Below are 72,089 nucleotides of genomic sequence, written 5' to 3' on the forward strand. Positions count from 1 at the left end.
TGCAGCTATAATAACAATACTTCTTTTTATGTTATAAATTTATGAAGTATGGCTTTTAGTTACATAAATTGATTGCATAGCAATTAGATGAACTGACACTAATACACCGCCATGTCTTCCCGACTGTCGGGGCAATCATTTCAATCTATGTGGCTTTAGAAGAATATTAAAGCACATTTAAAAAAATTAAAAAAATCTGAATTTTTTACCACTTTTTTAAAACATGTTTCTCTAGGTATTCTAATTTTTTTGGATCGATTCGATAATCCAATAAAAAATTATCATAAAAAAGAATAAGCTAAACATACCCGGGTAGGTGGTTATAGAAATGAAGGTTAAAAGAATCTCTTAGAAGCTCCGATCGGGCTGAATGCAAGAAACGTCGCGGCTGCGCGATAAATGTTGCATGCATGTGTACTACATTTTATGAACCTCCCTCGCTTTCTTTCGGATTGCAATGAGTCCAGACACAGTTAGAAATGCGTTTAACATATTTTCTTTTATTTCTCACATTTATTTTCATAAGCACATTCTCTTGTACATACACACCCTCCCCTCTCCCCTTGGTATTTGTCAAAGTGGTTTTTTCTCTTTGAAAAACCAAAAAAACACGCACACATGGTGATCCCGCTTGAAAGTGCGAAACGGCAAAGAAAAAAAACATACGCAAACCCAAGGTTATTAGACTCTATACAGGTTATGACAAAAGCCTGTTTTGGCCGATTTCTAATAAAAAAATGAATGAAAAAATTTTGACAGACAAATTGGAATGGTTTGTTTACAATTGGACTGGTTTGTTTACAATTCGACTGATTGCAACTGGATTGCAATCGTGCAATAGTACGATGTTTTAGGTTGAATTGTTCAATTATTGTAAATCTAATTTTAATTATGTACTTTCTACTGGACTTATGTAGAAAGTGGAGAAGGGATTCCGCTATGAATATTCGTGTGTTATCGTATTAAGACCCAACATGTACGAGTTGAAAAATCGTTACGTCGGAAAACGATCTCAGGACATTAACTTAAGTTTGCTGCAAAATCATGTGTGTATAAGCAATAAGGGAGAGCCGATAAAGAAGCGGATGAAGTAGCCAGATAGTGAGCATATGCTGGACGGAAAATGTATGCAGCGGCTGGACATAAAAAAAATCATATCGAACGACACGTTTCTAACCGTAGATTAACATCAAACCAGTCTCTAACAGCACGTGGTAATTTGATTCATGTTTTAGTGAAATGAAAAAGAAATAATTTTATTTTTTAATTTCTCGTAGAATTTCATCACACGAGATTCTTTCCGTCCAAGAACAGTCCTGTGATCTAGTGATGGGCGTTTCGGAGCGCACCAACGGCTCCGGACTAACGGGTCCGGAGCCAGCTACGCTCCGACGGCTCCGTAGCCGGCTCCGCTCCAAGGGCTCCGCAACCGGTTCCGGACTAACAGCTCTGCACTCACGGCTCCATTCCAACAACTGCGGAGCCGGCTGCGAGTCCACTGTTCCAGAGCCGTCGACGAATCAACGGCTCCGAACTAACGGTTCAATAGAGACAGCATTGCATGCTAGCCTAATCAAAAAACGAATATATCTTCTCGTGGAAGCTAACACACGATGTGATTGCAGTATTGACATTTATGACGTCATAATATTTTTCATGTTTGATAGAGGCAGATAAACCCTATCCACATTATTTCACTTTTCATACAAATTATATGATAAAGAGAAGGAGAAAGAGATGAATATGAGGGTCACCGAGAAGAGCACTTGTGAAGGAAGAGTAGTGGCTGAGCCGGGGAGTAAATGTTGAACGGTCCTGTTGTAACAATTATAATTAGGAAATAAACTATAAGTATATTTGTGCTTATGCATAGTTGTTATTTAAGTTATTGTCCGCGGTTCCATGTCGGTTCGTTGCAGTCGTCATGTTCGAGACGATCGTCTATGCTGCCACTGTTGCCGTTCCAGTTCAAAGAAAACAAATATTCATTCCGTTTTGGCTGCAGCCTTATTCCTGTGGGGGACGATAATGCATGTCACCTTGGGTGTAGCTTAAGCAGTGTTTTAGTAAGGACATACCACACAAGCTTCTACCTTATCATCATCTCAGCACCGCAATTTCGAAGGAGGGATACGCATCATCACCGCTGCCGCAAGTTCGTCTGCGCCGTCGCGGTCCTAGTTCGGGTCAAGTGCAATAGCGGAACGAAAGTGATGCCGGTAGCATTTTTTGCACCACATCATCACTGGTTCCCTGACCAACATCGTCAAAAGGGTGTCATCACATCGATACTCTTTCACTGAATTGTTCCGTGTCCGTTCCAATCCGAATAAAGGACGAGCTGTTATGCGCGAAGCGACATGGGATCTGGCCACTTCTCATACGAGGGGCAGCATCTGGGACAGCACAATAACCCAGTTTGGACACTGTTGCTGCTGGACGGCATGAACTCTCGTCCACTGAAGCTAGGACAGCAATACCAAACCTGTAGAACAATTGAAACTGATGAAACAATCCGACGATATTCAGGGCATGTAAGCAAAATTGACTTAGCATTAACCAATCCAACATAGAAGTCATATTCTATAAATGATATAACTAGTTAGCATGAAGAATAATTGTAGCAGTAATTTCGTCTTCTGTAAACTTATTTATGTTGCTCGTGCCAAGCAACAGCTGGTCGGCATCTATTTTGACAGAAAAGTTGTAAACAAGGTATCCATAATGGTGACCCTCTCAAACGCTCTGTCGTAACCTGTATAGAGTCTAATAACCTTGTTCTTCCCAAGCGAAATTTTTCGGGGATAATGAACACAAACTCATGCCATCTCTTTCTATTCATCAGCCCTACTCTCTCACACGCATCGATGAACTTTTACACATCTCTTTGTTCATTGTACTATATTTGAAGGGTTTAAAAGTGATAGATAACAATTCATGTTCATGAACTAGTTATGGTCAAATGTTAATGGTGTAATGTTAGTACCATGGTCGACCTGAGTTCAATTCCATTTTTATTGTTTTTTTTTATGATTTAAAGTTTTATTTAATTTTTAAAACATCCAGCTCCAATAACTTCAAACTCATTTACTCATTGCTAGAAATGCGTGTTTAATAGTTAATCTGTTATTTTTATTGTTTTATTTATTTCTTTTAATTCTTTTAGTATCAGTACCCCTTCATACAAACAAACCAGTAAATAGCACGATAATGAATAATAATATGGTGGCGCAACTGGCAAAGTGATTCGAAGTAGAACTAGCGATGTGGTTGGTAGCATCAAGGATGAAGCATGATCATGAGTGGAGGGAGTGAATCCGAATGTTCATTTCTATTTTTAGCTCTTTTTTGCATGGGTTCATCTTTCACGTGTGTTCACTATCCCCGAAAATGATCTGTATTTCGTTGGTCTTTTCGGGGATAATTCGTTAACGAATTATCCCCGAAAAGACCAGCGAAAACCAGCGTGGTCGGGAGCTTGGGTTGTGTGTGCTTTACCGTTGCTCACTGCTTCAAGAACATTGCTGCTCACACACACGTCAGTCTGTGGCAAACAATTGGAGGGGGAGGATGTGTTGGTTTGCTCCAGAAATCGTGTGTGATTTAGCGCGTTCTTTCGATTTGTTGAATATTAACGGGGAAAGAGATGTGATCGACATAGGTTGCGAGATAAGACTAACTTAATTTTATTCTCTACAAATTCAACTGGAAGATTTCGTGGTAGTAGTGTAATGATCCTTACATAGCGTAGGTAGTATAAGTTTGTAGTGTTAGTGTTAATAGAGGAACGCGTATTAGTTTCGCAATAGACACGGGAGCGTAAAGGTGTGTACGGAACCTTACAAAGGTTAAAAACTTTCGGCACTTTACAGTGCGTTGCAGTAATACGCAAGGTTGCCACAGTACTCCCCTCCTAGACAAGTTAACGGTAACGAGAAGGGGTTATAACTTGTCGACCCGAGCGCGTGACTTTAGCCGAAGGAGTAATAGTAGGAGTTGTGGCAGCGTGTTTCGTAATAATTGGCGTTTGCTGTTCTTCCAGCGCGTAAGCGGGTTTAAGACGATCTATCGAAACGTTAGTTGTGCGCCCACGGATGTTCAGTTTAAAAAACTTGTCGGTTCGGTTCATCACCTCGAACGGTCCTTCGTACGGAAGTGATAACGATGGTCGAATTGAATCGTTACGCACAAATACGTTCCTGCACGTTTGCAGGTCTTGATGCATGAATACACTTCGATTTCCGTGTCGCGCGGTTTCCTGGGGGCGAAGATCACGCATAGCCCTTCGTAGTTTTGTGACAAATTCAGCTTCATTCGTGCTTTGCGATACGTCAACAAAAAACTCCGATGGAATTCGGAGGGTCGTTCCGTATACCAACTCAGCAGGTGAAGCTTTAATGTCCTCCTTGTACACTGTCCGCAAACCGAGCAATATGATCGGTAAATGCTCGCTCCAGTGGTCGGCATCGTGACAGAGGATTGCTGATTTAAGTGTCCTATGCCATCGTTCGATGATACCATTCGATTGGGGATGGTACGCAGTAGTCCGGAAATGGCTGGATCCGAGCAACCGAGCTAGTTCGGAAAACAGCGATGATTCGAACTGGCGCCCTTGATCGGACGTTATGCATGCAGGAACGCCAAATCTGGATATCCACCCGGAAACAAGAGCGTCGGCGATTGTTGTCGCGGTCATGTCTGGAATGGGGAATGCTTCCGGCCACCGAGTGAATCTGTCGATGATTGTCAGGCAATAACGGTTTCCTCTACTCGGAGGAAAAGGCCCCACGATGTCTATATTGATGTGCGCAAATCGACTGTCGGGTGCGGAGTACCGAGACACAGGCGATTGCGTGTGGCGAGTGACTTTCGATCGTTGGCACTGTAGGCAGCTTCTAGCAAAAGCGATGCTTTCCTTGCGAATGTTGGGCCATACAAATCTCTCCGTCATCATTGTGGCCGTTGCACGAGTGCCAGGGTGAGAAAGATGATGTGTTGCCTGCAGCGCTGTGTTACGAAAACGTCTCGTAACGAAGGGTCGAATGCGATCGCCTGAACAATCACATAGCAGTTGTTTCTTACTGCCTGGAATCGAAAAAGACTTTAGATTCAATGACAATTTTAATTTACCTTGCTGAATGTCCTGGATTTCCTCGTCGATTTTTTGGTCATCAGCAAGGGCATCGTAATCGAGTGTAGGCACAGTTTGTATGGCAGCGATGCGGGAGAGCAAATCAGCAACGATGTTCTCCTTGCCCACTATATGCCTTATGTCCGTCGTTATCTGTCCGATGAAGTCCAATTGACGAGCTTGGCGATCGGAAGCTTTGTCGAGCTTTTGATGAAAGGCGAAGATGATCGGCTTGTGATCCGTGTAGATGTGGCAATTTCGTCCTTCTAGCATGAACTTGAAATGCCGCACAGCCAGGAAAATCGCTGTAAGCTCGCGATCATACGTGCTGTAGCGAAGCTGAGCCTTGTCGAATTTTTTCGAAAAAAATCCTAGCGGTTGTGCGTTTCCATCTACAATTTGGTGCAATACCGCGCCTGCAGCGATATCTGAAGCGTCGACCCAGAGAGATAGTTCGGCTGATTTGGCGGGGTGAGCTAGCAAAACTGCTTCGGCTAGCTGTTGCTTGCAACGGTTAAATGCGGCCATCGTCTCATCGGTCCAAGTCAGCGGCGTACGATCGTTTCGCTTATTGCCGGGAATCATCGTCAGCAGAGGAATCTGCACCTGGATCGCGTTTGGGACGAACCGCCGATAAAAATTGATCATGGCCAAGAAACTTTTCAAATCTTTAACTGTACTGGGCTGTTTGAAATTCTTGACGGCCTCAACGCGCTCCAAAAGCGGACGGATCCCCTCAGCGGAGACAGAATGTCCCAAAAAATCGAGTGTGTCACGCCCGAATTCGCATTTGGCTACATTTATTGCCAAGTTGTGTTGCTTCAGCCTCTCAAACAGCATGCGTAAATGCTCCCGATGCTCATCAGGCGAAGACGAAGCGATGAACAGATCGTCGATATACGGAAAGATGAAATCAAGTCCCCGAACGACCTCGTGAATCAGGCGTTGGAAGGTTTGAGCTGCGTTCCTTAATCCAAACGTCATAAAGGAGAACTCAAAGAGGCCAAAAGGTGTCGTGATGGCCGTTTTAGGTACGTCGTCAGGATGGATGGGAACCTGGTGAAACGCCTTCTGCAAGTCAACTTTGGAAAATATAGTTTTACCTTGCAAAATGGTCGTGAAGTCCTGAAGGTAGGGCAGAGGGTATCGATCTGGAACCGTCTGGGCGTTTAAGGCACGGTAGTCCCCGCATGGTCGCCAGGACCCATCCGCCTTTTTTACCATATGAAGAGGGCTGGCCCAGTTACTGCTTGAGGGTCGGCATATGCCGAGTTTCATCAGGTGTTCGAATTCAGTTCGAGCTGCTTCTAGTTTGTCGGGAGGCAGGCGTCTTGGTCGAGCGTATACCGGTTGTCCTGTAGTTTCGATTCGATGACAGATCGTCGATTGGCTGATCGTCCCCGGGGGTGCGAGACGGGTGATCGTCGGGAACTGAGCCAGTAAATCTGCGTATGGTGACACTGAATTAAACGTTTTAATGGAGTACTTACTGGATTTGGCAAGCGATCCGTTAGACTCGAGATGGGTGGTGTTGTCGATGAGGCGATTTCTCTTTAAATCGATTAATAAATCGAAATTTCGTAAAAAATCGGCACCAATTATTCCTGATGTGACGTCGGCGATCAGGAAACTCCACAAAAAATCTCGTCGGAGGCCAAGATTGACCTTTAGTAGAACTTCTCCATAAACTTTAATTGGTGTCCCATTTGCGGCGAACAGTTGTAGAGAGGTTGGCTTCACTTTTGCTGAATGCAATCCTCGCGGCACTACGGACACATCGGCACCCGTGTCGATTAAAAACTGCATGCAGCTGGTTGAGTCCGTAATTTTTAAGCGAAAGATTGTGACTGTGGAGGAATGTTCGCCGGGTTCCCCCATAGCATCAGCAGAGTGTCTTCATTGCTGGTTAGATGCAAATCGTGCACCGGTCGTACACGGTTTTCGACATCTCCGGGCGTCGTTGCCGAACGTGCGATGATACCAACACGGTCCGGTAGAAGGCTCCCTTAAGCTACGGTTATCGTTCCAATCGCTACGACGAGAACGGGAAAGCGATCGTCCTCGTTCATTTCTTCGGTTGGGCAAAACTCTTTCGAGCCGTTTAGATAATTCGGCGATTTCACGATGCAGTTCCTGTATAGGGTCAACAACTTCCTGTTCTCTAATGTGGGAAGGCGCCATCGCGAAATTTTGCATGTGGTCAATGGCGTCGATTTTTCGTAGTCCCATCGAATCAACGATGGCGTCGGCGATGGTCGTTTTATCCGCAGCATCTCCTCGAGAAGCGATCACCGCTACTTGAGCATGTGGCGGCAATCGAGCGGCCCACAAATCAAGCAGCACTTCCTCACTCAATGCATCGCCCGCTACTCGCTTCATCTCGTTAAATAAACGACTAGGTTTCATGTCTCCTAGCGGCATGTCCGAGAGGACACGTTGAAGACGGCGCTGCTGGCTATCGGCAAAATGCGCTATCAACTCTCTTCTGATGTATTTGTACTTATCGTATGCCGGAGTGCCATCGATGATCGAGCGTAGTTCCGTCAGCTTATTGGGTGGCACCTGAGCCATCACGATATTATATCGGCGCACATCGTATGCTGAGCTGATCCCCGATGCCGCAAACCAAAATTCCAGCGACATGAAATAGGTTTCGATGTTTGTGTCGGTCATGCTGGGCGGATTTAGTCTCGGTGCTTTTATTTCTCCTACGAGCGATTGTGCTGCATCCCTACTCGTGCCTTCGGCGGCGGCGTCGGTTTTTTTTATCTTCACTATTCATCGTTGCGCGAAAACGTAATCAACCGAATTAACACTTAATTTGCGATGCACGGTTCGATGCGGTAACGAATTAGCAAATACGGATTAAATGATGGTGGATCACGTCGGGGTCACCACTTTAGCGCGTTCTTTCGATTTGTTGAATATTAACGGGGAAAGAGATGTGATCGACATAGGTTGCGAGATAAGACTAACTTAATTTTATTCTCTACAAATTCAACTGGAAGATTTCGTGGTAGTAGTGTAATGATCCTTACATAGCGTAGGTAGTATAAGTTTGTAGTGTTAGTGTTAATAGAGGAACGCGTATTAGTTTCGCAATAGACACGGGAGCGTAAAGGTGTGTACGGAACCTTACAAAGGTTAAAAGCTTTCGGCACTTTACAGTACGTTGCAGTAATACGCAAGGTTGCCACAGTGATATTGGTTTTCTGGATTTTGTTCCATCGCTGTTTGGTTTGGTGAAATTTAAAAGGTAAGAATCATCAACCGATGTAAAAGTGTGAGAGTAAGATGATGCTGATGGTGTCTGATGCTTTTCTTTGTTTCTTTTCCTGCTTTCATCCACTGATGGCGTCGAGCATCGCCGAGGATGTGATCGAATGCGGAAAATTCTAAACGAGGAGCTTCATTCCGGAATTTGTTTGCAATAAGGTAAGTTATGATAACACACAAAACATACGAAAAAAGAGTGAGTAATCTTATTCTTAACTTTCATTTCTTGAACAGCGCTGAACTCATCCTCTAGCTTGCAACGAACGGTCAACGGATGAGGAAGGAGAGGAGGGACGGCAAAGGTACACGCACAAACGTGCACACATCAGCCTTGTCGGAGAACGAGAACACGGGAGGGGGAAGCCGGCAACGTACAGAACCTCTTCATTTACGCTCCCTCGTGCGTGCGTGCGTGCGTGCGGGTGGGGGAAGCGGGGGGGAGTGGGGTGTGTGTTTTTGTGCTTGCCTGCGTGCGTGCGTGTGTTTGTCTTTTGCGTTCGCGTTCTCCTACGGGATCACCTTGCGAAAAACACCATGGGGAGGTGGAGGCGTGTGTGTGTTTTCTCATCTTTGTCGTTTCGCGGGTCGGCCTTGTGTGCGTAATTTTTTTTTTTTGGTTTTTTCAAGAAGAAAAAAAAATTCTTCCAAAAATACCAGCGGGGGAGAGAGTGTGTGTGTATGAAAGAATGTGCTTAGAAAAAGAAAGAGAAAAATAAAAAAATGAACAACGGATTCGCAAGTGTGTTTGAACTCATTGCTATCCGTAAAAAAGCGAGGGGGGCTCGTGAAATGTAGTACACATGTATGCAACATGTATCGTGTCGCCACGACGATGTATCTCCCCGCTTGGCAAAATGTTGCGCGACATGCATGCTTGAAATCGATGCTTGTTAACATTTTATTTCAAGCATCGTGAGTGTCCCAACGTGCGCACTGAGCACACCTCCCCTCATTCTCAATGCCGCGTTTTTGGTTAATCCTCACTCTCACCCTTTCTTTCTTTCTCCTCAACGGACACACCATTCCCGCGAGCGTAGCCCGACCAAAAAATTCCAGGAAATTCCGACAGTAAGTGTGCAGTTTTTTATTCACAAAGCTATTTGAAAACATTTCAATACTTGATGGTGCGTGCTGGGCGAACAAAACGTTAGCTGCTTGCTCCACCGATGGTGCGTGCTGTTGAAAAAAAACATGCTGTTTGATGCGTTTGCCTGAGGAATGAAAGATAAATCGAGCATTAGAATGGTGAACAAAACTACTACTATTTAAAACTTACCGATCACGAAGATATTTAAAGTTAAACGGCGACTCTGTATGCCCTATCCATCTGCTTTGATCTGTTATCAGCTTTGGTAATGAAATAGCTAGGTGTGATGGAAAATAATAGAAGAATAAACAAACATTAAAAGTAATACGATTGATAGAACACAAACATCATTAGGAAGATTCTTCTTCTTATGCATGCACTTACCCATAGATCATGTAACAAAACAAACTGCATTTACGCCTGCGTTGACATCTTTCACGATTTACTTAATCACTTTTCTATTATCATTTCATAATTTTCACTGCATCTTCCGACACCGATCCTTCCAAAATGAAATTTGCATTCGTTCTGGCAATGAGTTTCGAACGATCACAACACAGCGCGAGAGTGAAGAATACAAAGTAAATGGCACTATGTACAAGTGTTGATCATATGGTCAAAATAAAGTATTATGGAATTTATTTTACTTCAAATGAATTCAATTTATTCTGATTTACATTTCAACAATTGTTATCAGCCTAGTTGTGACCGTTTAAAATTATGATGAAGTGAAAACATCATTACCAGATAAATGAAACGACAATCGACGCATTTTGACCATATCGAATTATGATCGTCTTTACACATAGTGTCATCTCTTGCGCTTCAGGGTCTCACGCTCAGAGCAAAAATTCTCCCATCTTCGCAACGGTGGGAGCGATCGGCTATGGAGGGCTGGAGGAGTGCGAGTGTGTTTCTCATGCACACAGCGAAATTTTGGTCAACACCTCGATGGTGGGAGCATTTTTCCATGGGATGGGGTAGTGGAGTGCGAGTGTGTCGCATGATTCCTTTAAAACTAAGGCCAGGGGTAGCGAGAGGCTTCAAAATGAGTTACTCTTTGCCAAGCGGGCTCGCTCAATCCGTTACCCAACCGACATTATCGCGCGACATTTTCCAATTTTGTATGAGAAAAAACGGGCTCAAAACGTTCTCAAATCGTGCTCATTAGCAGCACTAAAGAGCACGTCCCTGCAACGGTGCGACAGCGTGTATCATACATCTAGTTTCTGTATACTACATTATTGTTCAATTTCTTTCATTCTCTCCATTCTCCCTACAAAGACTCTTACTCTCATTTGTCCATTATGCACATGCTTACGCTCTTTATTGTACCTTCTTACTCGCACATACATATTTACATACTCACACAATTCACACTGCCTAAAACCGATGTGGGATACACACGTACCCGTCTTGCCTGCCTTCTCTCCTCGTTCTTCCTTTCCTCCAGCTTTGCCTTTGTCGAATGGTGTGTACGCGTCCTGCTTGCCTCCCTCTTGCTGCTCCCACGTGCTGCACTAGCGAGCTGGATGTTCGTCTCTACCTTCCTGCCGCTTCTCCCCTACCAGGCGCTAGCACGTTGGAGGATCGGATCGTTCCTGCCTTCTTTCATCTCCTGATCTGTTTTCGGCACTCCTAGGGATAGAAGGAAATATTAATTTTTTTTGCCAACAGCTGTTCAATTTAACGTCAAGCACAATACTTACCAACCAATTGAATATTGTTTCTGTCGTGGTCCGTGCTTACTTCCGTTCGTGCATGTGTTACGATTTCTTTAAAAAAAACGAAATTGATTTTATATCACAATTATCAATACAATTCAGTTTGATATAAATTGATATAACCTTTTATTAAAAACTGTACTTACCAAATAGTTTTACGTACTGGTTTCACGAGAGAAAAAAACGGACACACACCGACGCGTCCTACCGCTTGCAAACTTGATTTCCACTACCACATTTTCATGTGAACGCGAAGCAGCGCCTTCCTCGTGTGGCTATACAGGTATTCCCCGATATACGCCATACTCGATATACAGGATTTCGCTATACGCTTTTTTTCTAAATTTGACAGTTCTTTGAACAAATTGTACTTATTTTAGAAATCGAATGTCAAATGCAAAATAAATTCCCTTTTGGTTGAATATTAAAAACCATTTCAAAAGGTATAAATTTGAAAATTTCAGTATAAATTAGATCAAATAACTAATTTAGTGGCTAAAACCTACCACTTTATGCAAAATTATACGAAAATTAGCTATAATTTGACTGAAAACTTTGAAATTCGACTTTTGATAATATTCGAGATATGCTATTGCCTCCGCCCAAGCGCCACAGATTAAGCTTAAACGACTGGAAAATTGAATATCCATAGGAAAAAAATGAAAGCTTCACAGCTTCATTGGTTTGATCAATAGATGGCGTATTACAACTCATCATTATATTGCTATCCTTTTCTTGCAATGTGTTTCGACAAGTTTCATCTTATAATGACCTATATAGCCATCTAACTTTCTGAGCAAAAATCTATATGAATGGTCGTGTGGTCAGATACGTGGGTATCAACACCAATGACCATTGCTCAAATCTCACTTGCTTCAGTGCTGGTGGTTTCCGTTGGAGTTTAGTATTTAAACAATCGTATCGCCGTTCTAGTTCTAGCGATGCATAACTTCAATGCGAAACCATACAACAGTACAGAGGAAATGAGAAAGCTCTCCTCCAAGCGATGAAGCTCAACTGGTTGGGGTATCCCACCAACAGATAGCGCCACCAGCTTTTTTGCTATTTTTAGAATGCATGAGTCGTTTGCCGTCTGCTAAACGAAGTCTTTCTATATTCCGTTTAGGTAGAGAATTTGAGGCGTTTAGAAGCCGTTTAGTGGTCGTTTAGTGGATTTGTGGCACTTGGGCGGTCCGCATTGATAGCGTATATCGGGGAGTACATGTACAATGATACAAAGAGCGGGCGAGAGGAGAACGCTTGCGTGAACGATTGGTGTAGCAAGCGAAATTGGACAAGTCCCAGAAAAGCGAGACGCAAGAGTTTCTCTCTAACGATGGAAAGAGAAGAGCCATATGAAACATGAGGATGTTTGGTGTGACACAGCCAAGTTGCGAGCATAACCAGACCAACACCCAGAAGAGCGAGACAGAACGAAAAATTTTCTGAATGTTAGAATGAGAAAAATGATAGATACACATAAAAATCGCGCGATAATGCCGGTTGGGTAACCCTGAAAAGTGCTTCTATCGGATCGTCTAATCGGGCGCCATTTAATCAACCCCGGTACCAAAATCCATGCGACTTTTCGCTAACGGATTGATTAAATGGCGCCCGATTAGACGATCCGATAGAAGCACTTTTCAGGCTTAACGGATTGAGCGAGATACACCGTCGCGGCGACACGATACATGTTGCATACATGTGTATTACATTTCAAGAGCCCCCCCTCGCTTTTTTCGGATAGCAATGAGTTCAAACACACTTACGAATCAGTTGTTAAATTTTTTTTTATTTTCCACTTTCTTTTTATGCACCCGCGGGAGAGTGCGAAACGACAAAGAAAAGAAAACACACACACACCTCCTCCTCCCCATGGTGTTTTTCGCAATGTGATCCCGTAGGAGAACGCGAACGCAAAAACACACACACAAAGTCACGCACGCACGCAGGCAAGCACACAAACACACACCCCACTCCTCCCCCCCTCGTGTTTTCGCAAGGTGATTCCGTAGGAGATCGCGAAACAGCAAAAAAACACACACACAACCACGCGCGCACACATACACACACAGACACATATACCTACCCCCCCCTCCTCTCCTAGTGTTTTTCGCAAGGTGATCCCGTAGGATCTCGTTATGCGAAGCGGCAAAAACACACACAGCCACCCACGCAGGCATGCACACACATACACACACACACACACACAGACGCGCGCGCGCACGCACGCACGAACGCACGAGAGAGCGTAAATGAAGAGGTTCCATACGTTGCCGGCCTCCCCCTCCCGTGTTCTCGTTCACAGAGAAGGCTGATGTGTGCACGTTTGTGCGTGTACCTTTGCCGTCCCTCCTCTCCTTCCTCATCCGTTGACCGTTCGTTGTAAGGTGGAGGATGATTTCAGCGCTGTTCAAGAAATGAAAGTTAAGAATAAGATTACTCACTCTTTTTTCGTATGTTTTGTGTGTTATCATAACTTACCTTATTGCAAACAAATTCCGGAATGAAGCTCCTCGTTTAGAATTTTCCGCATTCGATCACATCCTCGGCGATGCTCGACGCCATCAGTGGATGAAAGCAGGAAAAGAAACAAAGAAAAGCATCAGCATCATCTTACTCTCACACTTTTACATCGGTTGATGATTCTTACCTTTACAATACCACCAAAACAAACAGCGATGGAACCAAATCCGGAACACCAAAATCACACACGATTTCTGGAGCAAACCGACACATCCTCCCCCTCCAATTGTTTGCCACAGACTGACGTGTGTGTGAGCAGCAATGTTCTTGAAGCGGTGAGCAACGGTAAAGGACACACAAGAAGAAGCGAGACGGCTATACGAGTAGTGAATTACGCCGCTGCACACACACAGCGCGCGTCATAATTTTATGCGCGAAAATCTTAAAATTTAAGTTATTCATGACAAATTGTATCGACATTTTCATACTCTGACGAACTTTTACGAAAGATATGTAAAAACTTAATTTAGTACAATTAAATTCAGTGCAATATCATTAGCAGAACATAACATTTTGATATTTGTTTGTAAATTCAGATCCTAAGAGCTTCTACTTTTTTGAACAATAAGTGTAGAAACACAAATTTTGTCTGAGTCCAGAACAGCAACAGGGAAGATGTCGTACGCTGAGTGTGGAGATGTGTGTGTATGTGGTGAACGTTGCCGCGACAAGCGTGCTGTAGGATACAACGCGTGTAGGAGGGGGTAAAATCGCTTGGCTCATTGAAAATACAGGCAAAGTTGGCGCGAAGAAAACGCAACACTGCGGATTGTATGGAAAATGTTGCGCCTTCAATCTGATTGCCATGCGATTGTCCTGGGGGAATCCGTTGGAGAAAAATCGCATGGATTTTGGCCCCGGGGTGCGGATTGTATGGAAACGTTGCGCGTTCAATCCGATTACCTTGCGATTGTTATGGGGGTCGACAGAAGAATTCACTCTCCTTGTCGGCTGTGGAGTCAGTTGAAACGAAAAATAATAAAAAAATGCCTGTGCTCAACCGTAACTATATTTTGCACCTTTTTTATTTATTTAAAAATGTTACAAAGAACAAATTCTGCTTGTTTTACTGTAATGCTTCAAAAACCATCTACGTCCGGCTCTACTCATCTCAATTCCACCTGCTTTTCTTTTTTCGCGGCATTGTATCATTTTTTGATGTATGGTTTGGATCAGAGTTTGACGACGATCCCAAGCCTGGTTGTGCTGGTTTAATAAAAACACCACCTTCTGGAACGGTATTTTCCCAGGTTCGATCGCTTGATGCTTTAAACTGTGCATTATAATGAGCGCGAAAAGTTTCTCGCATTGCCGATAAACGATCAGTAGCAGGACCCTTCGATGACCCCGGCGATGGTCCTGAAGGATCCCCGTCTTCTACAAGTACCTTTAAAGCATCTAGTGAACGACCCATTGCACCACGCTGAATTGTCCGTTGGCGGAACCCTAATCCAGCACCACCTACATTTAAATTCTTTCCTTTGTTCGCGTGTTTAAAACGGCTGTTCCGAAACCATGAACTTTGCATTGCCAGTTTCATCAAATCTTCTGGCACATCTTGGTTTGCTCCTTCAAGATTGCGTACCAGATGTCCAGAAAATTCTTTGTCCTTGTCGGTAATTAGAGTATACGCCGTACCTTTCTCACCGGCACGTCCAGTACGGCCAATACGGTGTGTGTGAGTATCGATATCACGAGCAATATCGTAATTGACTACTGTTCGAATGTGTGGAATATCTAACCCGCGAGCTGCCACATCCGTGGCTACCATGATATCGACATCTTTCCGTTTAAATCTGGTGATAACAAAATTTCGTTCTGATTGGTCCATATCTCCATGAAGTAAGACGACATCATTATCCTTCAACCGCAGATTATTTGCGGTTTCTTCTGCATCAGCTTTTTTAGTTACAAATATCAATACACTTCCCTCGGAAAGCATCTTTACCAGGTTCGTTAACAACCAGTTCCACTTGCTTTGTACAGTTGGTAAAAGAATAATACGTTGCGTTACATCAGAATTTGCTTCCCCTAAATCACCGTGAATTATACGTACGGGATCGGTTAACACATCGCGTGCAAGTTTTTCCACACGTTTTTTGAAAGTAGCACTGAATAAAAGTGTCTGCCGATCAGGTCGAATATGGTTGCAGATCGAACGAACTTGTGGCTCAAATCCCATGTTGAACATTTTGTCCGCTTCGTCCAAAACCAAGTATGTCACTCTTTGAAGATTAGTAGCTTTAATTTTTACCATATCTATCATACGACCAGGTGTAGCAACTACTATTTCCGCCCCTTGTTCGAGCGCCTTGCTTTGTTCCCATTTAGAACCCCCTCCATAACAACAACAAATGCTAATGTTATATACCTTGCCAAACTTCTTAGCTTCGTTGTAAATCTGAAGTGACAATTCTCGGGTCGGTGCTAGAATCAATCCAATAGGCCCATCACCAGGACCTAACTCACGTTGGTCCATTATGTGCACTAGCATCGGCCAAAGAAAAGCTGCAGTTTTACCACTTCCAGTTTTGGCTATACCAATTATGTCTCTTCCACTCAAAGCTGCTGGAATCGCTTGAGCCTGTATTGGTGTAGGTGTACTGAACTCTGATTTCCGAATGGATTTCATCAACGATTCATCAAATCCGAAGTGAGCAAAACTGGTGACAGGATGCGGTGGCATTGGGCCGCTTACTTTCACACAGAGTGTTTGACGCAAGTCCTGTACTTTTGCTTGGGACAAATTGACAATGTCTTCGTGAGGGATGTAGAAATTTTTTTCGAACTTCAGATAGTCGATCTCTGTATGATCAATTGATGGCAACGGGTCAATATCCCGTCGTCGTTGTAGAGGCACTGGATTGCCATCTTCGTCATAATCCATTTCTGCATCGGATCCTTCGTCTATTAGGCCAGCGTGAGGATTTTCTTGCATGTATCTGGCGATAAAATATTTGATTAAAAAGGCAATGTTACAAAACACATGATTATAATCCTTCTTAAGACGTGTTCTTACGTACCGGTAATAACTTTCTTCGTCATCTTCATCGTCAATATCTCCTCGTGTACCTTTTTTTGGTTCCAGATGAGGTTGAGGAATTTTATTTTTTTCCATTTTAACCTGCGCTTCAATACCAGCCATAAATGCATCCAAAGGATCTTCTTCATCTTCTTCATCGGATATATTTTTAGGGATTTCCTAATGATGAGTATCGGGGTAATAAAAAAATAACAAAATTCAGTTGAAATGCACAGATAGTCTCCGAGATACGCAGATTCCAAGACACGCGATTAACATATCAGATACTGAAATTAGAGCCTAAATCAAATCACTTCCGGCAAAATTACATGAAAATAGACAATTGAAGTTTGTTCTCTGTTTGTATCAATAGCATATGTCGGGTATAACCTTAACTTACGTATGGTTTCGAAGGAGGGAAGATGCGTAAACTTACGTCAGCGGCTGTTGGGCTTCCAGGAGCGGGAATATATTCTAGCTGTTGAGGGGCAGGTTCGTCGTCTTCGTCAAAATACCTGAAACAAAAAACAGGTTCATCAACATACAAATTATGCAATTCAACATGATTACTTACTCGTCTTCCGTTCTGCCCCGACGTTTAACAACTGAATATTGAGAAGCGTTGGAATGCTGATGTAAAGATTCCATCGTATGATAACCGTGCTTTGAAATTCCAGAACTATAATTGTATGGCTTAGGAACAGATGCATTAACTGGTCGCCCGCTTAACGAACTAGGGGGGGGCACCGCATTTAAAGAGAAGCTACGGCTTTGATCCTTCACATTTAGTTGCTGTTGAACTGCGTGATTGCGCCGCACTTGAAAACTAAAATTACCACGATTTGGATGCATCTTCTCGTCAACGAAAGCTATGAGTACGATGTATTAGTGAGATTGTTTGATCAACGATGTCCTTCGTATTGGCTCAAGTTTCAGATATTAGCTCAGATATTAGGAAAATCGATTACAAACTAGGTGACTATGCCTATCTATGCAAAGGTGTATAAATAAAGTGGTGGCACTTTGGTGTATGAATATGAGAAAGTGAGGTGGCGCTCTGGGACCAATAGAACGAGACAAACAAACTCTCTGTTCGATAGGTCCTCTGTCAGCTGTTCGATGTCTTATAGACCTGTCATGATGCACGGCAATACTCCTATCTTTTCATCTCGAGTTTTGCTCCTATCTCGAGCATTTTCATAGTTTAAATGATACATTCATCTGCAGGAGGAAGATTCTACAAATAATTTACAAGTTATTCACATCAATAATAACATAAAAATCATTCTAATTTAATATTGAAAAATGTAAACAAACGTCCATGCGAAAACACATTCAGTGCATACACATGCATTGTGTATATGCAATAGTTTAATACGATTCAAACATGTATATTTGATGCTATAATTGATGATGAAGCATTGCAATAATTATTGATAGCTATACTATACATTTTTTACGCAATTATAAGAAGAAAAAAAGAAAAACTTCGTTAACAAATTGGAAATGTCATGAATTGAATTCCATCTACTGTAGCTGTGAAGTGTTTGACAGCCAGGGTACTCGCAGCACAGGTGGGTATCGAACAACAGACAGAATCAAATGACATGTTCGACTCGATGTTTGTCTGGTTTGTCTGTTTGTGTCTGACAGTACACCACCATATGATTATACGGGTTTGTTCATGTCGGAAGTCGTGTTCGATTACTGCTAGAGCGCCGTCTGAAGCAAGGTGTATGTATTTAGAAGGTTGATTTTTATCGCTTTTGCTGGGCGACATTGTGGGAGACATCTGTCCAAGGTCCTTGAAAGAGAACAGGTCGAAGCGCTTAGAGTAAATTGACAGAAAGCCATGGGAAAATTTTGACAGTTAAAGTGAACATTGTTTATGTTTAGCGATGGACGTTGCTATGGAGTGAATGAGAGTTTTGTTCAGCATTTCACATTAAATTCCTGTTAGAATATTTGAAGAATTAGCATCCAATTAGAATATTACATGACTGATACAATCCAAGGATCTCATTTATCATTCGTAGCCAGGTTATAAGTAAATGACGGTATGCATATTGTACCAGTGTGTGTCGATTGGATGTTTCATTTTACTCTCAGTGTTCAATTGAAAGTAAAAAGGACTTCTTTAACCCAGTTGAACATGTTAAACATTTCGTTTTTCCAGCAGGACCGTTGCAAACGGTAGTGGTTTGTAGTCACGGAATGGCAAACAATGAAAAAGGTTATCAATGTTTCTGAATACAGAGTAGACTGCAATTACTTCTCCTTTATTGTCCAGAAGTGATTGACCGCAAGAAATTTAACCAATATAACCTTCCTAATAATAAATTCGTCCACTTTTGCGCGTTAACTATTAGCCGTTTGTTTGTAAACACTTTTTCATGAAACTGTCAAAAGCGAGCTGAAAATGGCAACCTAGCAACGGGCTTTGCATCGACCTGTTCTCCTTAATAGATCTTGCATCTGTCAATCCCTGCATACAAATTTCATTACCCTTCACCAGCCCACCCCGATGTTTATACTCAAAGTGAGAGTATATATCAGGTGGGCTTATGGTGTTCTTCCTCACCAATACATCGACACGCTTGAGGCGAAAGAACTCCACAGGAGCCAAAGCCTCTCTAAACCATACTAACAACAACAACATCGACACGCAATTAGATAGTTTGTTTCATAACAAAATCTAGTATGCCTTGAAGTTTAAACGGTATCTCGCAGAAATTGTATGTGGTTTTACTCAGGTGTAGTACGAAGAAAAAGCCAAACAACTTACGTGACGGTCAGTTCTTGGATTAAAAGGATGATCTGAAGATTACTGTATTCCACCAAATTTTGCAAAATCTGATAAATAGGAAACAATTATTAAATCCGTTCAGGCAGCAAGTTCAGGAGCAGTGTACCAACCGAACCAAATACGCTATCCATACTTAAAGTGAGTAACTTATCAGAGTGCCTGCACATATATCCATTTGTTTCATTCAACAGTCCTACAATTGTTCTCAAATATCGAGTAAAATTGTGAAAATCTAGGATTGAATTAGAAAAAAACATATAGAACAATCATCAAAGCACCCAGTTTGTTAGGGCGGTGGCAACGCTAATCGGATGCGATTTTATCGGACGAGATTTATATGGGATTTGACAGATAACGTCGGACGACGAAATCGCACGTCCGACGTTATCTGTCAAATCCCATATAAATCACGTCCGATAAAACCGCATCCGATTAGCGTTGCCACCGCCCTTATGAATCTAACCGTATTAATACACGATGCGCAATCTCAGATTGCGCATATATTCGTTTTATCAAAATATTTTCAGAAGAATTCACTCTCCTTGTCGGCTGTGGAGTCAGTTGAAACGAAAAATAATAAAAAAATGCCTGTGCTCAACCGTAACTATATTTTGCACCTTTTTTATTTATTTAAAAATGTTACAAAGAACAAATTCTGCTTGTTTTACTGTAATGCTTCAAAAACCATCTACGTCCGGCTCTACTCATCTCAATTCCACCTGCTTTTCTTTTTTCGCGGCATTGTATCATTTTTTGATGTATGGTTTGGATCAGAGTTTGACGACGATCCCAAGCCTGGTTGTGCTGGTTTAATAAAAACACCACCTTCTGGAACGGTATTTTCCCAGGTTCGATCGCTTGATGCTTTAAACTGTGCATTATAATGAGCGCGAAAAGTTTCTCGCATTGCCGATAAACGATCAGTAGCAGGACCCTTCGATGACCCCGGCGATGGTCCTGAAGGATCCCCGTCTTCTACAAGTACCTTTAAAGCATCTAGTGAACGACCCATTGCACCACGCTGAATTGTCCGTTGGCGGAACCCTAATCCAGCACCACCTACATTTAAATTCTTTCCTTTGTTCGCGTGTTTAAAACGGCTGTTCCGAAACCATGAACTTTGCATTGCCAGTTTCATCAAATCTTCTGGCACATCTTGGTTTGCTCCTTCAAGATTGCGTACCAGATGTCCAGAAAATTCTTTGTCCTTGTCGGTAATTAGAGTATACGCCGTACCTTTCTCACCGGCACGTCCAGTACGGCCAATACGGTGTGTGTGAGTATCGATATCACGAGCAATATCGTAATTGACTACTGTTCGAATGTGTGGAATATCTAACCCGCGAGCTGCCACATCCGTGGCTACCATGATATCGACATCTTTCCGTTTAAATCTGGTGATAACAAAATTTCGTTCTGATTGGTCCATATCTCCATGAAGTAAGACGACATCATTATCCTTCAACCGCAGATTATTTGCGGTTTCTTCTGCATCAGCTTTTTTAGTTACAAATATCAATACACTTCCCTCGGAAAGCATCTTTACCAGGTTCGTTAACAACCAGTTCCACTTGCTTTGTACAGTTGGTAAAAGAATAATACGTTGCGTTACATCAGAATTTGCTTCCCCTAAATCACCGTGAATTATACGTACGGGATCGGTTAACACATCGCGTGCAAGTTTTTCCACACGTTTTTTGAAAGTAGCACTGAATAAAAGTGTCTGCCGATCAGGTCGAATATGGTTGCAGATCGAACGAACTTGTGGCTCAAATCCCATGTTGAACATTTTGTCCGCTTCGTCCAAAACCAAGTATGTCACTCTTTGAAGATTAGTAGCTTTAATTTTTACCATATCTATCATACGACCAGGTGTAGCAACTACTATTTCCGCCCCTTGTTCGAGCGCCTTGCTTTGTTCCCATTTAGAACCCCCTCCATAACAACAACAAATGCTAATGTTATATACCTTGCCAAACTTCTTAGCTTCGTTGTAAATCTGAAGTGACAATTCTCGGGTCGGTGCTAGAATCAATCCAATAGGCCCATCACCAGGACCTAACTCACGTTGGTCCATTATGTGCACTAGCATCGGCCAAAGAAAAGCTGCAGTTTTACCACTTCCAGTTTTGGCTATACCAATTATGTCTCTTCCACTCAAAGCTGCTGGAATCGCTTGAGCCTGTATTGGTGTAGGTGTACTGAACTCTGATTTCCGAATGGATTTCATCAACGATTCATCAAATCCGAAGTGAGCAAAACTGGTGACAGGATGCGGTGGCATTGGGCCGCTTACTTTCACACAGAGTGTTTGACGCAAGTCCTGTACTTTTGCTTGGGACAAATTGACAATGTCTTCGTGAGGGATGTAGAAATTTTTTTCGAACTTCAGATAGTCGATCTCTGTATGATCAATTGATGGCAACGGGTCAATATCCCGTCGTCGTTGTAGAGGCACTGGATTGCCATCTTCGTCATAATCCATTTCTGCATCGGATCCTTCGTCTATTAGGCCAGCGTGAGGATTTTCTTGCATGTATCTGGCGATAAAATATTTGATTAAAAAAGGCAATGTTACAAAACACATGATTATAATCCTTCTTAAGACGTGTTCTTACGTACCGGTAATAACTTTCTTCGTCATCTTCATCGTCAATATCTCCTCGTGTACCTTTTTTTGGTTCCAGATGAGGTTGAGGAATTTTATTTTTTTCCATTTTAACCTGCGCTTCAATACCAGCCATAAATGCATCCAAAGGATCTTCTTCATCTTCTTCATCGGATATATTTTTAGGGATTTCCTAATGATGAGTATCGGGGTAATAAAAAAATAACAAAATTCAGTTGAAATGCACAGATAGTCTCCGAGATACGCAGATTCCAAGACACGCGATTAACATATCAGATACTGAAATTAGAGCCTAAATCAAATCACTTCCGGCAAAATTACATGAAAATAGACAATTGAAGTTTGTTCTCTGTTTGTATCAATAGCATATGTCGGGTATAACCTTAACTTACGTATGGTTTCGAAGGAGGGAAGATGCGTAAACTTACGTCAGCGGCTGTTGGGCTTCCAGGAGCGGGAATATATTCTAGCTGTTGAGGGGCAGGTTCGTCGTCTTCGTCAAAATACCTGAAACAAAAAACAGGTTCATCAACATACAAATTATGCAATTCAACATGATTACTTACTCGTCTTCCGTTCTGCCCCGACGTTTAACAACTGAATATTGAGAAGCGTTGGAATGCTGATGTAAAGATTCCATCGTATGATAACCGTGCTTTGAAATTCCAGAACTATAATTGTATGGCTTAGGAACAGATGCATTAACTGGTCGCCCGCTTAACGAACTAGGGGGGGCACCGCATTTAAAGAGAAGCTACGGCTTTGATCCTTCACATTTAGTTGCTGTTGAACTGCGTGATTGCGCCGCACTTGAAAACTAAAATTACCACGATTTGGATGCATCTTCTCGTCAACGAAAGCTATGAGTACGATGTATTAGTGAGATTGTTTGATCAACGATGTCCTTCGTATTGGCTCAAGTTTCAGATATTAGCTCAGATATTAGGAAAATCGATTACAAACTAGGTGACTATGCCTATCTATGCAAAGGTGTATAAATAAAGTGGTGGCACTTTGGTGTATGAATATGAGAAAGTGAGGTGGCGCTCTGGGACCAATAGAACGAGACAAACAAACTCTCTGTTCGATAGGTCCTCTGTCAGCTGTTCGATGTCTTATAGACCTGTCATGATGCACGGCAATACTCCTATCTTTTCATCTCGAGTTTTGCTCCTATCTCGAGCATTTTCATAGTTTAAATGATACATTCATCTGCAGGAGGAAGATTCTACAAATAATTTACAAGTTATTCACATCAATAATAACATAAAAATCATTCTAATTTAATATTGAAAAATGTAAACAAACGTCCATGCGAAAACACATTCAGTGCATACACATGCATTGTGTATATGCAATAGTTTAATACGATTCAAACATGTATATTTGATGCTATAATTGATGATGAAGCATTGCAATAATTATTGATAGCTATACTATACATTTTTTACGCAATTATAAGAAGAAAAAAAGAAAAACTTCGTTAACAAATTGGAAATGTCATGAATTGAATTCCATCTACTGTAGCTGTGAAGTGTTTGACAGCCAGGGTACTCGCAGCACAGGTGGGTATCGAACAACAGACAGAATCAAATGACATGTTCGACTCGATGTTTGTCTGGTTTGTCTGTTTGTGTCTGACAGTACACCACCATATGATTATACGGGTTTGTTCATGTCGGAAGTCGTGTTCGATTACTGCTAGAGCGCCGTCTGAAGCAAGGTGTATGTATTTAGAAGGTTGATTTTTATCGCTTTTGCTGGGCGACATTGTGGGAGACATCTGTCCAAGGTCCTTGAAAGAGAACAGGTCGAAGCGCTTAGAGTAAATTGACAGAAAGCCATGGGAAAATTTTGACAGTTAAAGTGAACATTGTTTATGTTTAGCGATGGACGTTGCTATGGAGTGAATGAGAGTTTTGTTCAGCATTTCACATTAAATTCCTGTTAGAATATTTGAAGAATTAGCATCCAATTAGAATATTACATGACTGATACAATCCAAGGATCTCATTTATCATTCGTAGCCAGGTTATAAGTAAATGACGGTATGCATATTGTACCAGTGTGTGTCGATTGGATGTTTCATTTTACTCTCAGTGTTCAATTGAAAGTAAAAAGGACTTCTTTAACCCAGTTGAACATGTTAAACATTTCGTTTTTCCAGCAGGACCGTTGCAAACGGTAGTGGTTTGTAGTCACGGAATGGCAAACAATGAAAAAGGTTATCAATGTTTCTGAATACAGAGTAGACTGCAATTACTTCTCCTTTATTGTCCAGAAGTGATTGACCGCAAGAAATTTAACCAATATAACCTTCCTAATAATAAATTCGTCCACTTTTGCGCGTTAACTATTAGCCGTTTGTTTGTAAACACTTTTTCATGAAACTGTCAAAAGCGAGCTGAAAATGGCAACCTAGCAACGGGCTTTGCATCGACCTGTTCTCCTTAATAGATCTTGCATCTGTCAATCCCTGCATACAAATTTCATTACCCTTCACCAGCCCACCCCGATGTTTATACTCAAAGTGAGAGTATATATCAGGTGGGCTTATGGTGTTCTTCCTCACCAATACATCGACACGCTTGAGGCGAAAGAACTCCACAGGAGCCAAAGCCTCTCTAAACCATACTAACAACAACAACATCGACACGCAATTAGATAGTTTGTTTCATAACAAAATCTAGTATGCCTTGAAGTTTAAACGGTATCTCGCAGAAATTGTATGTGGTTTTACTCAGGTGTAGTACGAAGAAAAAAGCCAAACAACTTACGTGACGGTCAGTTCTTGGATTAAAAGGATGATCTGAAGATTACTGTATTCCACCAAATTTTGCAAAATCTGATAAATAGGAAACAATTATTAAATCCGTTCAGGCAGCAAGTTCAGGAGCAGTGTACCAACCGAACCAAATACGCTATCCATACTTAAAGTGAGTAACTTATCAGAGTGCCTGCACATATATCCATTTGTTTCATTCAACAGTCCTACAATTGTTCTCAAATATCGAGTAAAATTGTGAAAATCTAGGATTGAATTAGAAAAAAACATATAGAACAATCATCAAAGCACCCAGTTTGTTAGGGCGGTGGCAACGCTAATCGGATGCGATTTTATCGGACGAGATTTATATGGGATTTGACAGATAACGTCGGACGACGAAATCGCACGTCCGACGTTATCTGTCAAATCCCATATAAATCACGTCCGATAAAACCGCATCCGATTAGCGTTGCCACCGCCCTTATGAATCTAACCGTATTAATACACGATGCGCAATCTCAGATTGCGCATATATTCGTTTTATCAAAATATATGTCATTTCGCGTATCCAACCCTGAGCTATAAACGTCATTTCCATACAATTTCAGATTGCGCCAAGATTGCGCATAAATTTTCAAGATTATATGTCTGAGATATATAAATTTTTTTTGACAGATAAATATATCAAACCTACCCGTTTGACAGATAAATATATGCGCAATCTGAGATTGCGCATCGTCTATTGCTACGGTAAGTGTTAAACCAGATTTTCTTCCTATTTTCGTTTGAAGACGTCAAATGGCACTGGATAAGCCCACCTGATGTATCAATTCACTTTGTTTATACCGGAGCCCTTGGAACAAGTATGTCAAATCGAAAAATGTCATTTTGCTCTGAACAACTTCACCTTGTCATTTTAAAACACCTTGGTCTGAAGTGTTTCAGCCCGCTAAACATTGCCTGCTGCACAAAGCGACGGAAGAAATCATGCCGTTCGGAGAATTTTATCATGCCATCTTTTTCCTTCCAACGGCAAATTTGTCAAGCAGCTCGTCGAGCTACCCGTCCCTGGCTCCGCCTCGTAACCCTCGCCTAAGCGCGCTTTCGAAGGTTTGGATGTGTTGGTGCGTCAGACGGCCAATCGCTGTCAGCCATCGTCCGTGCTTTTTCCCTCCATAGCGCTATCTCTTTCTCGCGTGTGGTCAATGCTCATGAGTTGCTGTGGCGCTTAAAAAATCGTTTACACACATTGCTGCGATGAAGTTGCATTTTTACAAATCAAACCAAAAAAGCGCAATGAGTTTAATCGATGCAATATAAAAATGACTAAGGAATCGCTAGCACGATAGAGGTTTTGCTGTGCAACGCGCAGAACCCTAATTCGCATTAACAAATTCAGCCCGGCGCTGATTTTCATGAGCTTACCGTTCCCCCAGCATCTTGAACGCAAGCTGATTGTGAAACCGGTATACTGGAAAGTTCACTGGCAGTCCCTGGAGCCTGCCATCGAACTTAACGTGTTAAGCATTAAGGATAACTTTGTTACACTAAGCTTTTTTGCTTTCGTATGGTGTAGATAACACAGATATGCTGAGCCGTCTGCGCAAGGGTGTAAGTGTGCGTGTTTGTACCAAAACTGTCGCCAAATGTGTTTTCTTCCGGAATGTTATGATCGATCGAAGGAAGGTGTTCATGACAGTGGCGGAGTAGGGGGAATCGGGGGCGCCCTAGGCGGAAAGACGAGTTGAGGCCCCTGTAAATGGTAGCTGATGACCGGGAGGAGGGGGTACTGGCATACGGCTGTTATGAGATTGAACATTATACTTAAATTGCCGGCGGTGTGGGGGGGGGGGGGGGGGGGTTTGGCGATGGAACCCCTACGATCATCGGTCACATGTCCTAAAACTGTTGCCGGCGGTGTGGGGGGGGGGGGGGGGGGGTTTGGCGATGGAAACCCTACGATCATCGGTCACATGTCCTAAAACTGTTGCCGGCGGGGGGGGGAGTGCAGAAGGTTCTCCAGCGACGGGTCCCCAACGACCATCTTTCCGCTGGCCCTTGTCGCTAATACTCTGTCTACTTGTAGACATACGACATACTACAGACTAGCGATATTCGGCGACCGCCTAGTCCGTCTACCGTTAGGTCCGCCGCTGGTTCATGACGGTGTTTTTTTGTTGTGGAGGTGCATCCTTCCTCCTGTCTGCAGCGTATGCATCGGGAAGCAGACAATGTGGCAGTATGCAAGTTACCCGCTGGATAGGAGCGGTCCCGCGGCACCGCCGTCATGCCTCACATCTACATGCCCGTCGTGAGTTCTAACCGCGTATGAACCGTCCGCCGTAGCAAGGGCTGACTATCCGGCTACGTGGTACTCAAGTCCTGAAAAGGCCGGCATGATCGCGTTGGCTATTTCGCCAATAATAATAATAATTATAATAATAATAAAAAGAACTTAGCATAGCAGTCCACACTCGGGGAAGGTTTTTGCTTTGACTTTGGTGCTGCCGGGTCTACCGCTGTGGCGCGACAAATGCACGGAATTCACTCGACTAAAACATGAACCTACCGATCCGAACCCATTCCAAGGCAAGGCCGGTCAATCGGCGTCATGATAACTTCTCCAAACCAACAAGCCACCAGATTCTGGACGGGCAGGTGCAGCACCATATGCGCGAAAGAAATTTGCTACATATCACATGCACGTTTGCTTCGATCGTGTGCCTTTTTAACATCCCCAACAGCAGAACCGATCGCAAAGATCGTGGTGCCAATCCGATAGTTGTGTTGTCTCTCAGGTAGCGAAATCGAAAATGCATGGACTTTGTAGCCGCAGCGGATGAAAATGTACGCATCAGAATCAAATAGTTTTGGGGTTTCCACACGCACGCACACACACACACACAAAAACACACACACACACGCACGCGAGCACGCACGCACGCACGCACACACACACGCACACATGCACGTACGCGTGTACGCGGGCAGGCACCCGCGAAAGCGCAAACGCAAGCACGCACCCACGAAAGCGCGAACGCAAGCACGCACTCCCCCCCCCCCTCCACGCATGATCGATTACGGCTACCGTATCGGCAGAACGGCTGGTTCAGGTTTCTTGTATCCCACCCTAGCCAAAGCGCCGGGCGGGGTGGGGGATCGCGGCATGATAGAGTGAACGGTCACTTTCCCCGCGCTGTGTGCATGTGTGTGTGTCGAGACCCAAAAACTGGAGACAAATTTCGGCAAATTAAAAAAAAATTTATAACCACTATACACTGTGCTACATGATGCTTAGAAGGTCGTTGAAGCATCAAACATGTTCAAATTTAAAAAAAATATTAGATTAGTGTTAGACGTTCTCCTACGCTTGTTTTAAATAGGCTTCTTCACCCTCGATTGCCACGGGCATCGAATGGTCTCATCAGCAGCGGCACGAAATAAAATAAACCATCAATACACCGATAACACTTTGAATCCCAATCCAGCTTCTCCTACAGCGTCTCAAGGTCACACACAAATTAATAAATGCTAACACCCACCAATAACAATACACAACCGCAATGCACATACAGGCGGTCCCCGAGATACACGGTACCTCTTATACAAGGATTCGGAGATACGCGGTTTTCTAAATTTGACAATTCTTTGAGCAAATTGTACTGATTTGACACATCAATTGTAATTTGCCAAATAATTTCCGTTTTGATCGAATGTTAAAAACAATTTCAAATTGTTTAAAACTGTTATATTCAGTCAGAACCATATCAAACAATTCATAAAGTGACTAAAACCGCCTCCTACTTGCAAAATTACACGAAAATTAGTGATATTTTAGCTGGAAATCACGAGATTCGACTTACGCGGAAATTCGAGTTACGCGGTAATTTGCGGCCGTTTTAGGTCCCCATTAACCGTGTATCTCGGGGACCGCCTGTATATGAATCAACGCATACACCACAAACACCCAATCAGCTGGCGGCGGAAGGCACGGGCAGAAGCGCAAGTAAGGCAGGGCAGGGTGAGGGAGGCAGAAGAAGCGGACGAAAAAATGGGTGCCAATATTTTTAAATTTTTTTTGATCGTTTTTTTTGCTCCGCCGCCATAAATAGTTCGTCCATTTCGCCGACAGATGGCGCTAAACTTGCTCGACCCAGCGCAGGAATCGCTGAAGTCCAGCGCGGGAGACCAGGCCAAATCTGCGCTGGCCAGCGCAGAATTTGGTACATTTCCAGCGCTGGAAACTGCTCGAATTTGCGCAGCGGGTGCGTAAAAGCTAGGTGGAATATAGAGGAGGTGTCTTTTTACCGCAGGACTCCACACAACATAACACGGAGCGTAACATAACAACTGACAGTTGCCAAACGCTTCAGAAAACGCTTTATTGCTGGTATCATATTTTGAATATCATTAGTAGCCCGCACAACTATTTGTGGGTGTGAATTATTTTTCGTCCACTATCATTTTTGCGCCATCACGGTCGTGTACCCCCGCACAACAAAATCGAGCAGTTTTTGAGCTCGCTTTCTAGCTCGCTTTCCGCCGAAACCGATCGAGAGGCCGAGCAGAAACGTCCGAAGAACGGAACTAACCGCACAACAAAATCGAGCAGTTTTTGAGCTCGCTTTCTAGCTCGCTTTCCGCCGAAACCGATCGAGAAAGCGAGCAGAAACATCCGAAGAACCGATCGATGCTCTTGATCGATTAAAGCGTTTACGGTCGTTCGAGAGAGCACGCTGTATGTGTTTGTCTCTTTCTGACAAAAAAAGCTCCGGTACGCGACCATGTTGGTTCAAAAATGATTATGGTCGCAAAATAGTTCACACCCACGTTCTCTTTCTCCCCTCCTTCCCCTCTTCTCTATTCTTTTACCTTTTATTGGTTCTTGCTCTCTAGCTACATTGAGCGAGAGGTTGAAAAGTTTTCGATCGCTTTGCGCAGCGGGTACCCGCACAACAAAATCGAGCAGTTTTTGAGCTCGCTTTCTAGCTCGCTTTCCGCCGAAACCGATCGAGAAAGCGAGCAGAAACGTCCGAAGAACCAATCGAAGCTCTTGATCGATTGAAGCGTTTACGATCGTTGGAGAGAGCGCGCTGTATGTGTTTATCTCTTTCTGACAAAACAGCTCCGGTACACGGCCGTGATGGCGCAAAAATGATAGTGGCCGAAAAATAGTTCACACCCACGTTCTCTTTCTCCCCTCCTTCCCCTCTTCGCCATCTTTTCACCTCGCTTTATCATTATTGGCTCTTGCTCTCTAGTTACATTGAATGAGAGGTTGAGAAATTTTCGATCGCTTTGCGCAGCGGGTATCAATTGTTATGTTGCGCTCCGTGTTATGCTGTGTGGAGTCCTCCGGTTAGCGTTTGGCATGTTGCCATTTTGAGATTCAGTTTGACAACAGCCGTCGATATTTGTATACAAGCAGCAGCCGCAATATCACCTTGAAAATGCCAATTTATAAAGTGTAGATGCAAAATACAAGTTTTTAGTGCTATGCAAATATTCATTAACTGTAGAGTTGGTAACCAGATTTACACACGTAAGTTGGCAACCGGCATACCCGGGTATTCCACACGTTTTGATTCCAAAAATTAACGATTTTTATATGTAAACAATGCTTTCTATATTTTAATGCTATAAGCAAGTAATGCTGATCACATATTCCCAAATCTGTCCCATATTCCCACCCAAGTGCCACAAATCCACTAAACGACCACTAAACGGCTTCTAAACGACTTAAGTTCTCTACCTAAACGGAATATAGAAAGACTTCGTTTAGTAGACGGCAAACGACTCATGCATTCTAAAAATAGCGAAAAAGCTGGTGGCGCTCTCTGTTGGTGGGATACCCCAACCAGTTGAGCTTCATCGCTTGGAGGAGAGCTTTCTCATTTCCTCTGTACTGTTGCATGGTTTCGCATTGAAGTTATGCATCGCTAGAACTACAACGGCGATACGATTGTTTAAATACTAAACTCCAACGGAAAACCACCAGCACTGAAGCAAGTGAGATTTGAGTAATGGTCGTTGGTGTCGATATCCACGTATCTGACCACACGACCATTCATGTAGATTTTTGCTCAGAAAATTAGAAGGCTATATAGGTCATGATAAGATGAAACTTGTCGAAACACATTGCAAGAAAAGGACAGCAATATAATGATGAGTTGTAATACGCCATCTATTGATCAAACTAATGAAGCTGTGGAGCTTTCATTTTTTTCTATGGATATTCAATTTTCCAGTCGTTTAAGCTTAATCTGTGGCGCTTGGGCAGCTCGTACTTTATAGCTGATTTAGGACTGTTTAACGAAAAATCGTTCCGATGTCGTACTTTGTGGCTTATTAGGAGATAGACGGTACTTTGCGGAACTATGGAGCTTTTTAACAGGCACATGGTACTTTTTGGAACTTTTCAGCTGATTAGCACTATGTTTAGGGTTCATGATGGAACTTGAAGGCTTGTTAAGAAAGGATACTGAACTTGGTAGAACTTCATAGCTTTTTAATGCATGACATCGGTACAAGGTGGCTCTTGTCAAAGTGTCAAAGACGGACGCCGGCAATAATCTCATTGCTGCTGCACAAGCTAGATTCGTTAATTGAAGAATGAATATTGAGTGAAGTGATTGTGAATTATCAGTAAATTGTGTAAAATTTTGTGTAATTCATTAATACAAAGGATTTAAAAATATACATATGTGTTTAAACGAAACAAATTTTGTTGTTTATTTCATCGATGACGCTTGCTTGAAAATAAAACAAAGAAAAATAATCCCTGGCATCGTGGCATAAGGAAGCTGCTTAGGCGCTGTTTGAAAGACCCACATAGAACTTTGATGCTGTTTATCTACTGCAAAAGGCGAATTAGAGCAGCGATCTTTAGCGTGCCAAAATGAGCTGCTTATGCAATTCTGGCTATTTGGGTATATAGGCCCAAATAAAAAAAAAACAGCGTTGCTGAATACGTCATTATACTGTAACGCTGACAAATGTCATACTCTCTTAAGAAACTCTATTTGATTATTAAAGGCTTTAAAACACTATGAATAATCAAATAAAGTTTCTTATGGCTACTTGGGTGTTATTCTTTGAATTTATTCTATGATTCATTGTGTTTTCCACATTTTTGAGGATAAAAACTGAGAAATCATTATTTTTATAATTTTCACATTTCAATTCCTAATTATCTACGAGCCGCATGCACAATTTACGTGAGATTAGAGCTCTTACTCACATGATTTTACATTTCGTGCACAAGAATCAAAAGAATCAATAAACAAGCAAATATGCACGTAGTAACAAAGAAATGTTTTCTATTTGCTATGCTTCGTATGCGGAAACCATTAATTAACGGTTTTAAAATGACGTAAAGTCTCTAAACTATGGCGACCCCCAAAGGCCCTTATCCACCACCTGATATTTTTAATCCACCTTGGTTGCTACCGCTCTATGTCAAGTCGTGAATTGTCAATTTGTTCTGAATGGCTTCACCTTCTATTTACATGCTCGTTAGCCCTGAGAAATAGTTTCGAGAGCACTCACAAGAAAAAGCTACAACGAAATAGTCTGAGTTTCGAAGTCATGAAGCCCATTGTGGTCGCAGATGAAATGTTTCCTGAAGGGCCAGGGCCTTTCATGGATTTGGAAGAGGTAGGTAATACACCTGAAGAATTTTCTAAAGAACATATTTCAAAGGTATTCAACTCTTTATCTCTAGGCAGGAGGATCTTCAGGGTTGTTGATGGACTTAGCCGCGAACGAAAAGGATGTACATGCAGACTTCTACAATGGTGCGACTATCATCAAACGAAAACTAAATTGTCAATGAAATGTTTACTTTTTACACTTTTATACTTATTCTTATTACAGATTTCGAAGATTTGTTTGATGAAGATGAGGAAGCACAGATGTAGATATGTTTTGAACGTAGTAAGACATGTTTTTCCTAAGGAGTCTTTGAATCTGTTAAAATATAATGGATTAATTAGAGTTGGTAGCTTTCATTCTGAGGTTCCACGAAATTGTTTTGTTCACGTCGTGCTAAAAATGGTTTTCATCCATAATTCGATTCCATGACATAATCATTGAATATGTGATATGTTTTAGATGGCACGTTTTTCCATTCAATAATGTTCTGAAATTTTTCTCGGTAAGCTATGGGATTCTTATGTTGTTGTTGTTGTTGTTTTTTCAATGGGTGTCATACAAAAAACGCTTTTTAATTGTCTTTAATTGTTTGTCTGCCAACTTTCAAGCGTTCAACTAAAAAGCATTCAACTATTAAATTCTGGCTGTATATTAAGTCACTTTTGCTCGCCTTCCCCGTTGTTTCTTTTTTTTCTCCTCCTTGCTAAAGCTTTTTTCTCCATGCTTCTCAACTCCGGCTTTGAACTTCCCCATATGCTGGTGGCAGGCCCTGGGACTAGGTTGTTAGCTAAGGAAACAACAAACAACATATTCTACTCGCATGAATAGCTGCAGTGGGCAAGTAAAATAATGGTGTCCTAAGAATTGTTGTGGTTTATAAAAACCTAATCCCACACACAGCAATAGTGATGAACAGAGTAGAGATGAAATGATAGCGAAGAAATTCTTTTTTTCTACAAACAAAATCGACTGCTTACGTTCCAGATACCGGCGAAACGGAAAGTTGATGAAAATCAGCGCCGGGCGGGACGTGTTGACAGTAACATGTTCAGATTTTCGGTTTTATTTCAAGAATTTAATACGTTTTTGGGAATGAGAGTAAGTTGAACTGCTAGTTTTAAATAATAAGATAGTTTAACATAATCAAATAAAAATTGAAAAATAAAGCAGGCATACATAATTCTGGGCAGGCAGGTAGCCCAAGAGGGGGTTTTTGAGGAAAACAATTTAATAAACAAAGACATATAGTCAGTCCAAAAAGTATTCGTCATCTGACTTACTTACTTATCCGGCGCTACAACCGCTTTGCGGTCTTGGCCTGCCTCAGGAGTGTCCGAAACCGCTCACGGTCTCGCGCCTTCGTCTGCCAGTCCGTTATCCCGGCCTTAATGGCGGACGCCTCCACGCCATCTTGCCACCTTAATTAGGGCCTACCACGCCTCCTCTGTCCTTGTGGACGGCCTAAAAAGACTTTACGGGCTGGGTCGTCCGTTTCTATGCGTACAACATGGCCAGCCCACCGGAGCCTGGCGAGCTTGATACGTTGTACGACAGTGAGGTCGCCGTACATCTCGTATAGCTCGTCATTATAGCGGCTCCTCCATTGTCCTTCCACACATACGGGGCCAAGTATCCTTCTGAGCATCTTCCTCTCGAACGCGGCTAAGAGGGTTTCGTCAGATTTGGACAGTGTCCATGTCTCAGAGGCGTATGTGAGTACTGGTACTATATAGGTACTATATAGTCCCAGCTTCGTCCGTCACGACAGGTTCTTTGAGGTGAACTGCTTTTTGAGGCTGTAGAATGACCGGTTGGCAGCCAGCATCCTTGAGCGCAACTCAGCTTCCATGCTATTGTCGTTGCTGACCTTTGACCCAAGATAGGTGAATTCTGGGACGACTTCAAACGTGCGTTCACCTATCTGTACATCACGCCTACGTAGATTCGGATTATTTATTGGTAGGTCCGCTGATGTTGCCACCATCAGTTTGGTCTTTACCTCGTTTATCTGCAATCCGAGGTTCTCTGCCGCCTGCTCGATCCCTTGGCAGGCTTCTGCTAAATAGGAGAGCCGCAGACCAATGATGTCTATATCATCAGCGTATGCCAGGATCTGGGTTGACTTATAGAAGATGGTTCCCGTAGTCTCCACCCTCGAGTCGCGGGTGGCCCTCTCTAGTGCCAGGTTGAATAGAGGACAGGCAAGCCCGTCTCCCTGGCGCAGACCTTTGGTGGTAGCAAAAGGTCCTGAGAGTTTTCCATCCACCCTCACCTGGCATGTGACGTTGGTCATAGTCATTCTAACTAGCCTTATCAGTTTGGCCGGGATTCCAAATGAGCTCATAGCGTCGTATAGTTTTACCCTGGCTATGCTATCATACGCTGCTTTAAAGTCTATGAAGAGATGGTATGTGTCGTTTCTGTATTCAGCCATCTTTTCCAAGATCTGCCGCATGGTGAAGATCTGATCAGTGGTTGATTTTTCGTTTCGGAATCCTCTTTGATAGTTTCCGACTATCTCTTCGACGTGCGGGACAAGGCGATCCTGAAGGATCAGGGAGAATATTTTATAGGCGGTATTCAACACCGTAATACCCCTGTAGTTGTTGCAGTCCAACCTATCTCCCTTCTTGTATATGGGGTAGATGATGCCGAGATTCCAATCACAAGGCATCGATTCGCTATCCCACACCTCAGTAACAATTTGATGAATCTCGTTTTCTAGTCGTGCACCTCCATTCTTGACCAGTTCGGCTGCAATTCCGTCGGTTCCGCGTGCCTTGTTATTTTTCACCCGACGGATAGCCTTTCGTGTTTCTTCTATGCTAGGTGGCAGTAGCATGACATTATCTGATAGTGGCGCTTCTAGCTGTTAGTTTAGCTGGTCGTTGAGTAATTCATCAAAGTACTGAGCCCACCGCGAGAGGACCTCTGGCTGGTTACTGACCAGATCTCCATCCTTGTTGCGACAGCAGGATACCTTAGGTACAATGTTGTTTCGGTGACCTGCTATCGCTTGGTAAAACTTTTGTGTCGGTCCGTACGCCTCTCTGGCTTGCTCGAGTTCCCGCATGTTTTGCTCTTCCAAAGCATGTTTCTTGGAGTGGTGAACTCGTTTCTCTTCGCGTCTGAGCCGTGAGTATTCCTCTGCGCATGCCCGCGTTCTATGCCGTTGCTGCATTGCTCGGTATGCAGTATTCTTACGTTCAGTCACTTGTCTGCATTCATCGTCGAACCAGCCAGATTTGGTGTTGCCACGACGTGGTGGGAGTATATTTCTTGCACAGTTTATTATTTTTGTTTTTAGAGCGTTCCACCTCTCGCTCGTAGTTTCATAACTGTTTTCTGGTAGTAGAGACTCGTCTAAAGCGGCTTTGAATTCCTGTTGGACAGTAATGTCCCTTAGAGAGTCCGTGTTGAGCCGAGGCTGCGTGTTTTCTCCGTCCCCATTGGCGTGGGGGCGGGCGATTCTACAACGTATCACTAAGCCAACCAAGTAGTGATCGGAATCGATATTGGCTCCTCGATATGTTCTGACATTTAACAGGCTCGACTGTCGTCGGCGGCTTATTAACACGTGGTCGATCTGGTTGAAGGATTCTCCACGCGGGTGCGCCCATGTAATCTTGTGGATTTTCTTGCGCGCAAATTTGGTACTTCCAACAACCAGATTGTTCGCTGCGGCGAACTGGACCAATCTACTACCATTATCATTACTGTGCTCATGCAGACTGTGACAGCCAGTGTATTGGCGGTACATTGGCTCCCTACAGACTTTTGCGTTGAAGTCCCCCAGGATGATTATGAGATCATGCCTGGAGCACGCATCTATGGTTCTAGCGAGGCGGCCGTAAAACAGGTCCTTCTCCTCTTCCTCTTTATCTTCGGTAGGGGCGTGAACGTTTATGAGGCTTAGATTAAAGAATTTGCCTCGCATGCGCAGGGTGCATAGCCTATCGATTATAGCCTTGAAATCCATGATTGCGGGTTTCAACCGGGGACCTACGGCGAAACCCGTTCCGAGCACGCGGTGGCGGTCGTGGCAGCTGTAGTATATGTCGTAGCAATGCTTACCACGCCTGTTCTGCACACCGTTCCCTAGCCACCGAATCTATTGTAGAGCTACGAGGTCCATGCTCAGTGTGGCTAGGGCATCATCAAGTTTTTTCAAGGCTCCGGCTTCGCTAAGAGTGCGTACGTTCCATGAGCCCATTTTAAGTTTTAAGTCGTCATCTGACTATTTTACAGAAATAGGCGAATTATGACCGAAATAGGCACGGGACGTTAAAAGTAATGATTAGGCTTGAAAAATGGACTATGAATACACACGTATTGCTAAAAAAAGTATTAAAATAGTGCAATAGCAACCAAAATAAATAAAAAAAAACTATGAAAAGTGGTTTGATGAGTGCGTAACAATTTTTTTTTCTTTATTTTTAGAGACTTATAATGTGACCCGCTGCGCAAAGCGACGGAAGCCGTTATGGCGTTCTGAGAATTTTATCATGCCTTCCTTTTCTCTCCAACAGCAAATTTGTCAAGCAGCTCGTCGAGCTACCCGTCCCTGGCTCCGCCTCGTACCCCTCGCCTGAGCGGGCTGCCGAAGGTTTGGATGTGTTGGTGCATCAGACGGCAAATCGCTGTCAGCCGTCGTCCGTGCTTTTTCCCTCCATAGCGCCATCTCTTTCTCGCGTGTGGTCAATGCTCGCGAGCTGTTGTGGCGCCTAAAAATGCCGTTAACAAACATTGCGGCGATGAAGTTGCATTTTCACAAATCAAACCAAAAAATCGCAATGAGTTCAAACACTGCAATATAAAAATGACTAAGGAATCGCTAGTTTACGCAGGAGGGTTTGCTGTGCAACGCGCAGAATCCTAATCCGCATTAACACGTTCAGTCCGGCGCTGATTTTCATGAGCTTACCGTTCCGCCGGCATCTAGAACGCAAGCTGATTGTGGAACCGGTATACTGGAAAGTTCACTGGGAGTCCCTGGGGCCTGCCATCGTGTTGAACGTGTTAAGCAGTAAGCATAACACTAAGATTTTGCTTTCGCCTGTTGCAAAAACTGTTACCCGATTACATAGATATGCTAAGCATCCTGCGCATGGTTGTGAGTGTGCGTGTGTATGCAAAACTGTCGCCGAATGTATGCTCTTCCGGAATGTTATGATCCATAGGTCAAAGAAAGAAAGGTGTTCATGAAAGGAGGAAAGACGAATTGAGGCCCCTGTAAATGGTAACTGATGACCGGGAGGAGGGGGCACACAGCTGTTGGGAGATAAATTGAACATTATACTTAAATTGCAGGCGGATGGAGGGGGGATGGATGGATTGAACATTATACTTCTCTAGCCACGGGGCACCAACGACCATCTTTCCGGGGGCCCTTGTCGCTAATACTCTGTCCACTTGTAGACATACGACATACTACAGACTAGAAATCTTCGGCGACCGCCTAGTCCGCCTACCGTTAGATCCACCGCTGGTTCATGACGGTGTTTTTTTCTATCGTGGAGGTGCATCCTTCCCCCTGCCTGCAGCGTATGCATCGAGCAGGAGACAGTGTGGCAGTATGCAAGTTGCCCGCTGGATAGGAGCGGTCCCGCGGCACCGCCATCATTCCGCACATCTTAACAGCATGCCCGTCATGGGTTCTAACCGCGTATGAACCGTCCGCCGTAGCAAAGGCTTACTATCCGGCTACGTGGTATTCAAGTCCTGAAATGGCCGGCATGATCGCATAGGCTATTACCCCAACAATAATAATAATAATAAGAAGAAGAACTTAGCGTAGCAGTTCACACCTGGGGAAGAGTTTGTCTTGACTTTGTTGCTGCCGGGCTACCGCTGTGACGCGACAAATGCACGGAATGCACTCGACCAAAACATGAACCTACCGATCCGAACTCATTCCAAGGCATTGCCGGTCAATCGGCGTCATGATAACGACTACAAACCAACAAGCCACCAGATTCTGGACGGACAGGTGCAGCACCATACGCGCACCGTAATAAACAAATCCAGAATCCTCTTTTGTATTGATTCAATTAAAAATGTTGTTTCCACTTGCGTCCGCTAGCTGAATTAGAAAGAAATGTGCGACATATCACACTCACGTTTGCTTAGATCGTGTGTCTTTTTAATACCCCCAACAGCAGAGCCGATCGCAAAGATGCCAATGCCAATGGTTGTGTTGTCTCTCAGGTAGCGAGATCGAAAATGCATGGACTTTGTAGCCGCAGCGGATGAAAATGTACGCATCAGAATCAAATAGTTTTGAGGTTTCCAAACGCACGCACACAAACACACAAACACGCGCGCGCAAACTCACACACAAACACGCGCGCGCAAACTCACACACAAATACGCGCGCGCAAACTCGCACACACATAACACACACACACACATACGCGCGCGCGCACATGCATGAACGCGCGTACGCCAGCACGCACGCACGCACACACACGCACGTACGCGCGCCCGCGAGCATGAAAGCGCGCACGCCAGCACGCACCCACGAAAGCACGCTCGCGAGCACGCACCCCCGAAGTCGCGCAAGCACGCACCCCCCCCCCCCCCCTAGGCCACCCCCCCCCTCCACGCATGATCGATTACGGCTACCTTCTCGGTAGAACGGCTGGTTCAGGTTTCTTGTAGCGCATCCTCATCCCTAGCGCCGGGCGGGGTGGGGGATCGCGATATGATAGAGTGAACGGTCACTTTCCCCGCGCTGTGTGTGTGTTTGTAACGAGACCCAAAAACTCGAGACAGATTTCGGCACATTAAAAAAAAATTTATAGCCACTATACATTGTGCTACATGATGCTTAGAAGGTCGTTGAAGCATCAAACATGTTCAAATTAAAAAAATATTAGATTAGTGTTAGACGTTCTCCTACGCTTGTTTTAAATAGGCTTCTTCACCCTCAGTTGGCAGGGGCATCGAATGGTCTCATCAGCAGCGGCACGAAATAAAATAAACCATCAATACACCGATAACACTTTGAATCCCAATCCAGCTTCTCCCACAGCGCCTCAAAGGTCATACACAAATTAATGTTAGCATTTATTAACCCACCAATAACAATACACAACCGCAATGCACATATGAGTATCAACGCATACACCGCAACAGCCAATCAGCTGGTGGCGGAAGGCACGGGCAGAAGCGCAAGTAAGGCAAGGCAGGGCGAGGGAGGGAGAAGAAGCGGACAAGAAAATGGGCGCCAATATTTTTAAATTTTTTGACCGTTTTTTTTTTGCTCCGCCGCCATAAATAGTTCGTCCATTTCGCCAACAGATGGCGCTAAACTTGCTCGACCCAGCGCAGGAATCGCTGAAGTCCAGCGCGGGAGACCAGCCAAAATCTGCGCTGGCCAGCGCAGAATTTGGTACATTTCCAGCGCTGGAAACTGCTCGAATTTGCGCAGCGGGTCTGCGCTGGCCAGCGCAGAATTTGGTACATTTCCAGCGCTGGAAACTGCTCGAATTTGCGCAGCGGGTCTGCGCTAGCCAGCGCAGAATTTGGTACATTTCCAGCGCTGGAAACTGCTCGAAATTGCGCAGCGGGGATATTACCTGCTGCGCAAATTCGAGCAGTTTCTTGCGCAGGAAATTTCCGTTTCCGCGCGGGACTTCAGCGATTCCTGCGCAGGCTTGCGCAGGTTTAGCGCCTACTGTTGGTGAAATGGACGAACTATTTATGGCGGCGGAGCAAAAAAAACGGTCAAAAAATTCAAAAATATTACCAAATATTACAAAACCCTGCCTTGCTTTACCTTGACCTTGTGCTTCAGCCCGTGCTTTCTGCCGCCAGCTGATTGGGTGTTGTGGTGTATGCGTTGAATCATATATGTGCATTGCGGTTGTGTATTGTAATTGGTGGGTGTTAGCATTTATTAATTTGTGTGTGACCTTGAGACGATGCAGGAGAAGCTGGTTTGGGATTTCAAGTGTTATCGGTGTATTGATGGTTTATTTTATTTCGTGCCGCTGCTGATGAGACCATTCGATGCCCGTGCCAATCGATTGTGAAGAAGCCTATTTAAAACAAGCGTAGGAGAACGTCTAACATTAATCTATTTTTTTATTTATTTGAACATGTTTGATGCTTCAACGACCTTCTAAGCATCATGTAGCACAGTGTATTGTTGCAACATTTTTTTAAATGTGCCGATATCTTTCTCGAGTTTTCGGGTCTCGACACACACACACACACACACACACACACACACACACACACACACACACACACACACACACACACACACACACACACACACACACACACACACACACACACACACACACACAGCGCGGGGAAAGTGGCCGTCCACTCTATCTTGTCGCGATCCCCCACCCCGCCTGGTGCGTTGGATGAGGATGCGCTACGAGATAGTAAGGCCAGCAATTCTTCCGATAAGCTAGCGGTAATCGATCGTGCGGTTGGGGGTGCGTGCTCGCTTGCGCGAGTTAGCGAAACTATCACTTCGGATTGTAGAGAAGTTAAGAGAAACGAAAGCTTCCTTCTTCTAAGGTGGTTGGGCTGAGAGTGCCGTCCTTTTGCTTTATTCAGATTTAAATATAAGTTTCGTGTTCCAAAGGGATCGGGTGATGAAAGGAAGGATATAGAGAAAAGACGTAGATAACGGTGATCGTCTGCATGACGATCTTGTGTTGGTTTAGGGTTGATACCGTTGAAGGGATGCAGAATCAGGTACGGACGCTCGATCTGCCGGATGACGATGCTATGTTGGTTTAGGATTGATACCGTTGAAGGGATGCAGAATCAGGTACGGACGCTCGATCTGCCGGATGACGATGCTATGTTGGTTTAGGATTGATACCGTTGAAGGGATGCAGAATCAGGTACGGACGCTCGATCGACCGGATGACGATGCTTTTATTGGTTTGGGACTGATACCGTTGAACAGTTTTGATAACTGTATCTATGATTCTGCGTTGTTTCGATCACTCGCGCTTTCGTGGGTGCGTGCTCCCGTGCGCGCGTGATGGTGTACGCGCGTGCATGCGTGCTTGCGTGTGTGCGTGCGGAAACCCCAAAACTGTTACAGTCAGATGCGATTTTTACCCGCTTCGGCTACAAAGTCTATGAATTTTTGATTACCGCTACCTGAGAGAAAACAAAACTATTGAATTGGCATCACCATTGTGACATCTTCGAAACATCTTTATGATACTATGAATAGTTAACACTGAACAGAACCTGTTTGTTTGTTTATTCATTCATCACTATTTATTAGTTTCATTAGTTTCAAATCAGGCGAGATACCAGAAGCCGTTTTGCCAAAGTTGCATTTTGTTGTGGGAACCGAAATTGTCATCGGTTCCCTGTTATTTTGTAAGGTGGCAAAATGTGGGAACCATTCGCTAAAGTCGCGGACACGCGCCTCTCATTGCACACTGCAGCCGCAGTCCGTTTTGGCGTTAGCTATTGCGTTACTGGGCAGTGCGTGTGTGTATCGAAGCTAGGACTGTCTAGACGGTGTGGAGTGTTCGTCACACCTCACCCCCTTAAAGACAAATTTATGATTTTGAAAATTTGGCTTCAGATACCTTTCCTTGCTTCTGAAATTTATTCTTAAGTGTATGAGTACATTATATTGTTATGTTTATTTTATAGGTTTTTTAACTCTTAACTAGTCTAGATATGTCTACTACTCGTTCTTTGCTAATTTTACCGTTAGCTTGATTTATTTTTGTTACTATTTAGGGTCCACTATGTGGTGATTTCCGAAATATTTTTTATTAATAACAACTTTTTATTCCGTCCAATCGAATAGTCGCGTCCATCCTTGCTAAGATCAATCACAAGACTGACGATTCTCCTCCTCTCCTCGAAAAGCCTCCTATTTTGACACTTCCATACGAACTGATGTATCGCCTCTCGCTATCTCACTCTCTCCGCGATTAGCCTGATTTTTATTTTGAATGCGCCGATACTTTTCGTTAATCGCTATTCTATCTTAACTGTTTTCATGTTTCTACTTAATAAACTTATATTTGTATGTTCTTATCTGATTATCTGATCATCATTAAATGATTGTTACTTGCCTTATTCGAATCTATGGTATATATTTATTTTCCTTGCTGCTCTCGATCCCTACATCCTTCTCCTCGCCTACTCTTTATGGTTTAGTAGTTGTAGTTTCCGACTATGGGTTTGTAGAATATTATTCTTCAGTTTAATCTCTTACTTAAGTTTAATCTACTTTGCTATTTAGACTACGTATATCTTGCGATAACTTTGATTTTGTTTATGATTCTATGACCACTGGTTTTTATGAGTAGTAATCTCGTAGAGATTATATGATATTCTTCTTTGGCTCAACAACCGATGCCGGTCAAGGCCTGCCAACACACTTGTGGGGTTGGGTTTCAGTGACTTATTGATGTCCCCCCATAGCAGGATAGTCAGTCCTACGTATGGCGGCACGGTCTATTTGGGGCTTTTACCCATGACGGGCATGTTGTTAAGTCGTACGAGTTGACGACTGTACCATGAGACCGGCCAAGATTATATGATATATAGAATAAAAATACTACTCTCTGCTCCTATTTCCTTATTTTCCTATAATAAAAATTCTGTTTCCTCAATTTGCCTAAAGTTTTTTTGTTATTTTCGTGATTTTTGGTTTTGTAATAGATGATAAAATCAGTAATAATGTTCGCCATTTGCATCAACCCTGATTTCGTTTTCCCGAATATGGCGCTGATTTTGCTAGCAGCCGTATAATAGTCATGGCATATTTCCTTGAATTCTTGAAAATCTCTAACTTGTTGTATATCCATGAGTCTTATTTTTGAATTCATAATCCTTGTGCTGTATCCCCCGCATTGCTCAATTATGTCTTCATAGTAAAATGTTGTTGCTATCCTTCCATCGTGAAGACGTGATGTCGGTGTCAACTTTCCCAAACTTTAGTTGGCTGTCCTTACTGAAAAGAAAGGTTACGTGAATAATAAATAAGAATTTTCTAATAAATTATTCTGTTAACGTTATTTTGGTTCCTGGTTTCCTCTGTTTTGATCTGTTCTTCCTGATTCTATGTATTGCAGTAAATTTTCAATTGCCGTTGTAACTCGCTGTTCTTATCGATTTTTCATTCTTCTGCTATTGTCATCGGAGTAGATTTTTAATATCTGCAATATACAATATAACTGTAGTTTTTTTTATTGATACGTTATAATAAAAATGTGGTTTTTTGATGTCTGTTAGCTGTAACCATTCCGCTTGTAATCATGTGATTGTCTAGTTCTTCAATCCTGGCTCTGTAAATTCTCTACATAGTGTGCTTCTAACGGTTTAGTCCTGTGTCCTGAAAAATGTTCTTTCTTGTCTTTCTTCCGATCCTCTACAAGTATAACTCATGCTTATAGTGTCTGTGATGTCCCTTTTCCCCGTGTGTCCTTGTCTAAGGATCTTGGCGTCTTCTTTGACCCGAGTCTCTCTTTCAAAGAGCACACGGACTATGTCATCAACAAGGCCAACAAAAGTCTTGGTTATATTTGTCGCATGTCCACTGAAATTCGTGATCTTTTTTGTCTCAAGTCCCTTTATTGTTGTTGGGTCCGTTCCGTACTAGAATAATGCCAGATGCCTGTGTCATCTGGTCTCCTGTCCAATTATCTCTGCTCCAAAGGATTGAGAGTATCCAGAGACGTTTTACGAGGGTCGTATTTCGTAGGTCGCTGGGTCATCACTCTATTCCGCTTCCTTCGTATTACGATAGATGCACTCTATTAGGCCTTGCCAAGTTGGAGCACCGCCTCTCGGTCGCTCAGGCTTCTTTCGTTGCTGGCATATTGCTTAATACGATTGATACTCCTTCCAACTCCTCCGCGAATAATTGTATGCTATAGTCAGTAAGCACTATTGCTGTAACCCAACGTGGCCGAGCAATTAATAAAATAAAATAAAATAAAATAAATAAAATTTATTTTTACTACGAAGTTGTTGTGGAAAAAAGATACTAGTTTTGTTTCCATTCGTGATGGGATTCCCTGTCCTCTTTGTATTTAAACAATTTTGTTGTTCATTGGCTGACGTCGGGTTATGGCATACTACACTCAAAATATTTTGAATAAAACTAATTCACATCTGTTGATACTCTAAATCATTATCCTACCCATTACTTGAAGGCTCAGGTACAGTTTAAACTCGGTAATTTATTATATGTAAATTTTCTCTAAATTAGTTCTAGTTCGCCAATCTATGGCTCTCTCTGTAAAGTATTTCAGTCATCAACAATTTTATCTAAAGCAACCTCGTTTGTTAAGTGCTTTACTAGTGTTATTCTTATTTCTGTATTGCTCCATTTAAAGTGCCATTGCATTTAAACATTTAAGAAAAATAAATTATATACGCCACGTTCCATCATATACCCTAGTTAAACCAGAATTCACGTCCTTCTTTGTACATTGTATGATGTTTATAATCTGGTATATAAACACAAAAAAATAGAAGAACTACTTCTTAGATAGCGTCTACTTGCACATTATTTTAGGAAATTTTGATTGATATTCCAATATGTTTCACCATAGGACTGAAGAACAGACAGTTATTAAGCAGCCCCTTTATATCTATTAGCTTTGTTGTAAGCGAAAACTACGAATCCCTTGTAGATTATTCTTTTCTTCTCTCAATTAATTTAGTTAATTTTATCTCCAGAGTCTTATTGTGATTATCTGGCTGAAACAACCATTTAGACCATTTCTGCACCGGTAAGGTGAATACAATAGCGACTCTAACTAGCTCGGGATCTCTTCAATTTGTCTAATCTCTATAGTTTTTTTCACAGCTCTTTCAATTCCAGTACATCTTATTCTAATTTAGAAATGATTTCAAAACTGTATATTCTTAATTTGTCCACGGTTTTGTCAGTAAGCGATTCTGTAAAGACCTTATTAGTAGTTACCGACCTCTGGATATTAAACATTTTTCTTTGCGTTAACTATTCTCAATATTAATTAAAATACTGCAATTATTTTCGATGACAATTCAAGGATAAATAGACTAAAAAATAATTTCACACATTATTAAGTTTTTTTTTTTGTTATTGACCATCAACTGGGTAACATTGCATGAAATCCATCCCGTTTGGATTCCAGGTTAAATGAAAGATGCTTGCTTTTCAAAATATCAGCTCAAAATATATAATTTTTCATGAACTCGATCGTAGTAATATATTCAATATACGACCAATTTACGGCTAAATATAGAATTATTTCAGTCCAATTCCAACTATATTCCTACCCATAAAAGATGTCTAAAGTAAACCATCTCGTGCAAAGCCACGATAACTACTATGGATCGCATTTATAAAACTTCAATGGACGAACCCATATCCACTTTATGTATCGTGTTTGTACGTTAAATTCAGTAGCTCTAGAAGTTTCTCCTCCAGTCCTCCTAGTCCATGTTTTAGTTCAATGTATGAAATGTAATATTCAAGCAAACTCAGATGAATATAATGTAAAAATTGAGCAATCTCCTCATGTAGCCCTCCTAGAGGAGTTCATAGTACTTTTTGATTTATATTAAGCCACAACTTCTAATATGTTCATTTGTTTCGCTACTCATACATCTAATTCTTGAATTATTATTGCAAGTAACCCTCCCAGAGGCGTCATTATAAATTTTTTAATTTATTAATCCTGGTCCATCTTTCAATATCAATAATGTTGATTTCATTTTTTTATTTCTATATGTAGCGCTCCCAGAGGCGCCGATGATTTATTTTGTTATAACAAGTATAGCCCTCCCAGAGGCGTCATTGTATAACTAATTCTCACTTCATGTAACCATCCTAGAGCCGTCTATGGTCTTGTTATTTATTGCAAGTAGAGCCCTCTCAGAGGCGTCATTGTCTTTTATCATTTTTGGATTATTTATTCATGTTAATTTTTTAGTCTTAATATTGTTTCTTTCATTTTTTCTTTCAGTATTACTACATGTAGCCCTCCCAGAGGCGTCCATGATTGAATTTGTTGTAACAAGTATAGCCCTTCCAGAGCCGTCATTGTATAACTATTTTTTTTTACTTCATGTAGCCCTCCCAGAGGCGTCCATGGTTTTGTTCTTTATTGCAAGTGGAGCCTTCTCAGAGGCGTCGTTGTCTTTTACCATTTTTTGAGTTATTTATTCTTGTAAAATTTTCATTCTTAATATTGTTTCTCTATCTTTTTTAAATTAAGTATTACTAAATGTAGCCCTCCCAGAGGCGTCCATGATGTAGTTCGTTATAACAAGTATAGCCCTCCCAGAGGCGTCATTGTACAACTATTTTTTTTAATTCATGTAGCCCTCCCAGAGGCGTCCATGGTTTTGTTCTTAATTGCAAGTAGCGCCCTCTCAGAGGCGTCATTGTCTTTCAACATTTTTTTAGTTATTTATTATTGTAAAATTTTCATTCTTAATATTGTTTCTTTTTTATTAAGTATTACTACATGTAGCCCTCCCAGAGGCGTCCATGATTGAATTTGTTATAACAATTGTAGCCCTCCCAAAGGCGTCATTGTATAACTAATTCTCATTTCATGTAACCATCCCAGAGGCGTCCGTGGTTTTGTTCTTTATTACAAGTATAGCCCTCCCAGAGGCGTCATTGTATTTTATCATATTTTTCTTGTTGAAATTATTTCTTCTGGTTCATTTTACAGTATTAATTTTGTTTGAATTATTATTTTTTTATTATTTCTACATGTATCCTTCCAAGAGGCGTCCATGGTTTTGTTCTGTATTGAAAGTATAGGCCTGCCAGAGGAGTCATTGAATTTGAACATTTTATTTGATTTTGTAAATAGTTATCCTGGTTTACTCTTTAATATTTTTAAATTAATTTATTATTACTTCTTGTAGCCCTCCTAGAGGCGTCCATGGTTTGTATAGATACATTTTTGAAAAATAGATGCGTTCATACGTCGCTCTCGAGTGAGCAAGTAGGCACTCTAGCCATACCTCAAATATCCCATTCAGAGGCGTCGATCAATTCTTTAGTACAATTTTAGCCTACCCATAGGCTTAATTTCAATTTTTCGAAAGGCAATAATTTTAAATTTCGTTATTGAACACGATTTTGTTTTTTTTAACCTTTTTTTAAGATTTGAACTCTTGTTTCACCATAGTGATCAATTTGGATGATCGGATTATGACCATTACATGACAACTGTGCGATCATCTCCAAATGTCAAAATAATCTTTTGTTTGCCGTGCTTCGTCTCCCCATAAGCAAGCATGCAAATTTAACAATTCTTTACCATCAAACACAAACCTATCCGTTTTCAAAACTACACTAAAACAATGAAATTGCCACTCCGTCACAAGAAGCAAAGAAAACAAGGAACGTACATACCAAATTTCGAACAATTCCACCACCAACCATCTCGAAATGCCGCGGCAACAATGATGCATCTTTGAACCGTTTGATGCGAAAGTACAGGCGGTCTCCGTATCGACTGCATTTTCTCGGTCCGCTGATCATTCTTATTGTTTTCATCAGAAGCGTTCGATGTACCGACTTGCGCCATTGTGGTGATTTCCGAAATATTTTTTATTAATAACAACTTTTATTCCGTCCAATCGAATAGTCGCGTCCATCCTTGCTAAGATCAATCACAAGACAGACGATTCTCCTCCTCTCCTCGAAAAGCCTCCTATTTTGACACTTCCATACGAACTGATGTATCGCCTCTCGCTATCTCACTCTCTCCGCGATTAGCCTGATTTTTATTTTGAATGCGCCGATACTTTTCGTTAATCGCTATTCTATCTTAACTGTTTTCATGTTTCTACTTAATAAACTTATATTTGTATGTTCTTATCTGATTATCTGATCATCATTAAATGATTGTTACTTGCCTTATTCGAATCTTTGGTATATATTTATTTTCCTTGCTGCTCTCGATCCCTACACACTATAGACGGGTTCTAATTTATGTCTATTTTCTATCTTAAGATATACTGTTTCGTTTATCTCTTCGCTTATGTTCCTTTCATTTCGTAGGCTACTGGATAGTATTGTTCTTTTTATTTTTTCTTGTTCTAAAGTTTTTCTTAATGTATCATGGGCAATTTGAATATAATATCAATATATCAACTCTTTTTCACATGCATCTATGTTGCATAATGGTTCCGTTTTGTTAATATTTCAGAATTCGAATGCATTAAGGTTTTTCCCGAAAACAAGTTCAAATGGCGTGTAGGTTATTTGGTGTGGTATTATAGCAAAAACAGTAAAAAGATACCCTACAAACAACGAGAGCGTGATTTACAGGCGAGGGGTATGTAGAGGCAAGGGGAAACGGTGTAAAACACAAGGATGCGAGAGCGCGTTTTGGTTACTACACATTTTTGACACTAACACAGTTACAAATGTGTAAATATGTGCGTTTACTTTCCGCCAGTGCGCTTAGTTTGATCTGCTCGCAACGGCGTGTTTGTATCGGTGTCTCGCTTGCACTGCTGCACCGAAACTTCCTCTGTGTCCTCTCGTTCTTGCTACCACACCAATCCTCAGTACAGCTCAAGGATCCGCAGCGAGTAGCCGCGTGTGTGTCAGCCTAAGTTCTGGGCGCTTGGTGTTATAATTTAGTGAAGTGTTCAAGTGTTGTGCGCATTGAAATGAAGCTGCGCGATTGAATTGCAATGTATAGGGAAAACGTACCTATAGTGGTGCTAGTACCAATAGTGGTGGTATTGCACTTAAATGCGTTTAATACGGTGAATTAACAGTAGTTAAGTTATATACTATAGTGTGAAATGTTCTCTAGCCTTTTACAAAGGATTTAAAAATGAAATGGGGCCATTCCGTTTCTTAGTGACCGAAAAATCTATTATTATAAAATTCTTAAGATTTCATAACGATACTCATATTTTTATTAACGTTCTAAATGACCACATAACAACGCAATTATAAGTTTTTTAACATAATTGTTATCAAATGATATTGTTTTATTCAAATTGATTGGCTTTTGACCATATTTACGTATTTTTAAGTGTTTTTTACGATAGTGCCATTATAGGTACACCAAACAGGCATGTTCCTATCGTGGTCCTAGTCCTAAAATCAATAAAAACAGGTAATTTTAGATTTTTTTCGACGACATTTTTGACACGTCGTACTGGTTTCATTAAAATAAGCAACAAAAATGAGTTTTCTGTAAGTAATTTACCAAACAAAGGCCAAAATTCGCTTATTTGGCTGATTGAAAAATCGACTTCAAATCAAGCAAACTCTTCCGGGTATAGGTTGACGACAGGTGTGATGCAGTACTTTAGTCAATATTTTCATCAACCAAATTCATAATTTTTTTACGATCAAATTACGAAAGAAATCATTATTATCGCAGTAATCCTTGCTATTCACACGAAAACAGCTTCAAAATTAAGTTATATTGATATTATACACTGTTTTGAGGCATCCTTGTTTACCACCACTATAGGAACACAATGCGACGACTATAGGAACCATACCACCATTAAAGGTACAACGAAGCAATCACAAAAATATGTTTTTTTTCGTAAATTTGATGTGTTTCATGGTAAAAATGGTTGTGATTGCGAAGATAAAACATATTCCAACTGTTGTGTGTTAAAATATTCAGAAATTGTCCTTTCTGACACTTTGAATCCATGAAAATACATCTGTACCACCACAAATTGCACCACTATTGGTACATTTACCCTAGATATGTACACATTAGTGATGCGCGTTGCGTTCCGAACCTGCCAGGTGCGATCCGTTCCAGCATGCAAGCATCCGGACCGCGATCCTTATTTTTAACCCAAGCAGGTTCAAACTGAACCTGTTGCTCCCACCGTTCTTTGCGATCCGACCTGAACCGACTGTTATCAACGATCTTATCGAGCCGATCTGAACCGGCTGCTCTCAGCGTTCTCGGCGATATGTGCTGGGCCGGTTGCTCTCAGTGCTCTTTGCGATCCGGCCTAGAACGGACGACATTCTACTCTCTTTGATGAGTCGGTTTGCCGGTTCAATTTAAACCTGTTTCTCTCAGCGTTCTTTTCGATCCAGTCTGGAACGCACGATCATCTGCTCTCTTTCGTACGATGGGCCGATTTGGTACGTACAAAGGAAGCAGGTAAAATCTGAACCTGTTTCTCTCAGCGTTCTTTTCGTTCCGGTAAAGAACGGCGTTCTCTTTTGCTTCTTTCTAGTATGGACACACACACACACACACACACACACACACACACACACACACACACACACACACACACACACACACACACACACACACACACACACACACACACACACACACACACACACACACACACACACACACACACACACACACACACACACACACACACACACACACACACACACACACACACACACACACACACACACACACACACACACACACACACACACACACACACACACACACACACACACACACACACATGAAATGTTTCTCTTCTGCCATATGGATGTTATCAGTATAGGTGCGTTATTTTGACTGGATTGTGGTAGTCAATGAATTGCTATGCGTCTGGTGCTAAGCTGCTTCGTTGCGCATGCATCTCCAATGAACTCGTTTGAATTTTTACCTTAGATCTTCTTTGTGCAACTAAATATTGAAGGTGTGTTTATCCTTCCGCAATAATTTCTCTAACGCCGTTTATCGCCCCGTGAAACAGCGCTATTCTTATGGACAATTAAAGTGCACTACCGGACACTTTCACACGGGTAGTTCACCGTACAGTGTAATGTCAACTCTACAGAAACTACTTAACAGTCTATGTATTTTAAATAAACCAATGTTATTCAATGCTATCTGCTTCTATTAAGAAATATTAATTAATACAGTGTAGTGTAATTTAATCCATACGAAATTTAAAAAGCCGTTTAAACTTGTAAGCTTTATGATTTTGCATCAAAATTTCATACGCGTTGCAACAAATTTCTGATTTACTTCTTTATTTAGAATTATAAAAAGGGAATAATGATTAATTTTAGTAAAAACAAACAAAATTCCTTAAGCTTTTAAAGAAAAAGGAACTGTATAGCGGGCTACTTAAGTTAAGCGGATATATTTTAGTAGAAGAATAGTTTTACACATTCAGTAAACTATTATTAAGCTTTGTTTTAATTGAAAGTGTGTGATTACTGCACATAGAATATAATACAAAATATTCAAAGAATACTTTGAAGTTAACCATATATAAAGTGAGCAACTGAAAAAAGCGTAATCATGCAGGTCATCTTGAACCTGCGTTCCGCGTTCCGTTCTTTTTCTCCAGACTGGCAGGTTCGTTCCGTTCCTCAATTTTCGGAACTATTCCCATCACTAGTACACATGCGCTACGCGCTATGATACAGGTGCTGAGTAAAAAAACGGTCGCAAGCGAGCCATTGATGTTACTCCACGCGCGGAGTCAGGTTCCAACGGGAGCTCCACGGGAAGCAGGTTCCCACGACCAGGTGTGGTGACGTATGACGGACCGAGGCAACATGATCATCATAAACGTGGATGACAACGTTACCGGCAAACCTGGCAGCACCGAAAACACCAGCCTAGCTAAATAGCACCGAATCCAGAAGTTAGCTTTAGTCTTAGTTTAGCAGTTCGCAAATAAAGATCCCCAGTAATATTTTTTTTAAACTTACTCCGGGCAATCGTAAACATAATTGGCGCAGTCGGCTAGGCCCAATTCACGTTCAGTGACAAGTGTTCAAGTACAGTGCAGTGAAAAAACGGAAATAAATCTGTGTATCGCCCGGACTTTGCTCCATCGCCCGATCCGTGGTTGACTCATGACGATCGCGTGAATTTCATTATTTCGTTAAGTGTAAGAACAAGTGCACGAACGGTTAGTTTCAACTATTTAGAATTGGAAGAGAACATTCGAACAAAAGCTAGCGGCAAGACTCCCCAGCCAGCGTTACTGGGTAAACTAATCAACGCAGAACAATCGCTGACCCAACCCGTGGACATCGAGTGACCAAGAAAGAAAAGGAAAGACAATCGCTGACCCAACCCGTGGACAACGAGCGACCGAGGAAAAAAAGGAACGACAAAGCAAAGGACAGGTAACGGATAATCCTAATTTCCCGACACGTGAAAAAAGGTGAGTTACATTATAAAGCATAAGTTCCCCCACTCTTATAATAAAAAGGTGGTAGGCAACAAACAATTTTCATCGTTGAAAGCCAAAATATACACCTTTCCCAAAAGTTCGTTCTTTGAAATTCACTAAGGACAAGAAAATACCAGTGAAAATGGAACAAAATATACACGCACTGATTGAATCTATGCGCTTGTTAGAGGAACGCGTTAACACACTCCAAACGGAAAACGATAGTTTACAACGCTTCCAACAACAACAACAGCCAACGACCTCGAGTCGCAGTGCTGACTATTTTCGTATGCCGGATCCAATTAGGGTCATTCCCGGATTCGACGGAAACAAAAAACAGTCAATCGGTTGGTAAACAACAGTTAAAAAACACTAGATCTCTTCAAAAACAATGTGGCACCAGAAATATTTAGTGTCTACGAACAGACCGTTGTGGTGACACAACGTGTAACCGCTTCTTAAGACACGTTACGCATAGCAAACACATACAGAACGCATCGCGCGTAACGTGTAGCACTCTTTCACTCACTAACACTAACAATAGCAAACGATTGCACTACTACCATTAGATATAGGATTAGAATTATATTTTATATTAGAAATAAAATTATTCTACGAGTGACCACCAAGCGAGCAACAAGCCAACTCATTACGTGCACCCGAAAGTAGTGAAATCAGCTAGAACATTCCCATAACTGGTGACCCCGATTGAACAAATATCAAATTACGTTTATCCGAAACGTAACGTAGCAATCGCGAGTGATCATTTCACAGTGACCGCTTTTTATTTGCATTTCGCTCGCCGCGTTTTTAAGTTCAACAATCGAACATTGACCATCAAGTGTCGACCGCGTGCGAAACAAAATGACGACCAACAACGAAGTTGAACAAAATGGTGCGCTGATTGTGAAAAGTGAGGCAAGTGAAGCTACAGTGATTGCCAAAATAAATTTTCCAGACTTCGACCAAGAGGATATTGAAACCTGGTTCATATGCCTCGAAGCCTCTTTTCACGTCAACGGCATTAAACTGGACAAGTTTAAGTTCAACACAGTGATCGTCGCTCTTGGTTCACGAGCAAAATACGTGCATTCAGTAATCAAGCAGTGCCAAAACGAAAAAAACAGCAACAAGTACGAAACACTAAAGGAAGCTGTTATCGCTCATTTCCAACCATCGGAAACACAGCGACTGAGCAGTTTGCTGTCCGGCATGTCCCTTGGAGACCAGAAACCCAGCGTTTTGCTGTCCGAGATGCGCCGCTTAGGAGGAGCAGGTTGTACCGACAACATCCTGACCAACTTATGGTTGCGAGCCCTGCCCAACACAACTCGTGCCATCATCGCTGCCATGCCAACCGCAACACTGGACGACCAGGCAAAAGTTGCTGACAAGATTCTGGAGGCACCCCGCGAACAGATTTCCTCTATTCAACATCGAGGAGATGGTGCTACGATAAATTCGCTGGAACAACGTATCGAAGCCCTTACGCAACGCTTAGATGAAGCACTAACAGGTAACCCCCACAGACGGAACCGTTTTACTAATACACGTTCTCGTTCTTGCAGCCGACGGGATGGAACGCCAGCCAGAAATAAACGTGACTGGATCTGCTGGTTTCATTTCCGGCACGGTTCTCAAGCTCGCAAGTGTGAAAAACAGAAGGCTGACAACCCGAACGTACCGTGTATTTTTTTCGACGGGAAGATCGAGGTGTACTCTCGACCGCGACCGATGTAAGCCCTAACCCGCAACCCGCCCACGCCGCTGCTGCATCTGCCAGCAATCCTGCGTCCGCCACGGACAACGACAGCAGCGACAACAATCGTTTACAACGCATACACATACACGACCCGAAAACATCGAATCGATTCCTTATCGACACCGGAGCGGACGTTTCTGTTGTCCCACCAACCTTAAGAGAACGTACCTCACCAAAACACTCACAACTGCTGTTTGCCGCGAACGGTACCCCAATACACACGTACGGTACCAAGCGTATCACTGTCGATCTCGGCCTACGACGATCCTTTGTGTGGGTGTTTGTCATCGCAGATGTAAAGTCGCCAATCATAGGTGCCGATTTCTTAAAACATTACGATCTCCTTGTCGATCTCCGGCGATGCAAACTGATCGATAACACGACCCGTTTTGAAATCGAAAACATTAACGCAGTGACCGAACCTGCTATTACCACATTCGATATGAATTCACCGTTTTCTGACATTCTTACCGAATATAAGGACATAACTGTTTTAAACATGAAGCACAAACCAACCGAGGCAAACACCGTCCATCAGATAATCACTAACGGACCACCCGTTTTTTGTCGACCACGACGATTGCCCATCGACAAATTAAAAGAAGCCAAGGCTGAATTCCAATTTTTTATGGAACAGGGGATTTGTCAACCCTCTAAAAGCAACTGGGCAAGCGCTTTACATCTTGTAAAAAAATCGAACGGCAAGTGGAGACCATGCGGAGATTATCGGAATCTTAACGCGATCACCATACCAGACCGATACCCAGTACCGCATATTCAGGATTTTTCGAATATCCTGCACGGCAAAACAATATTTTCATGTATTGACTTACAAAGGGCATATCATCAGATTCCAGTAGCCCCAGAAGATGTCCCAAAGACGGCCATAACGACCCCTTTCGGACTTTTCGAATTTAAATACATGACCTTTGGCTTAAGAAACGCAGGACAGACTCTACAAAGGCATTTGCACGCTATCTTAGGCGACCTCGATTATGTTTTTCCTTACGTAGATGATCTATGCATAGCTTCAGAGAACATAGAACTGCATAAAAGGCACCTTCGTGAAGTTTTTGAACGCTTGAAACAGAATGGTCTCGTCATAAACGCAGCTAAATGTCAAATAGGCCAACAATCTGTGGATTTTCTCGGACACAGAGTCACAGCCGAGGGTATACAACCGAAACTCGCCAAAGTTCAAGCCATTATTGATATACCTAGACCCATTAACGCCAAGGAACTGAAAAGATTTCTAGGAGCCATAAACTTTTATCGCCGATTCATACCACGCGCAGCTGAAAACCAACGCATCCTACAGGCAATGATATCAGGCAACATAAAAAACGACACGACTAGCCTCGAATGGAATGACACTACCAACGCATTCCTAAAGTGCAAACAGGAACTATCAAATGCTACTCTGCTTGCACACCTTTCACCTGAAGGAACACTAGCCCTTGATGTGGATGCTTCGAATACGTGCATCGGTGCCGTTCTTCATCAGATCACCGAAAAGGGACTACAACCACTTGCATTCTTTTCACGCAAGCTGAGTGAGAGCCAACAAAAGTTAAGCACGTATGATCGCGAGCTAATCGCGATGTACGAAGCAGTAAAGCACTTTAAAGATACCGTACAAGCCCGAGAGTTTTGTATTTATACAGATCATAAACCGCTCGTCACCGCTTTTCAGCAGCGTCCAGAAAAGGCTACACCTACACAGCAACGCAGACTTAGCTACATAAGCGAATTTACAACCGATATTCGGCATGTAGCGGGTGATGCGAATAAAGTTGCCGACATGCTGAGCCGCATTAACACCATTACTGCAATAGATACAATAGACTACAATCGCATGGCTAAGGAACAGAAAATCGATCCAGAACTCAAACATTTCCTAGAAAACCCACCAACAAATACTTGCGTTCATCTTAAACAATTAAAATCACCTCTAGCCGATTCCCATATATTGCGATATATCCACAGAGGCGATTCGCCCTTTCGTACCAAAGCAATTTAGAAAGCAGATTTTTGAAAAAATGCATAGCACATCACACCCTGGTATACGTGCTACCACTCGTTTGGTATCTGACCGCTTCATTTGGCCTTCTCTTCGTCGAGATTGCAAAGCATTTGTAACGAATTGTATGCCATGCCAGAAATCAAAAATACAACGCCATAACAAATCGCCAATTGATCAAATCAAAACGCCTGATCGCCGATTCGCACACATCCATATGGATCTCATAGGACCCTTACCGCCATCTGAAGGCAATTTATATTGTCTTACCATCATCGATAAATGTACCAGGTGGCCCGAGGTTTACCCTAACATGACCGCACACACCGTAGCGCGTGCTTTCATAAGTGGTTGGATTTCGCGATTTGGTGTACCGACGAATATTACAACCGACTGTGGCAGGCAATTCGAGTCAGAGCTTTTCCGTACCCTTACAAGTATGCTTGGCATAACACACTTGCGCACTACCCCATACCATCCGCAAGCAAACGGACAAATCGAGCGTACACATCGACAGCTCAAGGCAGCTATAATGTGCCACCAAAACTCGAGGTGGACTGAAGTCCTACCTATCGTCCTCTTAGGCATGCGATCTTCTCTGAAAGCAGATCTAAATGCAACGGTTGCTGAGCTTATTTACGGCGTACCACTTCGACTACCTGGTGAATTTTTCGTGCCAAGCGAAGATAAGAGAGCAACATCTGAGTTTGTAACACAGCTGAAGCAGCAAATGTCGAAAATAGCACCAAAACCAACCAGCAACCACAACACACGAGAAGCTCCATTCATCCAAAAGGAGATAGCAACATGCACACACGTTTTCATCCGAGTGGGTGCAATCAAACCGCCTCTAACGCAGCCGTATGATGGACCATACCGGGTGGTCCGACGGAAGAAAAAGGTTTTTATCGTCGAGGTAAACGGAAAGAACGTCCCAGTTTCCATCGACCGCCTTAAAGCAGCATTTACCCAGGCAGAGGATGAAGATTCACCCGCGAAAAATGATCAGCATTCCAATTCACCACCAATTGTAGACCCTCCGTACAAAACACGCTCAGGACGCCGTGTTGTGATTCCGAACCGCTATTAAAATCTAAGGGGGAAGTAGTGTGGTGACACAACGTGTAACCGCTTCTTAAGACACGTTACGTATAGCAAACACATACAGAACGCATCGCGCGTAACGTGTAGCACTCTTTCACTCACTAACACTAAGAATAGGAAACGATTGCACTACTACCATTAGATATAGGATTAGAATTATATTTTATATTAGAAATAAAATCATTCTACGAGTGACCACCAAGCGAGCAACAAGCCAACTCATTACGTGCACCCGAAAGTAGTGAAATCAGCTAGAACATTCCCATACCGTTATTAATAAGATAGAGGGCAAAGTATGTGACACTATTTGTGTGAACGGAAACCCTACTAATTTTGATGAAGTCGCAGATATTTTGCAGAACGTTTATGGCGATCGAAACAATATCGCAACGTATCAAACGCAACTGTGGAACCTAAAACAAAACGAATCTTTGAGCTTTCACTATAGAAAAACAAAAGAAATTTTGATCAATATGAAATCAGTAGCAAGTCAGAATACGGTATACGCTTCACATTGGGAGGCAATTAACCTGTTTCTAGAACAAGAATGCCTCGCTGCGTTCATAAATGGTCTGAGCAAAACATATTTTGGATATGCTCAAACCGCACAACCAGAAGACTTGGAATCAGCCTTTCTATGCAGATTCCAAAACGCCGAAAGAACTAAATCATACACCAATAATGGGTTCGAAAAACATCCTAGTGTTGACAAAAATGTAAAAAGGGATAATAAATTTTCACAACCTAAACGCCTTGAAAATAGACCATTCAATAACATGAAACCATCTTCAGATCGTACAAAAATTGTTCCCACGGACGTCGATTAATCCGTACGGTCCAATATCAGAAACAAAATTTTCTCGCATACAGCCGAAGAAGATGACAGAAAAAACAATATCAGAAGAATCCGATTCAGACGAAGAAACCAATAATAAGATGAAAAAGAAAAAGAAATGAAAAAGATGTAAATTTTCAAATTACTGCAAACTTACACCCACCGAGTTAAACGCAATTAACGGACTACCCTTTTACACAACAAAATTAAATGGCTCAAACATCAAACTTTTAGTAGACAGCGGAGTGAACAAAAACTTTAACATTCCAGAATTAGTTCCACTAACTCAAAGAGTGAAATGCGAAACAATCACCATAAAAATAAAAATGGCAAGTTCAAATCACAAGAATGCACATTCATTCTAAATAAAAAATTAAAATTTTACCTTTTCAAATGTCACAATTATTTTGACGGAATACTCGGATACGAATCACTCTCCGATATGGAAACACTAATTGATACAAAAAATTATAAACTTATTCTACCCGATCGTACAATCGACTTAGAAATAAGAACATTAGAACCCCCTTTAATTACATTAAATGCTAATAATTCTCAAATTATAAAGCTTCCTGTTTCTCAAATAAAAGGAAACATTTTTCTTGCGAAAGACATTCAAAAAAAAAGATGCAATAATTCCTTCAGGCGTTTATAAAGCAAAACAAGGATATGCTAAAGTTCTTACCAGGAATTACGGCGACACATTAACATTTCATTGGACTAAACCAGCAGAAACATATGAATTAGACAAAATGATCGAAATAAATCACATGAGCACACACCCATATAAAGATCATCCGCAAAGTTACATAGCAAATCTCGAAAATTTGATTCGCACCGATCATTTAAACAAAGAAGAAAAACATACACTTTTAGAAATTCTTAAATAAAAACTAGGCATCATCCACCAAGAAAAAGAAAAACTTTCAAGCACCACCGCTATTAGACATCGAATAAAAACTAAAGACGATATACCCATTCATACAAAAACTTATAGATACCCCAATATTCATAAAGCAGAAGTGAATAGGCAAATCGAAGAAATGATTGCTGACGGTATTGTCCAACATTCTATATCCCCATGGACATCCCCAATCTGGATAGTCCCTAAAAAATCAGATGCAAATGGTAAGGAGAAATGGCGCATCGTGGTTGACTATAGAAAATTGAATGAAAAAACGATGGATGATCGATACCCTATTCCCAATATAGAGGAAACTTTGGACAAGTTAGGTAGAAGCATGTACTTCACTACACTTGATTTAAAATCCGGCTTTCATCAAATTGAAGTTGATAAAAAGGATAGACTAAAAACAGCACAGAAAAAGGAAACTTTGATTTTATACAAACCATGAATAATATTTTAGGTGACCTTGTAGGAAGAAACTGTCTCGTATATCTAGATGATATTATTATTTTTGGTAAATCACTCCAACAACATTTGGACAATTTGAATAAGGTGTTGAAAAAATTTATTGAATCAAATGTAAAGGTTCAATTAGACAAATGTGAATTTTTAAGAAAAGAGTGTGAATTCTTAGGACACATCGTAACTCAAGATGGCATCAAACCCAATCCAAACAAATTAGAAAAAATATTGCACTGGCCTATACCAAAAACAATAACCCACATTAAAGGCTTTGATGACGCTTTCTCAATCGTTGTAAATAATGTTGTTATCTCGCCGAGGTTTCAAGTGCTAATGTTTATTCCCTGTCAAATTCACTGTTCTTCTAATTCTTCTTATTTATAATTACGATCTAATCCTTTCTGTACTAATTACCCTAGTTGTCCTAATTCTAATTGTGCCATGCACATTGCCTACCGTAAGGCGTCAACATGCCGGCCACCAAAAACCCAAGTGGGTTTTTTTCTAATCGCCTGTCTTATTACCCTCTTCTTGTTCAGATTCAGCTGCTTGTATAGGTAAAATGCAGATTTTGCACACAGGTCTCTTGAATATTCCTCTTTGTGTTTTCACCGTAACCACTCGTACTATTTCATCCTTTCCCTTATGCACTTCCACAATTCTAGCAAGAGGCCATCGTGTAGGTGGACAGTTATCTTCAAATAGAAGTACTAACATACCCTCTCTTATCTCAACCGGTTTTCCTTGTTTTCCATTCTTTAGCATAAGTCCTTGCAAATATTCTCTATGCCATCGTTTCCAAAATTGTTGGCTCATTTTTGTGATTAGTTGCCAACGACTTAATCTGTTTTGTATTATTTCTGTTTGATCTACATCATCGAGAATTCTAGGTTGATTTACTATTAGAAAATGACCTGGTGTGAGTGCTTCTAGTGATTCGGGATCAGTTGATATTTCGGTAATTGGCCTACTATTCAGAATTGCTTCTATTTCTGCTAATAGAGTACATGCTTCCTCAAACGTTAAGCTAGTCTCTCCTGCTACTCTCATAAAGTGAAACTTTGTAGATTTAACCGCAGCTTCCCATAATCCTCTAAAATTAGGGGCGCGAGTTGGAATAAATTTCCAAGCTATCTGTTTCTCTAGACACCAATGATGAATGCTACTTGCATGTTTTTCAGTTTGCAATAACTCGTACAATTCGTTCAGCTGGTTAGCGGCTCCCTTAAAATTCGTCCCGTTGTCGGAGTGAATCTCAACGACCTTCCCTCGTCTCGCAATAAATCTCCGAAGAGCTCCGATAAACGCCTCTGTTGTAAGGTCCGATACAAGTTCGATGTGGATTGCTCGGGTGCTAAAACAGATAAAAATAGCGATATAAGATTTGCGTGCAACTGCTCTTCGATTCGTTCTCGTAAAGATGGGCCCACAATAGTCAACCCCGGTGATAGAGAATGGTTTTGATGCCGACACACGAGTCGCTGGGAGCGGTGCTACGGGTTGCTGTACTGTCTTCGGGTTGCACCTGAAACAAGTGATGCACTGATGATATGTCCGTCGCAGGAGCAATCTAGCACCCAGTATCCAAAAGGTTTGACGAATCTCGTCCAGCATAGCCTGCGGTCCAGCATGCAACATTTGACGATGATAATGATAAGCCAATAGATCAGCGAGAGGATGATTTTTTGGAATTACTATCGGAAACTGCTCACTTTTGCTTAATGTTGCATTGCCCAGCCGCCCGCCTACTCTAATAAGTCCATCTGTGCCGATGAATGGGTGTAAATATTTAAGCGGTGATGATTCTAAGACACGATTCGTCTTCGCCAATGTACTGAGTTCGGCTGCAAATGCATCGCGCTGTGCCATACTACAAATGACCGTCTCTCCTAATTGAAGCTCACTCGTCGTCAACCACCTTGACCCTTCATCGTCGTTGTTCCTTGCTGGTTGTTCTCGTTTTAGCCATCGACGTATGAAACGAAAACAGTAGCTCACTACTCTTCGCAACCTTGAGTACGATGAAAACCTTGCGAATAGTTGCTTGCTAAAGGATTCTTCTTGTGTGGCGATGAGTACAACAGCCTTCTCGTCTTCTATAACTGCATCCTTTTTTAGCTCTTGTTGCAGTGGCCAGAATTCTTCGTTCATTATCAACCATGAAGGTCCATTCCACCAACTAGTGGTTACTTCGTCCGGCAAGCATCCTCGGGAGACTAAATCCGCTGGATTTTCTGCACCTGGAACGTGCTTCCACACGCACTCCTTCGTATGTCTCTGTATTTTTGCTACACGGTTGGCAACGAAGGTTTTCCATCGACTCGGTGATGAGTTTATCCAATGTCGTACCGTCATCGAATCAGTCCATAGGTAACATCTTAACTCGGCCCTCAATGACTCCTTGATGAAACCGTATAATCGACTACCTAATACCGCTGCGCATAACTCCAGGCGAGCCAATGTTTGTCTATTGGCGATCGGAGCCACCTTTGACTTCGATATTAATAGTATTGATGACACCTTGCCATTCATTGTTTCGGCACGTATGTAAGAGCATGCTCCGTAGCCCTTTTCTGACGCATCACAAAATATGTGGATCTGCATTATCGTGCAATCTGATGGGCATACTAAACGTGGTACTGAAACATTTCTTACCTTACTCAATTGCTCGACATAGCTGTGCCATTCGCGTTTAAGCTGCACAGGGAGTTCTTCATCCCAGTCCAATGCCCTATCGCCTTCTGTTTTCCACGTCCACAACCGTTGCATGAATATCTTTGCTATCATCTTTACAGGATCTAGCAGCCCTAAAGGATCGTAAATCTTAGCAATATTTCGACACACAGTGCGTTTAGTTATCGGTTCGACGGGTTCTAGAGTTCTCATTCGTATGGACACGTGATCTGTGATGGGGATCCAACTAATTCCCAGTGTTCCAATCGGTTTTGACTCACTCTCAAATAGAAGAGCCAAATCTTCCTTTGCTACGCCTTCAAGTACTGTTGGTCGATTGGAAGCCCATTTACGCAACTTAAATCCGCCCTTCGCCAACACTGCTTCTAATTGCCTCTTCTTTTCCTTGGCTTCATCTTCAGTGCTTGCCCCTGTTAGTAGATCGTCTACATAAAAATCTTTCATGCACTCACATGCCTTGGGGAAACTCTTTCCATGATCTTCAAACGTTCGTTGAAGTGTTTTAACGGCCAAATACGGAGCCGAAGCCGTTCCGTATGTTATAGTATTTAACTGAAATACTCCTATCGGCTGGTTTGGATCAGTTCTCCATAGAATGCGTTGAAGAGCTCGATCGTTTTCTTCAACCCATACCTGTCTGTACATCTTTTCCACGTCAGCAACTAATACAACAGGTTTAAAGCGAAATCTTATATAGATGGACAAAATATCCTCTTGTAGCTGTGGACCCACTAAGATCAGTTCGTTTAACGAGCGCCCGGAACTGGTCTTACACGACGCGTCAAATACCACCCTGCACTTTGTAGTCGTGCTCTCTTCCTTCCATACTGCATGATGTGGCATGTAATATTCTTATCATTGTGGGTTTTGCTCTATCTCATCATAATTGCATATACGTGTCATATGCCCTAGTTTTTCGTATTCGTGCATGAATGTTTTGTATTCCTTTCATTCTTCGTTCCATGCTCATAAAGCGCCTCAAAGCAGTTTCCTTAGATTTTCCCAGCATGTACTCAAAATTTGGTACCTTTGGTAGTCGAACGATATACCTATGATCAACTTCTGAATACTTTGTAGTTTCGCTATAGATTTTGTTGCATTCAACCTCATCTTCATGTAAGATTTCTTCTGGAAGTTCTTCCAGTGATACGAAGCGTTCGAATAATCCTTCCATTGTTGATTCTACAACACTATAGCATGAAATCGTGTTATATTCCTGCGAGTAGCTTACTATCCAAACCCATCCAAATTTAGTTTTTAGCATCGTAGGAAGGTTGGGAGCTAGATCTACACGACCATCTTCAAGCAATTCAGCGAACATTTCTGCTCCCAGCAAAACGTCAATACCTCTTGCCTTATTAAATTCTGGATCTGCTAATTGAAGGCCTTCAGGAATGTTCCACGTTTCAGTGGAAAGGGATTTAGTAGGGATGTTTGTGGTGATTTTCGGGATGACCAAAATTCTAAGCCTTCGTACTTAGACACTCTTGAGCGTATGGTACACGTCGTTACCCCTTTGGAAGCAACTGGAATTTGTCCTACGCCAGATAGTGATATGTGAGTGTTTTTCCTCTCTAGCCTTAATAGTTGTGCAACTCGTTCTGACATGATGTTTAGTTGCGACCCCGGGTCCAGCAACGTTCGAGCTAAAATCGATTCACCAAAGGAATTAGTCAACCAAACCTGTGCTGTCGCCAATAGTGCTGTTCTCGATGCTGAATCGGTTTTTGTTACGGCTGCTATCCTTGGTATGTCATGTTGTGTTGTTTCTTCCATAGCACACAACTTCGTGTGGTGTCTTCTTCGGCATCGTAGGCATTTCAATGGCGATCTACAATTAATCAACAAATGGTTTTTGTTCAAGCAGTTGAAACATAATCCCTTATCCCTTACCACCCTTTTCCTTTCATCTACTGTCATTCTCATAAATGTGCTGCATTGCCACAATTTATGCTCTTGCTTACATACCTCACATGGTCGCGAACTAGGTGTCGGAGACGAGCTAGATGCGACTTGATCAATGCTGTGTCGCATTCCTGCAGGAAGGCCGGCCACCATGGATACACCCCTTACGTAGTTTCTGGTTACCTTCGCATTTGTAGCAGCCTTCTTGCCAAAAGCACCTTCCTCTCCGACCTTCGATGAATTTAGGATCCTGATCCGTCGTTCGAGAAACTCAATTAGTTTCGGAAATTTGTCCGCCTTCTCATCCGCAGAATATTCCTCCCATGCCATCAACGTGTCACCATCCAGTTTGTAGAACAGCAAGCTGGTCAACGGCGTGTTCCACATTTTCACGGGTTCCTCAAGTCGTTCCATTCCGTTCACTAGTCGATTGCTCTCGTTCACTATGCGCTGCAACTCATCTGCCGAACTATTTTTCATCGCCTCCAGCGCAGCGAACGCCTTGAAATATTCTCTTTTAATACGTTTCTCATGATCAAATCGTTTTACCAGAGAATCCCATGTTGGCTCATAATTATCTGCCGTGAGCTGTGTGTGGTCGTATTGGCTGGCCAATTCACCCTTTAAGGCAGATAACAAATACTGCAGCTTCAATACCCGCTGCGCAAAGCGATCGAAAACTCAGTGTCTCGCTCAATGTAGGTAGAGAGCAAGAACCAATAAAAGGTAAAAGGATGGCGAAGAGGGAAAGGAGGGGAGAAATAAAACGTGGGTGTGAACTATTTTGCGACCATAATCATTTTTGAACCAACATGGTCGCGTACCGCAGCTTTTTTTGTCAGAAAGAGACAAACACATACAGCGTGCTCTCTCGAACGACCGTAAACGCTTCAATAGATCAAGAGCTTCGATCGGTTCTTCGGATGTTTTTGCTCGCTTTCTCGATCGGTTTCGGCGGAAAGCGAGCTACCCGCTGCGCAAAGCGACGGAAGAAATTATGGCGTTCGGAGAATTTTATCATGCCTTCCTTTTCTCTCCAACGGCAAATTTGTCCAGCAGCTCGTCGAGCTACCCGCTGCGCAAAGCGATCGAAAACTTGTCAGCCACTCGCTCAATGTAGCTAGAGAGCAAAAACCAATAACGATAAAGCGAGGTGAAAGGGAAAAGAGAGAAGAAAGAGAACGTGGGTGTGAACTCCCGCTGCGCAAAGCGATCGAAAACTCAGTGTCTCGCTCAATGTAGGTAGAGAGCAAGAACCAATAAAAGGTAAAAGGATGGTGAAGAGGGAAAGGAGGGAGAAATAAAACGTGGGTGTGAACTATTTTGCGACCATAATCATTTTTGAACCAACATGGTCGCGTACCGCAGCTTTTTTTGTCAGAAAGAGACAAACACATACAGCGTGCTCTCTCGAACGACCGTAAACGCTTCAATAGATCAAGAGCTTCGATCGGTTCTTCGGATGTTTCTGCTCGCTTTCTCGATCGGTTTCGGCGGAAAGCGAGCTACCCGCTGCGCAAAGCGACGGAAGAAATTATGGCGTTCGGAGAATTTTATCATGCCTTCCTTTTCTCTCCAACGGCAAATTTGTCCAGCAGCTCGTCGAGCTACCCGCTGCGCAAAGCGATCGAAAACTTGTCAGCCACTCGCTCAATGTAGCTAGAGAGCAAAAACCAATAACGATAAAGCGAGGTGAAAGGGAAAAGAGAGAAGAAAGAGAACGTGGGTGTGAACTATTTTTCGGCCATTATCATTTTTGCGCCAACACGGTCGCGTACCGGAGCTTTTTTGTCAAAAAGAGACATAAACATACAGCGCGCTCTCTCGAAATGCCGTAAACGCTTCAACCGATCAAGAGCTTCGATCGGTTCTTCGGACATTTCTGCTCGCTTTCTCGATCGGTTTCGGCGGAAAGCGAGCTAGAAAGCGAGCTCAAAAACTGCTCGATTTTGTTGTGCGGGTACCCGGCCCTGGCTCCGCCTCATACCCGTCGCCTGAGCGCGCTATCGAAGGTTTGGATGTGTTGGTGCGTCAGACGGCCAATCGCTGTCAGCCGTCGTCCGTGCTTTTTCCCACCATAGCGCTATCTCTTTCTCGCGTGTGGTCAATGCTCATGAGTTGCTGTGGCGATCAAAAAAGCCGTTAACAAACATTGCGGCGATGAAGTTGCATTTTCACAAATCAAACAAAAAAGCGCAATAAGTTCAATTGCTGCAATGTAAAAATGACTAAGGAATCGCTAGCTAACGCTGGAGGGTTTGCTGTGAAACGCGCTGAATCCTAATTCGCATTAACACGTTCATCCCGGCGCTGATTTTCATCAACTTTCCTTTCCACCAGCACCTAGAACGCAGGCTGGAAAGTTCACTGGCAGGCAGTGGGGCCTGCCATCGATCTGAACGTGTTAAGCATTAAGCATAATTTTATTACACTAAGCTTTTGCTTTCGTATGTTGTAGATTACACAAATATGCTGAGCCGTCTGCGCAAGGGTATGAGCGTGCGTGTGTGTGCAAAACTGTCGCCAAATGTGTTTTTTCCGAAATGTCATCGGTCAAAGAAAGGAAGGTGTTCATGAAAGGCGGAAAAACGAATTGAGGCCCCTGTCAATGGTAGCTGATGACAGGGAGGAGGGGGTAGTGGCACACAGCTGTTGGGAGATTGAACAGTATACTTAAATTGCCGGCGGGAAGGGGGGTGGCCATGGGACCCCTACGATCATCGGTCACAGGCCCTAAAATTGTAGTCGCCATGGGGGGGAGGGGAGGTGCAAATGTTTTTCTCCAGCCACGGAGCCCTAAAGACCATCTTTCCGGGGGCCCTTGTCGCTAATAATCTGTCCACTTGTAGAAATACGGCATACTACAGACTAGAGATCTTCGGCGACCGCCTAGTCCGCCTATCGTTAGGTCTGCCGCTGGTACATGGCCGTGTTTTTTTATCGTGGAGGTGCATCCTTCCCCCTGCCTGCAGCGTATGCATCGAGCAGGAGACAGTGTGGCAGTATGCAAGTTGCACGCTGGATAGGAGCGGGCCCGCGACACCGCCATCATTCCGCACATCTGCATGTCCGTCGTGGGTTCTAATCGCGTATGGACCGTCCGCCGTAGCAAGGGCTGACTATCCGGCTACGTGGTACTCAAGTCCTGAAAAGGCCGGCATGATCGCGTTGGCTATTACGCCAATAATAATAATAATAATAATAATAATAATAATAATAATAATAATAATAATAATAATAATAATAATAATAAAAAGAACTTAGCGTAGCAGTCCACACCCGGGTAAGAGTTTGTCTTGACTTTGTTGCTGCCGGACTACCGCTGTGACGAGGCAAATACACGGAATGCACTCGACCAAAACATGAACCTACCGATCCGAACCCATTCCAAGGCATTGCTGGTCAATCGGCGTCACGATACCGACAAGCCAACAAGACGCCCGATTCTGGACGGACTGGTGCAGCACCATATGCGCACCGTAATAAACAAATCCAGAATCCTCTTTTGTATGAATTCAATTCAAGTTTTGTTTCCAGTTGCGTCCGCTAGCTGAATTAGAAATAAATGTGCAATATATCACACGCACGTTTGCTTAGATCGTGTGTCTTTTTAATACCCCCAACAGCAGAGCCGATCGCAAAGATGCCAATGCCAATGGTTGTGTTGTCTCTCAGGTAGCGAGATCGAAAATGCATGGACTTTGTAGCCGCAGCGGATGAAAATGTACGCATCAGAATCAAATAGTTTTGAGGTTTCCAAACGCACGTACACAAACACACAAACACGCGCGCGCAAACTCACACACAAACACGCGCGCGCAAACTCACACACAAACACGCGCGCGCAAACTCACACACAAATACGCGCGCGCAAACTCGCACACACATAACACACACACACATACGCGCGCGCGCACATGCATGAACGCGCGTACGCCAGCACGCACGCACGCACACACACACGCACGTACGCGCGCCCGCGAGCATGAAAGCGCGCACGCCAGCACGCACCCACAAAAGCGCGCTCGCGAGCACGCACCCCCGAAGTCGCGCAAGCACGCACCCCCCCCCCCCCACTAGACCACCCCCCCCCCTCCACGCATGATCGATTACGGCTACCTTCTCGGTAGAACGGCTGGTTCAGGTTTCTTGTAGCGCATCCTCATCCCTAGCGCCGGGCGGGGTGGGGGATCGCGACATGATAGAGTGAACGGTCCTTTCCCCGCGCTGTGTGTGTGTTTGTAACGAGACCCAAAAACTCGAGACAGATTTCGGCACATTAAAAAAAATTTATAGCCACTATACATTGTGCTACATGATGCTTAGAAGGTCGTTGAAGCATCAAACATGTTCAAATTAAAAAATATTAGATTAGTGTTAGACGTTATCCTACGCTTGTTTTAAATAGGCTTCTTCACCCTCAGTTGGCAGGGGCATCGAATGGTCTCATCAGCAGCGGCACGAAATAAAATAAACCATCAATACACCGATAACACTTTGAATCCCAATCCAGCTTCTCCCACAGCGCCTCAAAGGTCATACACAAATTAATAAATGCTAACACCCACCAATAACAATACACAACCGCAATGCACATATATGAATCAACACATACACTACAAACACTCAATCAGCTGGCGGCGGAAGGCACGGGTAGAAGCGCAAGTAAGGCAAGCCAGGGTGAGGGAGGGAGAAGAAACGGACGAGAAAATGGGCGCCAATATTTTTAAATTTTTTTTGACCGTTTTTTTTGCTCCGCCGCCATAAATAGTTCGTCCATTTCGCCAACAGATGGCGCTAAACTTGCTCGACCCAGCGCAGGAATCGCTGAAGTCCAGCGCGGGAGACCAGCCAAAATCTGCGCTGGAAATGTACCAAATTCTGCGCTGGCCAGCGCACTATTTATGGCGGCGGAGCAAAAAAAAACGGTCAAAAAATTTAAAAATATTGGCGCCCATTTTCTCGTCCGCTTCTTCTCCCTCCCTCGCCCTGCCTTGCCTTACTTGCGCTTCTGCCCGTGCCTTCCGCCACCAGCTGATTGGTTGTTGCGGTGTATGCGTTGATACTCATATGTGCATTGCGGTTGTGTATTGTTATTGGTGAGTGTTAGCATTTATTAATTTGTGTATGACCTTTGAGGCGCTGTGGGAGAAGCTGGATTGGGATTCAAAGTGTTATCGGTGTATTGATGGTTTATTTTATTTCGAGCCGCTGCTGATGAGACCATTCGATGCCCCTGCCAACTGAGGGTGAAGAAGCCTATTTAAAACAAGCGTAGGAGAACGTCTAACACTAATCTAATATTTTTTAATTTGAACATGTTTGATGCTTCAACGACCTTCTAAGCATCATGTAGCACAATGTATAGTGGCTATAATTTTTTTTTAATGTGCCGAAATCTGTCTCGAGTTTTTGGGTCTCGTTACAAACACACACACAGCGCGGGGAAAGGACCGTTCACTCTATCATGTCGCGATCCCCCACCCCGCCCGGCGCTAGGGATGAGGATGCACTACAAGAAACCTGAACCAGCCGTTCTACCGAGAAGGTAGCCGTAATCGATCATGCGTGGAGGGGGGGGGGGGGGTGGTCTAGTGGGGGGGGGGGGGGGGATTGCGTGCTTGCGCGACTTCGGGGGTGCGTGCTCGCGAGCGCGCTTTAGTGGGTGCGTGCTGGCGTGCGCGCTTTCATGCTCGCGGGCGCGCGTTCGTGCGTGTGTGTGTGCGTGCGTGCGTGCTGGCGTACGCGCGTTCATGCATGTGCGCGCGCGCGTATGTGTGTGTGTGTGTTATGTGTGTGCGAGTTTGCGCGCGCGTGTTTGTGTGTGAGTTTGCGCGCGCGTGTTTGTGTGTGAGTTTGCGCGCGCGTGTTTGTGTGTTTGTGTACGTGCGTTTGGAAACCTCAAAACTATTTGATTCTGATGCGTACATTTTCATCCGCTGCGGCTACAAAGTCCATGCATTTTCGATCTCGCTACCTGAGAGACAACACAACCATTGGCATTGGCATCTTTGCGATCGGCTCTGCTGTTGGGGGTATTAAAAAGACACACGATCTAAGCAAACGTGCGTGTGATATATTGCACATTTATTTCTAATTCAGCTAGCGGACGCAACTGGAAACAAAACTTGAATTGAATTCATACAAAAGAGGATTCTGGATTTGTTTATTACGGTGCGCATATGGTGCTGCACCAGTCCGTCCAGAATCGGGCGTCTTGTTGGCTTGTCGGTATCGTGACGCCGATTGACCAGCAATGCCTTGGAATGGGTTCGGATCGGTAGGTTCATGTTTTGGTCGAGTGCATTCCGTGTATTTGCCTCGTCACAGCGGTAGTCCGGCAGCAACAAAGTCAAGACAAACTCTTACCCGGGTGTGGACTGCTACGCTAAGTTCTTTTTATTATTATTATTATTATTATTATTATTATTATTATTATTATTATTATTATTATTATTATTGGCGTAATAGCCAACGCGATCATGCCGGCCTTTTCAGGACTTGAGTACCACGTAGCCGGATAGTCAGCCCTTGCTACGGCGGACGGTTCATACGCGGTTAGAACCCACGACGGGCATGCAGAAATGCGGAACGATGGCGGTGTCGCGGGCCCGCTCCTATCCAGCGTGCAACTTGCATACTGCCACACTGTCTCCTGCTCGATGCATACGCTGCAGGCAGGGGGAAGGATGCACCTCCACGATAAAAAAACACGGCCATGTACCAGCGGCAGACCTAACGATAGGCGGACTAGGCGGTCGCCGAAGATCTCTAGTCTGTAGTATGCCGTATGTCTACAAGTGGACAGATTATTAGCGACAAGGGCCCCCGGAAAGATGGTCTTTAGGGCTCCGTGGCTGGAGAAAACCATTTGCACCTCCCCTCCCCCCATGGGGACTACAATTTTAGGGCCTGTGACCGATGATCGTAGGGGTCCTATGGCCACCCCCCTTCCCGCCGGCAATTTAAGTATACTGTTCAATCTCCCAACAGCTGTGTGCCACTACCCCCTCCTCCCTGTCATCAGTTACCATTGACAGGGGCCTCAATTCGTTTTTCCGCCTTTCATGAACACCTTCCTTTCTTTGACCGATGGATCATAACATTTCGGAAAAAACACATTTGGCGACAGTTTTGCACACACACGCACGCTCATACCCTTGCGCAGACGGCTCAGCATATCTGTGTAATCTACAACATACGAAAGCAAAAGCTTAGTGTAACAAAGTTATGCTTAATGCTTAACACGTTCAGATCGATGGCAGGCCCCACTGCCTGCCAGTGAACTTTCCAGCCTGCGTTCTAGGTGCTGGTGGAAAGGAAAGTTGATGAAAATCAGCGCCGGGATGAACGTGTTAATGCGAATTAGGATTCAGCGCGTTTCACAGCAAACCCTCCAGCGTTAGCTAGCGATTCCTTAGTCATTTTTACATTGCAGCAATTGAACTTATTGCCCTTTTTTTGTTTGATTTGTGAAAATTCAATTGCATCGCAGCAATGTGTGTAAACGGTTTTTTAAGCGCCACAGCAACTCATGAGCATTGTCCACACGCGAGAAAGAGATAGCGCTATGGAGGGAAAAAGCACGGACGACGGCTGACAGCGATTGGCCGTCTGACGCACCAACACATCCAAACCTTCGATAG

At 42.9% G+C, this 72,089-nt stretch overlaps 4 protein-coding genes and 2 long non-coding RNA genes across 9 annotated transcripts in view; 2 read left to right on the forward strand and 4 right to left on the reverse strand.

Annotated features, from left to right (window-relative positions):
* LOC121601044 (serine/threonine-protein kinase ATR-like) overlaps window positions 1–250 on the forward strand; it is an 18,588-nt gene extending 18,338 nt beyond the window's left edge. Inside the window, 1 exon segment of the mRNA XM_041929839.1 lies at window positions 1–250. This exon segment is cut by the window's left edge and continues 4,788 nt beyond it. The gene's annotated coding sequence lies outside the window, so the exon portion shown is untranslated.
* Window positions 251–1,833: 1,583 nt separating this feature from the next.
* Window positions 1,834–2,837, reverse strand: LOC121601045. Of its 2 annotated transcripts, XR_006005973.1 has the most exons (3): window positions 2,550–2,732; window positions 2,079–2,485; window positions 1,834–2,013 (listed from the first exon to the last, which is right to left on the reverse strand). It is a non-coding gene; the product is annotated as an uncharacterized LOC121601045 (long non-coding RNA). The 2 variants fall into 2 exon arrangements; XR_006005972.1 differs by having other exon boundaries at window positions 2,079–2,837.
* Window positions 2,838–9,473: 6,636 nt separating this feature from the next.
* LOC121601062 lies at window positions 9,474–10,064 on the reverse strand. Its single transcript, XR_006005981.1, has 3 exons — window positions 9,879–10,064; window positions 9,684–9,771; window positions 9,474–9,618 (listed from the first exon to the last, which is right to left on the reverse strand). It is a non-coding gene; the product is annotated as an uncharacterized LOC121601062 (long non-coding RNA).
* A 4,687-nt stretch (window positions 10,065–14,751) lies between these two features.
* Window positions 14,752–19,699, reverse strand: LOC121601058 (ATP-dependent RNA helicase DDX42-like). 2 transcript variants are annotated; one of them, XM_041929858.1, is made up of 6 exons: window positions 19,683–19,699; window positions 19,552–19,619; window positions 17,341–18,570; window positions 17,203–17,281; window positions 16,768–16,946; window positions 14,752–16,686 (listed from the first exon to the last, which is right to left on the reverse strand). In XM_041929858.1, the coding sequence occupies exons 3-6, from the start codon at window positions 17,616–17,618 to the stop codon at window positions 14,856–14,858; spliced, it is 2,367 nt and encodes a 788-aa protein (XP_041785792.1). In that variant the 5' UTR covers window positions 17,619–18,570; window positions 19,552–19,619; window positions 19,683–19,699; the 3' UTR covers window positions 14,752–14,855. The 2 variants fall into 2 exon arrangements, with proteins under 2 accessions (XP_041785792.1, XP_041785791.1); XM_041929857.1 differs by having other exon boundaries at window positions 17,167–17,281.
* On the forward strand, window positions 19,577–32,963 carry LOC121601060 (COP9 signalosome complex subunit 9). 2 transcript variants are annotated; one of them, XM_041929860.1, is made up of 5 exons: window positions 19,577–19,710; window positions 20,064–20,172; window positions 32,488–32,624; window positions 32,692–32,764; window positions 32,844–32,963. In XM_041929860.1, the coding sequence occupies exons 2-5, from the start codon at window positions 20,157–20,159 to the stop codon at window positions 32,885–32,887; spliced, it is 270 nt and encodes an 89-aa protein (XP_041785794.1). In that variant the 5' UTR covers window positions 19,577–19,710; window positions 20,064–20,156; the 3' UTR covers window positions 32,888–32,963. The 2 variants fall into 2 exon arrangements, with proteins under 2 accessions (XP_041785794.1, XP_041785795.1); XM_041929861.1 differs by lacking the exons at window positions 19,577–19,710; window positions 20,064–20,172 and adding an exon at window positions 25,049–25,137.
* Window positions 20,178–23,198, reverse strand: LOC121601059 (ATP-dependent RNA helicase DDX42-like). The gene is given in 5 exon segments (XM_041929859.1): window positions 20,178–22,112; window positions 22,195–22,373; window positions 22,630–22,708; window positions 22,768–22,936; window positions 22,939–23,198. Coding segments are annotated over 5 exon segments (2,364 nt in total). The 5' UTR covers window positions 23,045–23,198; the 3' UTR covers window positions 20,178–20,281.
* Window positions 32,964–72,089: the final 39,126 nt, after the last annotated feature.

This window comes from Anopheles merus, unplaced genomic scaffold (genome assembly GCF_017562075.2).
Source record: "Anopheles merus strain MAF unplaced genomic scaffold, AmerM5.1 LNR4000021, whole genome shotgun sequence".
Classification (NCBI taxonomy): Eukaryota; Metazoa; Arthropoda; class Insecta; order Diptera; family Culicidae; genus Anopheles; species Anopheles merus.

Coding starts and splice junctions, on each gene's coding strand:
- LOC121601058 (XM_041929857.1), bottom strand. CDS start 17,618: ATGCATCCAAATCGTGGTAATTTTAGTTTTCAAGTGCGGCGCAATCAC. Junction 16,947..17,166: donor TCCCTCCTTCGAAACCATAC/GTAAGTTAAGGT, acceptor ACTCATCATTAG/GAAATCCCTAAAAATATATC. Junction 16,687..16,767: donor GACGAAGAAAGTTATTACCG/GTACGTAAGAAC, acceptor TTTTATCGCCAG/ATACATGCAAGAAAATCCTC.
- LOC121601060 (XM_041929860.1), top strand. Junction 32,625..32,691: donor CTTTCATGGATTTGGAAGAG/GTAGGTAATACA, acceptor CTTTATCTCTAG/GCAGGAGGATCTTCAGGGTT. Junction 32,765..32,843: donor ACATGCAGACTTCTACAATG/GTGCGACTATCA, acceptor TTCTTATTACAG/ATTTCGAAGATTTGTTTGAT.